At 34.0% G+C, this 72,089-nt stretch overlaps 1 long non-coding RNA gene across 1 annotated transcript; it reads left to right on the top strand.

Moving 5' to 3' along the window:
- The first annotated feature begins 31,803 nt into the window (after nt 1-31,803).
- On the top strand, nt 31,804-70,343 carry LOC146992743 (uncharacterized). Its single transcript, XR_015038940.1, has 2 exons — nt 31,804-32,051; nt 69,152-70,343. It is a non-coding gene; the product is annotated as an uncharacterized LOC146992743 (long non-coding RNA).
- The last annotated feature ends 1,746 nt before the right edge of the window (nt 70,344-72,089 follow it).

Below are 72,089 nucleotides of genomic sequence, written 5' to 3'. Positions count from 1 at the left end.
TTTTCTTGATATTGAAGGAGTTTTTGATAATGCATGGTGGCCTGCTATTCTTAATTTACTAAAAGAATGAAGATACCTCAAAATGTGTTTAATGTTGTTTCTGATTTGCTGAAAGACAGGACGGTCGAGCTTTCTTTGGGTGGCACCTCAAGTGTTCGTCGACCTCAAAGAGGATGTCCACAAGGCTCTGTTTCCGGTCCCAAGCTTTGGATTATTATTATGAACGATCTCTTACAGAAACTTTCTGATCTCTTCAGTTGTGAAGTCATTGCCTTTGCAGATGATTTGTTGATTTGTATTCAAGGAAAAGAAATGCAATAAGATTTTCGTCTCGTCCAAGATATTTTAGATTTCATTTATCATTGGTCAATAGATTTTAAGTTAAACTTTAACCATGCAAAATCCAAGACCATGTTTATTGATAGAAAAAATACTACTTATGAAGGATATCAATTGCTTTTAAATGACAACCCCCTTGAGAGGGTGAATGAAATTAAATATCTAGGTGTTTTGTTGGACAGCAAATTTAACTGGAAAAAGCATATTTCCTACATTTCTAATAAATGTGAGAGACTTCAGCGTGGGCTGAATCGAATTGCATGTAATAGTTTTGGTGTTAAATCGAATGTTAGCGCAATTATTTATAAACAAGGCATTGTACCCTTTATTTCATATGGATGTAGAGCTTGGGGATTGTCTCTAAAAAAGAAAATTAACTCTAAACGCCTGCTTCGAGTTCAAAGACGAATTTTGCTGCGAGTTATAAGCGATTACCAAACTATTAGTTACAATGCTGTTTTCTATCTTGCCGGATTTCCACCACTGGATTTGTTTATTCTGACCTTTATAGATTACAAGAATAGTCTTGCAAATTACTCCAATTCTCACTTTGATCGTTTATTGCCCTTGTCCGTTCTACCACATCCTTCTGTAAGACAACCAGTACAGATTCTGGATAGTATGGACACTGATGTAAATTCATTCTCATTTGTGTTGTATACGGATGGTAGTAGGATTGATGATAAAGTTGGTTTTGCTTATGTTATTTTTGAAGATGATATTGAAATTAAGTGTCACCAATTTCGCATTAGAAATGAATGTACTGTATATATTTCTGAGCTTCTGTGTATTAATTTTGCAATCAAGTGGATAATTAGCCAGAATGGACGTGGTTCCAGCTACTTAATCTGTACGGCTTCACTCTCTTCCCTGGAATCTCTTAAAAATACCTCTTTATGTAATGATATTATTGTCAATATACAGCAGTCTCTCGGAGATCTGGAGAAGAAGGGTATTTCAGTGTTTTTTACATTTGTCCGTGGTCATTCGGGTAATTATGGAAACGAGAGAACTGGTTGGCTTGCTAAGAATGCAACTAAAAATGATATTAATGTTGATGTAAATATTCCAAAATCTTATTTAAAAAATACATTCAATGCTAAAATGATTGAGCTGTGGAACTGTGATTATATCTCTTCTGATAAGGGATCTGTTACAAAAACATTCTTCCCAACTATTTTTGAAAGACTGAAAAGTAAGGACTTGTTGCTCAATTTTAAAGTTACGCAATTTTTGTCTGGACGTGGTAAGTTTAATGTTTATCTTGAACGATTTAAGCTGACATCTTCCAATTTGTGTAATTGCAATCTTAGCGTACAGCAAAGTGTTTTACACCTGCTTTTTGATTTCCCATTGCTTGATAAAGCAAGAAATCTTTTGAAATGTAGATTGAAATTCATTGGAATTCATTGGCCGCCGAAATGTTATGACTTTGTATCCTCGACTTCGGCCTACCGAGCTTTCAATGATTTTGTTGACTTTTATTTTAAACACTGTTAATGATTTCTTTATACATTTTTATACTTTTGTATTTACTTGTGTTTTTTTTCCTTGTTATGATTTCATTGTATTATTGAAAACTGATGATATTACTTACTATTTTGCCTTTTTTACTTACGATTTGTAAGTCTCGTGTGATACTTTGTGGTGCACGAGGATTTCTTTTTCTTAAAAAAAAAAAAAAAAAAAAAAAATGTATGTACAGTTATTATTGTGTAAATTAAACAGTTGTTTATAATTTCAATCTTTGCTATAATCTTGCTATTTCCTCACCAGAATGAAAAACACTTAGATAGTTTTTAAACTAAGGTTTTGTGGTCGTAAGACAGAATTTGTTTCTGACCTCCGCTTGTACGCTGAATCAGTTTCTACCAGCTCTGGTGATTTGTAATTATTCGCCTTTGCGTTACCGCTGCTAAAATTTGATTTTGTTACATGATAACTACGTTGCGACGAATTACGAGTTTGTTACGACGTGTTACTGAGGCAGCTTAGATTAAAATTAAATTATGTAGTCTTTGACTACTATTCCATATTTTTAGTTTGAATTTGACTGTTTAATTGCATCACCACAAGCTGTAGTTGATTTTGCGAGCATAAGAGCATGCCTTTATGTTCTAAGATCTTTTTAAATAAGAGGTTTTTAAACCTCTATCTCACTTTGTAGTTACTTTCAGACAGCGATAATTTGCTTCACGTCCGTCAAGGGTTTCGGACAACTTAACTTTTATCAAAGTACATAGTCGAGAGATTGGAAAGTTCGGAGATAAAACACGCAGAAAGTAGTGGGATATTGGTTTTCATATTGAAAGATATTTCTAATTGTTAGGAAAGATGCTGAAAGAGAAGGAAATTGATATACACTCATGTCCATAAATTAAGGATAATGCAAAATCAAGCAAAGGAAGAGTTAGAAGCAAAACAAATTTGACTTATTTGTAAAGCTTATTTATTAAACAAAAGGTAAAGAGCAAAAAAAGATGCTATATGTTTGATATTATTAAAACAAGTAGCGATTTTTTCTCCCTGGAGCAAATTACACACACACACACACAAAAAAAAAAAAAAAAAAAAAAAAAAACTATTTACAAAAAAAAAAAAATATATATATATATATATATATATTACATGGTTGGTATGATTGTTAATACATTGTATTCTCCCAGACGATGCAATACAGTCCGTACGACGCCTAGGCATGCTGAGTATCAAATTATCGATCTGATCTTGGGGGATATTACACCACTCAAAAAGTGTTAAACATAGAAAATGCCGTGGTTCGCAAAGCAAATATTTATTACCGAGATATGCAGATACACGCAAAGTTACATGCAAGCAGAAATAAGTAAGTACAAGCACTAACAGCCATAAGCGGTTACAGAGGTCATATATATAACTTTACAACAGATCATGGTTTAACAAATCATAAACAAGACACGAAACATACAGTGGAAGGAATTGGTGATACATAATTTTTTAATCACAGCAGTGTCCTAACCTTCTGTGCCATAAATCATCATTCTTTACTGCTAAAGCTGTAAATAAATTTGGTGAAAAATCACTAAAATATTGTCCAAATATCTAAATCTAAAACGCTTTTTGTTTTAGATTTAGATATTTGCAGGTTTGAGTGTAATTTTTATAAATGAAATAGTTTATATTGAAAACAAAAATGTTTTTGTTTTCAATATAAACTATTTCATTTTTAAAAATTACACTCAAACCTGCTGCTTCAATATTTTTGACAGAAATTAATTGTCCGTTTAATTTGGGAACGTAAAGAACATCTTTTAACATTATTTCAACACCATTCTTAGTTTTACTGCAAATATCACCAATTCCTTCTACTTCTAAAACCGCCGACTTAGACGCGCACTTAACAGTTCCAGTCTTAGGCTTAATTGAGGTAAACTATTCCTTGTGAGAAGACATATGAGAAGTTGCACCAGAATCAATAATAAATTCATCATGCACAAGATTTCGAGCCATAAAAGATATTGCAGGGGATGCATACTTATTACTATTTGAATTTGCCTGCTTTTTAGAATTATCAAAACATTCACTTTTAAAATGACCAGTTTTCCCACAGTTATGACAGACGCAGTTCTTTTTTCCTACAAAATTTAACAGAATGTCCTTTTCTTTTACAATAAGTACAAAACAGTTCTTTACGAGCACTAATAAAAACAGAGTTATCTGCATTTGGTTTAGAATATTTATTTTCATTTTTATTTTCAAACATAAGAGATTCACAATCAATAAGTCTACTTGACAAAATCTAAACTCAAATTATCACTTGGCTGATTCTCGAGAGATGCCTTAATATTTTCATATTCCTTTGGCAAAGACATTAAAATGTAAATAATAATATCAAAGTCACTTAGTTCAGAGCCAGAGACGCGTAGACTACTCACCAGGTTCATTATGCTGTCAATATGCTGTCTCATTGACACATCCTTGTATTTCCTTATGGTAGCTAGACGCTTACGCGTTAAAATTTGACTCACTGCACCTTTAGCGCTATACTTAGCTTGTAGTTTCTTCCATATTTTACATGCAGTGTCTTCACGTTGAAGAGAAGCAATAACATTATCACTTAGAAGCGCAAGTATTAAGGCATAAGCCTTTTTTGATTTCAAAATATCTGCAACTCTGTCCGCAACAGCTTCTGTTTCCAAAAACGTATCCAATTCCCTTGCCGTAAATACTGCTCGAACTCTTCGACACCAAACAGTAAAGTTATTAACACCGTCAAATGGTGCTACACCAAAAGCTTCCCTTTCACCTCCGGAAAAAGCCATCATTCACGAAACACGAAATCAAAATCACGCGAACGATAAATTATTACACTGAAGGTTCAATTAGGAACTATCAGCGAATTATAACTTTTGAAGGAACCATGCTCTGCTGTTAAACATAGAAAATGCCGTGGTTCGCAAAGCAAATATTTATTACCGAGATATGCAGAGATACACGCAGAGTTACATGCAAGCAGAAATAAGTAAGTACAAGCACTAGCAGCCATAAGCGGTTACAGAGGTCATATATATAACTTTACAACAGATCATGGTTTAACAAATCATAAACAAAACACAATAAATAACCAATCAAAAGAAACATACAGAATGGGATTAAGTTTCAGAATAACTCGGACCTGGCAGAAAGCTAATGAATGTATCGGACTTGACAGAAAGCTATACTTCCTTTTAACCAGTAAGAATGCGATTACAAATATCTCAACAAAAAGCAATGCTCTCCGAAGTTCCGATAGACATGTAGGAGGTGGTTGACGGGCTGCAACTCGTCGGCCAAGCATGTCCCACACGTGTTCTACTGCATTCAAGTCCGGTGAGAATGCTGGCCAGTCCATACGGGTGATATCCTCCGATTGAAGGCATTCGCTTACGATGTTTGCACGGTGAGGACGGGCTTTGTCATCCATAAGCACAAATTGTGCGCCCATGGCGCCTCGAAACAAACATACAGGTTGTTCCAGAATGACGTCCCGATAGATTTGGCTTGTCATGGTTCCAATTTGAACATGCAGGTTAATTCTGGAACCCAGAATAATTCCACCTCAAACAAGCACTCCTGCACCACCGTAACGGTGCCGTTCAATGGTGTTTTCGTGGTGGTAACGGGTACCTGGAGCTCTCCATATGAAAGTCCGGCAAGAATCAGACTGCAAGCTAAACCTGGACTCGTCGGAAAACATCTCACAAGCCCACTGTCGCGGTGTCCACAATGCATGCTCTCTACTCCAGGCTAACCGCAGGCGACAGTGAGTTGCAGTAAGTGGAACGCATCTGACAGGTCTACGAGCATATAGACTAATCTGCCCTAAGCGTCTGTACACGGTCTGCCTTGAAATTGTCTTACCAGTGGCTGAAGAGAGCTGACGAGACAAGTCTGAGGCTGTGCTCCGCCTGTTACTTTTGGCAGTAACTGCCAAATACCGGTCCTCATTCAGCGTTGTAACTCTGGGGCGACCTGTGCTGTAACGTCTACGCACATTACCATCATCTTGGAATCGTTGCCAAAGCCTGGAGATGACACTCTGGGCAATTCCAAGTTCATCTGATACTTCCAGTTGGGTACGCCCACATTCCAGACCGCCAATAATTCTACCACATAAAAAATCATCCAAATGCGTGCTTTGTGTCATAACTATTCGGTTATTGCACTGAAATGCTTATAAAGCGCCTGCAAACAATTTTACTTCTTTGCCTCTATTCCTTATATATCACTCTCTTACACTCTCGTCCTTGTGACGTACCATCGGTGTCATCTGGTTACTTCCTGAAATTTGCATATGATTCTTGAAGATGTGTGTAGTGATTTTACATGTGATATATTTATTTTAGAGTTCGATTTCCGAGTGACTCCAAATTATCCTTAATTTATGGACATGAGTGTAAATTAGCCAGAATGTCTGGAAAAACTTCAAGCTTTTAATGTGTAGTTATCTTAATATCGTTTAAGAATCAATATCATAAATTATATGTATTTTAAACTGTGACATACTAATAGATTGTGATTTGAATAGTGCTTTTTTGGGGTATTTGAAGACACATCTGCCAAATTTATTTTTATTATCTTATTCATTTTCAATCAGTTGATAAATTGAGGATTTCGAGTCTTACAACATGACCTCAGTTAGGCAGTTTGAGTCCTTCTGGCAGTCGATCTCACTTCTACAGCAAATCTGTTTTCAGGTCTTGGAGGGAAAGACAAATTCCAGTTGTCCTCCCAAGTATGTCCTAGACTGGTCAACCTTACCAGTCCATACTCCCTTTTCACCATTGCTAGTTGCTTATTCCACTTGCTTCTTTCCAAAATTCAAAAAGTACAAGCACATTTACGTAAATGTAGATTGTTTTCAATGTATTTTATAAATTAAACAGGAAGAATTATAGAAAGTGTTGATAAATACCTAAACTTGAATAAAAGTAGTTTTTTTATATTAAAATAAAACTAAATATATGACTGGTAAATAAAAGGCTTGCTGCATCCCTCCTGGAAGTATGAAATTCCTCGCCAAGGGGAAAGCTACCCCTGGTTCAAAATCCCTGTTCTATAGGATTTAAGTCTGGGGAACTGGCTGGTCGATGCATTCAGTTAATATCCTTATTTTTCAGAAAAGACCATTTTACAATTTCTTCTTTTCATTTTAAGTTACTTCTCTTAAGATGATTCAACAATTATGAACGGGAGGAGGGAAGGAAACTAGAAGAAAATGCTTGATTTTCCGTCTGAAATATCCATTTGCATTGTACAGTAGTTTCCGTTCTACATATCGAAGAAACAAATTCTCCTGAATATACAACGAGAGAAATAAAAGCTCTTATTTATATGCAGTATAGTGATTACACAAAAATAGAAATTCTCATTAGTTTACTTCAAGCGTTTCCATGAAAATCTGTTTTATTACTATTAAAACGATTTAAATAAGTAATTGTGACTGTAAGAAAACCTAATTACTACTCTTGAAATTTCCTGAATCCCAACATGCAGCCCTACTGTCCTGAAGTTCAGCCACCCCATGTCATATGCAATTGACCAGTAACCATAAAAAGGAACTAAGAACCACTTGCATCCTTTAAAAACAAATATTGTGCTCTAATACCTCTTCCCTGTATCTCATAGCTGTCACAAAGATATGAAGGCCTGTGTGTCTGTTTAACAAGATGACTACCCTGATCACCAAACCTCCTTTGTCAAATTGGTCATTTTCTCGTATGTTGGAGGTTTTTATTCAATTAATTAATCAAATAATTAAATCCATACAATCCAAGCAAATTTTGCGAAATGTAAAATGTGAGTGAGAAAATTAACTTTCGCAATAGAAAAATTGTACCAAACGGCAGTTTTCGGATAACCGGCTCTTGGCGACCAGGCCCTGGCAACTCGTGGACCGCCAAGCCCGGCTACCGACCCCAACAAAGTACTGCTGACGTTTAGGTTACTGCAGAAACCGGAGTAACGGGAGGGACTTTATGAGAATTTAGGGAAAACTTCTTAGGATGCGTATTGATGGTCACGTGACAATTTTACTTCGCTTCTTGTGCCTCACATTTGAAAATTCCAAATCAGAAATTCCAGAAGCTTCAAAATTAAACTTCAGTGCCGCAATAAAGCAAGAAACTAAACCAGAAGAATTCCCCTCAGAAGTTACTCAAGTATTCCAGGATCCTAAATTTTTAGCAGGTCCGGCGGAAGCGGGCCTGCAAGGCCTTCTTTGCAGGCGGTCGCCGACCAGCCGACGAACAGAGGTCTTTTTTTGGTTTTAATGCAAAAGAATGTGCACTTACCGGGGAAGAAAAATAAGTGTACCTTGAATGCGGCACAGGACAAGGACCATGGGCATTTGCGCCCCTCACCTTTCCTCTCTAACCTACATAAATACCTTGCCACCTATCTAATCAGTCGTTAGGTACAGTGTCACTGTCACACAAAGAAGTTCGAGTTCCGAAAGCCGTGGAAATTCAAGCTGTGAGCAAGTTTAATCTAGGTAATACCATACACCGACTACACCCGCAGACATTGTGCACTACTCAAAATAACCCTTCTGACCACCTAGTACCATATAATGGTCATTTTCCATGTGGCTAGAAAGCCACGTGTTATAATATCATCTAAACATTCCTTCTTCGTATTTATTGAGTGGTTGGCGATGAAAATTTTCGATGTGCAATAACTCTCTACTATTGGAAAAGAAAAATCCATTTGATGGAGTACGTACTTATTTTATTTCGCTTAATACAATTTCTATTTATCCTTATTTAATCAATTTTATTATGGTTTTATTTAAAATATGGATACTGAAATACGGCTTTTTTTCCCAGAAAATTTTTCTGGGGGTAAGAAGGAGGGGAACTGATTAGCCCTTTCTATGGGGACAAATTTGTCATTGCCCCATATGTAAGAATGAACACAGGTGCCAACTTTTCATTTTTTCACGGGAGTTGGAGAGGGGGGTAAGATTTGCATGGACGGAAAATTTAAAGTCGTAATAGAGTATTTATTTTCTTCTTTCGTGGGGAAGCGGGTAGCATCGGTCTAAGTCCAAGTTCTCAACATTTATATAATTTATTTAATGGCTAGACTCCCAATTAAGTATCTTGGTGTGTTCATGCACGTGTTTGTACAGAAAGGCAAAAGGGATATAAAAAGCCGCTCAAGGAGCTTACCCATTAGGTATGCAGGCAGAGGAGCCCGAGGTAAAGAACTGAAGTTTTATATTTAGTTATTTTAGTAAAACGTTGAGAAGTTGAGAATCTTTATTACATTTTTAATATTAAATTGGCTTCTTGGACTTCACGCCGTACCTTGCTGGGGAATGCTGCATCGGATCCTCTGAGGACAAGACCTTGTCCTTCTCGGTAATGGTTGAAATTTCAAAATTTGATTAATTCACTCCAGCTAAAAACATAATTGTCTACATTGGTCATTTAAGCTTGGGTTTACAACACACAGTAGAATTCCTGCCATTTGTAAACGTATATTTTTTGTATATTAGCAAAACATTTTGCACTTTCATCCCCTGAAATTTTCCAATTACATGCCTGGTACGCATTGTCCCCCCTCCCTCTCGTTCCTTGGAGAAAATCTGAATCTGCTCAACTAGAAGGCATTTCAGATGTTGAATTTAATTTTAGGGGTATTTTTAATGATTGTTTCTTTAAAATCTACGAATAGTATTTAAATAGAAAATTGAACTTCAAAATACCACAGGAGGATGGTTCTATCTGTTGCTAAGACTTTAGAGGTTGTATTCCTCCATCGGGAAAATCGAACCGTTTGTTGCCGCTCTTCCGCGACAACATCTGTTGATTCCATCTTGATGAGAATTTTGGAGAAGTGAAGCTTGATTGTGGAGAGTGCATTTTTAGATATTGTCTGTGAATTACATGTCCAAACATCAGCGATTTTGTCTGTGATGCTTTTTACAAATCTGGCTTTTGTTGACAGATGATATATTAAAACAAATAACATTACAATAATTCATTGGAAGCATTTACAAGATTGAGGACAGTAATAACAAAAATTAGAATTTCACAATAATTCAATTATAAAAGGTTATGCAATAGTACAGTGCGACATCAAAAAGATAGATATGTACAGAGGAACGGCAACTTCACATAAAGCTGTTGAATGTGCTGGGGGATATTTACGAGGGCATTATTATCTGGTTAACATTCGCCGTGAGCTGGCATCTGTTTTGTTTTCGGTGCTGTAATGCTGGTGTACAAATGGATTGAGGTAAGACTTAGCTGGTGTTTGGGGAGAGAGAAGTTTCGGGATAATTGTACACAGAGCTTTTGGCAAGCATATAAGTTTGACCCATCACAAGGTCAAAGCTGAGAAAGATGCTGCCCTTCAGAAGCAGGCAGACGCAAGACCTTTCCTTTGAAAATCAAAAGATATCCGAAAGTACATTTAATACATTAAAAATACATTAAACAAAAATATTCGAAAATACATTAAACCAAAAGGTTTAATGTATCTGAAAAGTAATAATGAACTTAAATTTAGTGATACATATTACAACAGAAAAATGGAAAAAGGAGAATTAGTTCTCCGTATATGGCTATTATATTCCATACGTAAAAATTCTGCTTTTTGCTTCTGTTGCAAGATATTTTCACCGATTGATAGTAGTAGCCTTGTAAAACGTTTTAATGATTGGATAAATGTATCTAAAGCCTTGCATAGGCATGAGACTAGTAGAGCACATATAAAATATTTCTTAAAATGGAAAGAGCTTGAGAAAAATTTGAAAAATAAAACAATTAATTCCCAAACACGAGATGTATAAAAATGAAACAAAAACATTGGTCAAATATATAAGAAAGACTGACTGAGATCACAAAATATCTTGGCAGCCAGAATTTAGCCTTTCGAGGCTCATCTGATGAGCTGTACCAAAAATACAACGGAAACTTCTTAAAATTAATGGAATTGTTTTCAAAGTTGGACCCAGTTATGGAATTTCACATAGAAAGAGTATTATGACCTAAAGGTAGCAGCAGTATCTAAACAAAGAGAGTCAAAATGAAATGCTGCAAATTATTGGCAGTAGTATAAGAGAGAAAATGTTACAATCTCTTCGAAAAGCCAAGTATTATTTTATAATTTTAGATTGCACTCCTGATAGTAACAAAACTGAAAAGCTGAATGTCGTCATACGTTTTGTCCTCTGCAATGATGGAGTAGCATAAATCAAGGAGCATTTTTTAGGCTTTATTAAAGTTGATGATTTTACAGGTAACTGCCTAAACACTAATACTAACCGGAGACAGTAACGGAAATGTTGAAAATGTGGAAAATTCCCCTTGATGATATGAGAGGCCAGAGATATGACAACGGCGCAAATATGAAAGGGAAGAAAAATTATCTTCAACATAATAACTTAAAAATAAATCCTGGCTCATTTTATGTTCCTTGTTCCACTCATAGTTTAAAAAATATAATGATTAACGATGCGGCAAAAGTGAATGCAGATACAGTTTTTTTTTTTTTTTTTTTTTTTCCAAATTCAAAAATTATACAATGCATTTTCTTCTTCTCCTAAGCGATGGTCAATTCTTTTGAAAAATATTTCTTGTTTACCCTTAAAACCCCTCTCAAACACTCGATGGGGAAGCAAAATTGAAGCCATTCAACCCTTAAAATGTCAACTAGGAGTAATCTATGACGCTCTTTTTTGAAATATCCGAAGGTGAATGCTTTTCAGAAATGCAACATGGAGCACGAAGTCTGTGTGCCAAAATCAAGGATTATAAATTTATTTGTTCCATGATACTTTGGCATGATTAGCTCAACAGAATTAATCCTTCAGCAAAGAACTGAACAGTGGCGTAGTGACGGGAGGCAAGGGGGTGTATGATGCCCCGGGCGCTGCTCGCAGAGGGGCGCCAAATTGTCTCCAAACAAGATTTTCCGTAAAATTTCAGTTTATATTTTGATCGATTTCTGGAAAATGTATTAAAATTATTATTCTAATATTATTAATTATTTATTTTCTTGATTTGTCTGATAAAATGTGTAATAAATGCTTATGCTTGCAGTACATCAATTAAATATCTCCGTATACAAAACGTTCTTTCTAATACTTTATTCTTCTAAAATAGAGAATTTTTTTTTTTTAAACGAAATGCATGTATAGCTCCCGCTTTTTATTCTAAAACGATAACAAACAGTACGGTCTCATATTATAACCCTTCGACCTTAAACTATTATTTATTCGGAAATTGAAATTATAATAGGGGGACCGGAAAGTAATGTCGTTTCTGCTCATGTCGACAACAACATGCTAAGGGCAGAAGTGGAAGCAAATCCATGTCAAACACTCTTAACCAACCTTGGTCGACCATCCAAGAACATTTAAAGCAGAATGGAAAAATAAGCAAAGCAGGTGTTTGACTCCCCCATAATCTGTCCGAAAAGAACAAAGCCAACCTATCCATCACATGCAACGTATTGCTTCAACGGCACCATACAGAACCGCTTTTTGATCGTTTGATTAGTGGAGACAAAAAAATAAGTCCTATATGATAATCCAAAACTCAAAAGGCAGTTTTAATAGGGATTACAAAAGGTTTACATCCCGAAAAGGTGCTTCTGGGTGTTTGATGAAGTATTCGCGGAAGTGTTCATTTTGAATTGCTGAAACCTGGACAAACTGTTAATGCAGACCTTTATTGTGAACAACTGGACGGAGTGAACCAATCTTTAATCTAAAAATATCAATTGTCAAAAGGCGTCATTCTGCAACACGACAATGCAAGACCGCACTGTGCAAGACGAACACTGGAAAAAATTAATGAATTGGGGTGGGAGGTACTGCTTACTCACCCACCATACTCGGCCGATATCACAGTATTGGATTTCCATTTATTCGGATCCCTGCAACATTTTCTTAGTGGAAAAAAATTCGAAAATTTGGATAAAGTCCAAAGTGTCCTCTCGAGATATTTTACTCAAAAACCAATTGATTTTTATCGATCCGGGATTGAAAATCTACTCATTAGATGGCAAAAGGTTGTTGATAACGAGGGTGATTTTATTATTGATTAAAAATAAAAACTTGTTAAAAATGTATTCGTTTGAATTTAATGTAAGAAAGCGACATTACTTTTCGGTCCCCCTATTAGCTATAGAAATCTTTGATATGCATTTTACTTTTTAACATTAACTTGGAGATTCCATTATTCAGTGAACAGTGTAATGCGTCTGAAATTGTTATGTGATAGCGACGTTCCGTCAAAGTTCCGTGCCCGTTTTTTTCTCAGCCGCACCGTCGGCGGATACTCCACCGCAGAAAATCACGTGGTGTTGCTGTTAGTGTGTTTATGAAACATACCGAAGAATGCATGGGAATCTTTTCCAAGTCCGGAAATTGTTAATGTTGACTTTCAGTTTAAAAATACCAGTGCTTCAATTCTGTTCTAATGAAGACAGCCACTCTGGGCTTATTTAGTACTCTAACTTACTTTTATTTCTGTCCTAACTACCGTTCTTCAAGGGGTAGCGCGGTTTAAATATTATTTTCCAATTAATCTCAATCTCGTTGCTAAAAGTGTCAGCCATGTTTGTTTAGTAAGCGTGACAATAACGATAACTGACCCTATTTCCAATAGCATTATACCCTTTCGGTAACTTTTCTTCATTATTATGCACTTAGGCATATTTAATTGACTTTTGTATAATCTTACCTTTATATTATGTTATACTCAGCAACTCTTTATTAGTATTTGTGCTTGTTTGCAAGCTATCCTTGTTATAGTATAATTAGTTAGAATTCTGTTAAAGTAGTTGTAGTATTGTTTAACAAATAATTATCATAATGTGAATTTAGTACTTAGCTAACATTCAGTTTCTGCATCAGTTGGAAGCCTACCTTCACCCAAACTATCTTTTACACATTATAACGTTTTATTATTATATGCTAGTTGATTATTGAAATTTAAGAACAGTGTTATTTTATGTAGCATATACAATATATTCTAGTGTTGAAATAGCCTACAAAAGATTTCTTAGTTCAAATACTTTATAACAATGGAAAATCAAAGGGATTATTAATACCAGAGACTTATAAATCCTTTTAAACATTAATTGACCTAAGCTCCCGAATTTTCTATTTCAAGTCTAGAGCCCCAAATTTCCGCAGTGGCTAGCTTGTAAGGATTATGGTAATTTTATAAATAGTTAAATTTTGAGTTAAACTTCCTTTCCTATCGCTCCTTAACTTCAACATACCACTTCCGGCCAGAACGTAGTTTTAGAATCACGTCTGAATACTAATGAGAAAGAGCGGCATATAACCGCGAAGTTTTACTGTCTGAGGGAGAGAGAGATTTCTGCGCAAAAACACAAAGCAAAATGTCCGACGAAACTGCTGCTTATTTCTGTGCAAATTATCCGACTTACTTTTTGCTTTTCTGAGGAGCGTTCTTTTTACTGCTTGTAAGTGAATTGTATTCGGCGTGATTGTAAGTGAATTGTATTCGTATACCCGAACTTCGCAAATGTGATAATATATTAGACAAAATTTAAGTTTTGCATATGATTCTTGAAAAAATTTACGGGCTAGCTAATAATGTTTCATTGTGGATAATGATCTTGTAATTGTAACATGGAACGTTAACGGGTTACTCCACAGACTAGACGAACTGCGTATCTTTGTAAATGAGTATTGCCCTGATATATTACTACTACAAGAACACAAGCTTAGCTTACAATTTACTTTTCAGATTGCAAACTATTGCCTCAACAGATATGACCGTGAGCGTACAGGTATCAGACATCCAGGAGGAGGATTTATCATCCTCATTAAGCGCTCCATCACCCACCACCTCAAACCACTGCCACAGCTTTTAGCCGTCGAGGCCATAGCTATCACAGTCACCCCACTCACATCACACCCACTCACAGTTATCTCTGCCTATGTCCCAAGCAAAAAAAAAGGTCTCAAGCGAATATTGCGCGTGACTTTGAAGCGCTATTCCAACTCAACAGAAAAGCAATAATAGGCGGAGATTTCAACGCACAACACCGCGCATGTAACTGCAATCACTCCACATACCTAGGTACTGTAATTTACCGCTGTGGCAATGAGGCAGGAATTACTATTGCAGCTCCAGATACCCCAACACGCTACAACGACAGATCAGCCAATGTTTTGGATTTCTCCCTTCTCAAAGGCTGCCTCCGAAGATCCATCCAAACTCTCAATGAGTTATCCTCTGACCACAACCCGGTCATGATTAATGTGGGGACCTCTGTCTGTAGCACACCACACAAAAAGGCCTTTATTACAAACTGGGCAGGAAATACCAAAGCCTTAAACAACACCACACTACACATTCCATCAGCACACACAGGTGATGAGTTAGACGCATTGGTTACCAGCTTCAGCACTGATCTGATAAATGCTCTTGATGCCAACAGCACGTCTGTCACCCACAGAATAAAGCCACAGAGCCTGAACTTAAAAATGCTCACCCAAAAAGAAAAAAATGCTGCCCGCAAGGAATGGCAAAACTACAGATATCCTGCGGATAAGACTCTATTAAATCGACTAAACCACCAAGTCAGGGCTCTCACACACCAACACGCACAACGCGACTGGGCCAACTATCTCTCTTCCTTTTCAGCGGAGAAAAGCTGCGTCTGGAAGGCGACTGCAAAATTAAAGAGATGCTACACCAACATTCCGCCCTTAAATGGCCAACAACAAATTGCGACTACTGAAATTGAGAAAGCTGAGTCACTAGCTGATCACTATGCTTCTCAGTTCTGCACAAACAACATCTACCACCCTCCAACAGAAAGCTTGGTTAACAGTAAACTAACAAAATTCCTCTCAAAGCACGCATGAACTTCATTACTCCTGTCAAACCATCAGAGGTCTACGGCTACATCGAGAAACTACATGTCAGCAAGAGTCTTGGACCGGACAAAATTTCTAACAAAATGATGAAAAGTATGGGGATCCTCATGCTATTAAAACTTGTTGCTATTATCAACGACATGCTTCGCCTGGGCCACTATCCTACGCCATGGAAGACAGCCATCATAACCGCAGTCCCAAAGCCTGGAAAGCCACCTTCAAAGCCAGCTTCTTACAGACCCATCAGCCTCCTATCTTCGCTCAAGAAGGTAGCTGAATACATCATTCTACAGAGAACCCTTGCCTATATTGAGCTAAACATCATCATTCCACAGCAGCATGGGTCTCGTAAGAAGCACTCTACTGTCCACCAGCTCTACAGAGTCACTGAGATGATATCACAAGGACCCCAGGACCGACAAACTACAGGTGCCATCTTCCTCGATGTAGCTAAAGCCTTTGATCGGGTTTGGCTTTAGGGCTTCATGTACAAAATCATCACTCTGGGTTTTCCACAGTACATCACAGCCATCACCTACTTTTATCTTAAGGATAGGAACATTATCGTTCGTGTAAACAACTCACACTCTACCCACACGGGCTATCAAGGCAGGCGTCTCGCAAGGCAGCCTCTTTGGGCCCATTTACTATAATATCTACAGGTTCAGGTTGTAGTGCAGAGGACACCCAATGTTTAACCATAGGTAATGTGGGTATTGTCCAACTGCACTATCTTTTTATTTGAACATTATAATTTTTTGAAAGAATTTTGACATATTTACATTTTTTCATGTGATTACAATATAGTTGTGACATATGGTGCCTTTCATACTCGAATACGTAACGGTAAATATAGAACATAATAAGTACAGAACGTAAAGGCAAATATATAACATAAAGGTAAATATATAACATATTGGGGCATAATAATATTGGGGCTCGATGTAGCTAAAGCCTTTGATCGGGTTTGGCTTTAGGGCTTCATGTACAAAATCATCACTCTGGGTTTCCCAGAGTACATCACAGCCATAACCTACTTTTATCTTAAGGATAGGCACTTTATCGTTCGTGTAAACAACTCACACTCTACCCCACGGGCTATCAAGACAGGCGTCCCGCAAGGGAGCCTCCTTGAGCCCATTTACTATAATATCTACAGGTTCAGGTTGTAGTGCAGCGGACACCCAATGTTTAACCATAGGTAATGTGGGTATTGTCCAACTGCACTATCTTTTTATTTGAACATTATAATTTTTTGAAAGAATTTTGACATATTTACATTTTTTCATGTGATTACAATATAGTTCTGACATATGGTGCCTTTCATACTCGAATACGTAACGGTAAATATAGAACGTAATAAGTACAGAACGTAAAGGCAAATATATAACATAAAGGTAAATATATAACATATTGGGGCATAATGACATACATATAACGATACATTTAGGAACATATATGTAGCATTATTATATACATAAATACAAAGAGCACTTTTTTGCCTTTATATTTAAGAGAGTATATACTGAGTCAGGCAGAAATTATTTTGTATATGAATTTTTTTTTCAGAATATTTTTGACTTTTTTTTATTTTATTGGATGCATAGAGGTGTTGTATTGTCCTCTAGTCTTTATGTTAATTCTAGTCTGTACTTTTGTCAATTTTGTCCTTCAATATTTTGTCAAGTAGGTAGTTTTGTCAATTCTAATTGAAATTTTTTGAAAGTTCCAGTGTGTTATTTTTTGCTTATCTTGTATTGCACAATTCTTCTCCTCTACTAGCGAGGAATATAACTGAGAGTTCTATTTTTCTTCTTAGTTGTTTTATTTTTAAAGCTATTTGCAAGCACTGATATATGTTAGTCTCAGGAAGTATCAAGTGATAATTTTTTGTTAATGGACATTTGAAGATGTAATCGTTGGGGTCGCCCCTTTTCCCACATATACATTGCTCAGAAGGAGCTATATTTCGTTTGTAAAAATACTTGGGGAAGGGGCCATGTCCTGTCAAAAACCAATTAATTAGATGATTCGTACTGAGTCTGTCCGTATTGATATGAGGTATGAGTTGGAAGAGTCTTCTCCCCTTATTGCCATTTTTACATTCTTCTTCCCGTAAGCATTTAAGTTGGTGTTTTAGCTGAGATTTGGGCCAAGGGGGATTTTTTAATTCTGCGTCAGTGTCAGTAATAGCAGATTTTGCCGCTTCATCTGCTTCTTCATTTCCAGAAATCCCCACATTGGATTTAATCCATGAAATAGTAGAATGTTTATCGGGGATCAGAGATGGAGATATCATAGATATCTTGAATGATCGGAGAATTATGTTTAGTATGTTTCATAGCTAGAATCGTGGATAGACTATCTGTGTATATTTGAATTTTTTCGATTTCGTTTTCGGTACAATATTCTAGGGCCATTTTTATTACTGATAACTCAGCTTGGAAAATACTGTTTTCATTTCGAAGTTTAGCTTTTCGTATTATTTTAACTTCAGAATTTATATAAATAATGCATGCACATCCGACTCTTTCTTCCACTTTGGAGCCATCTGTGTATGCGCATGGGTAGTCGTCTCTAGTTTGTGTATCTTTTGCAATACAGTTGATTTTTGGATTTACTGCTGGGTGCCTTCTGTATGGGTTACAGGGAGATTCGTAACTGGAATATTCGAAGTCTCTATCTTTTATGGAACAGTTCCTTTTCAGCCTTAAAATCGTGCCTTTGGTATGTTCCATTTGAGCTCTTATATGCAGGGGGCTAATAATATACTGTGTAATGATGCATGTTATGATCATGTAAATGCTCGCATAGAAAATGTTGTTAATAATGTTACTGACCCTGATTTAAATTTGCCTAACAATAATGCTGCCCCCCAAATGTAAAAATATGTCAAATAATAATGCAAATAATGATACTACTGCTGGTGATGTACTAAATCCCCAAACAGGAAACCCACATCCGCAGTTTGACACTCAACCCCCTATTATGGTCAGGCCCAAAGTGGGCACTAAATATTATGACTTTCTTAAAGACCTATCCAGCGAACTACCAGAATGTAAGTTCTTTGGTCGCGTAACAGGGGAATTTCTAAAAGTTGAACCTTCCACCCCCAATGATCATAGAGCACTAAGTGAATTCGTCCTGTTAAATAACACAGAGCATTATGTAGTTAATCCTAAGAATAAAAAACAGATTCAAGGTAAGTCCTCATTAGATGTCTACCTATAGATGCTGAAATTAGCACTATCACAGAGGCTTTGCGCGAGTTAAATTACAATGAAAACAAAGTTGTTCAACTTACTAGATATCGCACTAAAGCACTAATGCCTCTCTCTCAAGCACAGATATTTCCAGATAAGAATACTGATGAAATTTATAAAGTTAAACATCTCATGGACTTTAATGTCATTATAGAAAAATATGTTTCTAAGAACCAGGTGCCACAATGTCACAATTGCCAGAAGTGGCACCACTCGTCACCAAATTGCCATGTTGCACCCAGGTGCGTCAAATGTGCCGGTTTTCATAAAACTGGTAATTGTGACAAACCAGGCAGAATTGATAATCTAGTCTGTGTAAATTGCCTTGGTCCACATGTCGCTTCTTACAAGGGGTGCCCTAGGTTCCCCACCTACAAAAAGTCTATTAAACCATCTATTGTCAAGCCAGGAGTTAGTTATGCCCAAGCAATAAAACCCTCAACAAACTCAAGCAATGCCTCTGCCACCAATGTCTCTGCGGATGCGGGTAACACTACTAAGCAAAATGTACAAAGTAATGCTGTTCATATTCCTGCTAATAAGTGTACCAGTACTTCTGCAAATGTTAAAAGTCAAGACTTACCTTATGTAAATCCAAACTCTGTCCCAAAAAAAAAAAAAAAAAAAAAAAAAAGCACAAATGATATATTTGAATTAATCAAAGTTATTAAATTAGTTGGAAATATATTTGGATGTAATATCAGCCAAATTATTTATATTTATAAAAGCAAGCTACCCGAACTTCGCAAATGTGATAATATATTAGACAAAATTCAAGTTTTGCATATAATTCTTGAAAAAATTTACGGGCTAGCTAATGATGTTTAATTATGGATAATGATCTTGTAATTGTAACATGGAACGCTAACGGGTTACTCCACAGACTAGACGAACTGCGTATCTTTGTAAATGAGTATTCGCCTGATATTTTACTCCTACAAGAACACAAGCTTAGTTTACAATTTACTTTTCAGATTGAAAACTATTGCCTCAACAGATATGACCGTGAGCGTACAGGTATCAGACATCCAGGAGGAGGACTTATCATCCTCATTAAGCGCTCCATCACCCACCACCTCACAACACTGCCGCAGCTTTTAGCCGTCGTGGCCATAGCTATCACAGTCACCCCACTCACATCACACCCACTCACAGTTATCTCTGCCTATGTCCCAAGCAAAAAAAGGTCTCAAGCGAATATTGCGCGTGTCTTTGAAGCGCTATTCCAACTCAACGGAAAAACAATAATAGGCGGAGATTTCAACGCACAACACCGCGCTTGGAACTGCAATCACTCCACATACCTAGGTACTGTAATTTACCGCTGTGGCAATGAGGCAGGAATTACTATTGCAGCTCCAGATATCCCAACACGATAGAACGACAGATCAGCCAAAGTTTTGGATTTCTCCCTTCTCAAAGGCTGCCTCCCAAGATCCATCCAAACTCTCAATGAGTTATCCTCTGACCACAACCCGGTCATGATTAATGTGGGGACCTCTGTCTGTAGCACACCACACAAAAAGGCCTTTATTACAAATTGGGCAGGATATGCCAAAGCCTTAAACAAGACCACACTACACATTCCAACAGCACACACAGGTGATGAGTTAGACGCATCGGTTACCAGCTTCACCACTGATCTGATAAATGCTCTTGATGCCAACAGCACGTCTGTCTCTCGCAGAAAAAAGCCACAGAGCCTGAACTTAAAAAGCTTATCCAAAAAAGAAATGCTGTCCGCTAGGAATGGCAAAAGTACAGATATCCTGCGGATAAGACAGTATTAAATCGACTAAACCACCAGGTCAGGGCTCTCACACACCAACACGCACAACGCGACTGGGCCAACTATCTCTCTTCTTTTTCAGCGGAGAAAAGCTGCGTCTGGAAGGAGACTGCAAAATTAAAGAGATGCTACACCAACATTCCGCCCTTAAATGGCCAACAACAAATTGCCACCACTGAAATTGAGAAAGCTGAGTCACTAGCTGATCACTATGCTTCTCAGTTCTGCACAAACAACATCTCCCACCCTTCAACAGAAAGCTTGGTTAACAGTACACTAACAGAATTCCTCTCAAAGTACGCACGAACATCATTACTCCTGTCAAACCATCAGAGGTCTACGGCTACATCGAGAAACTACATGTCAGCAAGAGTCTTGGACCGGACAAAATTTCTAACAAAATGATGAAAAGTATGGGGATCCTCATGCTATTAAAACTTGTTGCTATTATCAACGACATGCTTCGCCTGGGCCACTATCCTACGCCATGGAAGACAGCCATCATAACCGCAGTCCCAAAGCCTGGAAAGCCACCTTCAAAGCCAGCTTCTTACAGACACATCAGCCTCCTATCTTCGCTCAAGAAGGTAGCTGAATACATCATTCTACAGAGAACCCTTGCCTATATTGAGCTAAACATCATCATTCCACAGAAGCATGGGTTTCGTAAGAAGCACTCTACTGTCCACCAGCTCTACAGAGTCACTGAGATGATATCACAAGGACTCCAGGACCGACAAACTACAGGTGCCATCTTCCTCGATGTAGCTAAAGCCTTTGATCGGGTTTGGCTTTAGGGCCTCATGTACAAAATCATCACTCTGGGTTTCTCAGAGTACATCACAGCCATCACCTACTTTTATCTTAAGGATAGGCACTTTATCGTTCGTGTAAACAACTCACACTCTACCCCTATCAAGGCAGGCGCCTATCAAGGCACGCCTATCAAGGCAGGCGTCCCGCAAGGGAGCCTCCTTGGGCCCATTTACTATAATACCTACAGGTTCAGGTTGTAGTGCAGCGGACACCCAATGTTTAACCATAGGTAATGTGGGTATTGTCCAACTGCACTATCTTTTTATTTGAGCATTATAATTTTTTGAAAGAATTTTGATATATTTACATTTTTTCATGTAATTACAATATAGTTGTGACATATGGTGCCTTTCATACTCGAATAGATAACGGTAAATATAGAACATAATAAGTACAGAACGTAAAGGCAAATATATAACATAAAGGTAAATATATAACAGATTGGGACATAATGACATACATATAACGATACATTTAGAAACATATATATAGCATTTTTATATACATAAATAGAAAGAGCACTTTTTTGCCTGTATATCTAAGAGAGTATATACTGAGTCAGGCAGAAATTATTTTGTATATGAATTTTTTTCAGAATATTTTTGACTTTTTTTTTATTTTATTGGATGCATAGAGGTGTTGTATTGTCCTCTAGTCTTTATGTTAATTCTAGTCTGTACTTTTGTTAATTTTGTCCTTCAATATTTTGTCAAGTAGGTAGTTTTGTTAATTCTAATTGAAATTTTTTGAAAGTTCCAGTGTGTTATTTTTTGCTTATCTTGTATTGCACAATTCTTCTCCTCTACTAGCGAGGAATATAACTGAGAGTTCTATTTTTCTTCTTAGTTGTTTTTAAAGCTATTTGCAAGCACTGATATATGTTAGTCTCAGGAAGTATCAAGTGATAATTTTTTGTTAATGGACATTTGAAGATATAATGGTTGGGGTCGCCCCTTTTCCCACATATACATTGCTCAGAAGGAGCTATATTTCGTTTGTAAAAATACTTGGGGAAGGGGCCATGTCCTGTCATAAACCAATTAATTAGGTGATTCGTACTGAGTCTGTCTGTATTGATATGATGTATGAGTTGGAAGAGTCTTCTCCCCTTATTGCTATTTTTACATTCTTCTTCCCGTAAGCATTTAAGTTGGTGTTTTAGCTGAGATTTGGGCCAAGAGGGATTTTTTAATTCTGCGTCAGTGTCAGTAATAGCAGATTTTGCCGCTTCATCTGCTTCTTCATTTCCAGAAATCCCCACATTGGATTTAATCCATGAAATAGTAGGATGTATATCGGGGATCAGAGATGGAGATATAGATATCTTGAATGATCGGAGAATTATGTTTAGTATTTTTCATAGCTAGAATCGTGGATAGACTATCTGTGTATATTTGAATTTTTTCGATTTCGTTTTCGGTACAATATTCTAGGGCCATTTTTATTACTGATAACTCAGCTTGGGAAATACTGTTTTCATTTCGAAGTTTAGCTTTTCGTATTATTTTAACTTTAGAATTTATATAAATAATGCATGCACATCCGACTCTTTCTTCCATTTTGGAGCCATCTGTGTATGCGCATGGGTAGTCGTCTCTAGTTTGTGTATCTTTTGCAATACAGTTGATTTTTGGATTTACTGCTGAGTGCCTTCTGTATGGGTTACAGGGAGATTCGTAACTGGAATATTCGAAGTCTCTATCTTTTATGGAACAGTTCCTTTTCAGCCTTAAAATCGTGCCTTTGGTATGTTCCTTTGAGCTCTTATATGCAGGGGGCTATTCCTGCCAACACACAGAGTGCTGCATTTGAAGTTTTTCTGTAGCACCTTGTAATGCTTAGTAACACATTGTAATGCATAGTAAATGTATTGCTTGCAGCTGTGTTTTCTTTCTTTTGGTAAGGGGTTGGACCCAGATCTCTGCCCCATATAACACAATTTTTTCAATAACTGTATTAAAGAGAGTTTTATGAATATATGAACTTAATCCCCAATTTAATCCTTTCAATTTTCGGATGTTGTTTGCAATTTTGGAGGTTTTATTTCTAATGAATTTTAAAAGCTCAATCCAATTTAATTTCTTGTCAATGATTAGGCCAAGGAATTTGATGTTATCAGTAATTTTTATTTTCTTATCTTCTATAGCATATCTAGGCAGGCGTGCAGTCTTTTGGGAGGGCTTTGGAATATAACGGCCTCAGACCTCTCTTGGCTAATGGTTAATTTCAGATTTTTACAGAGGGAGTGGAAGATACATAATGTTTCGTTAGTATTTTTCTCTAAGAGATTTCTGGTTCTTCCTGCTATGATAAATGCAGCGTCATCCGCAAACGCCATTCCTTTTGAATGGGTTGGCCATATGTAGTTAGTAATGGAATTGAAAGTTAAGTTCCATAAATCCGCACTTAGGCAAGAACCTATAGGGCAACCTCTTTCTTGGTACTTTTCAATTATTCTACTGTTATGAATAATTATGCTTTTCCTGTTTTGTAGAAAATTCTGTAATATGATGAATATACTTTTTGGGCATTTCGCGTCCCTGAAGGTTTCTTTTACCCTTCTATTTTGTTGTTTCCTGTCACACGAACTCAAGCGATTATTCGCTTATCAGTTCTTAAGATTATTCACTTTCAGCGTTAACTTAGCATTACACAGTGGAGAATCCTACAAATTTTATACAAAAATGCAACTCCCATTTCCCTATCACCAGTGCAGGATTTACGTATAAGCTACTAAAGCTATAATTTAGGCCCCCCAAAAAATTTAAAATATAGTGTAACAAACTTATAAAGGGCCCCAGTTTTCAAATAGCTTAGGGCCTCATCAACTTTAAATCCAGCCCTTCCTATCACTAATAGTTGCAGAGATTTTCCATTTTTAATTGTACGTAATTGCCTTTAATGTCTTTTTATTTGTTTAATAACTTCTTTTCCCGCAACTGTCACAAATTATTTTTTATTTAGACTATGTCAATGCCAAGGGAAAAAACTTAGCGGTTCTCAGAATCGGAAAAGAAAACTAGAGCAAGAAAAATAAGCTCAAAACTCCAGAATAAGTATGAAATTATATCTAATAAACAAATCGCAAAAAGAAAAACCAGAAGTTAAGAAGGATGAAGAACTAAAATCAGATTCAAATTGTATTTCTATTGCTGCTAAACGTTTATGCGATAACACATCACAACAAATAAAATACTCTAAAGATTGATGAAGTTGGGGGCCCAAGTACATCAGGAGTCCCAAATCCATGTCCATACCTAATAAGTACAGATAATGCAACAGAAACACACACTGCAATTCCGGACGTTCTTGAGTTCAAAGATGTTGATTATTTAAAATTCTCCAAATTCTCTAATAATCGTCCATTAATACCGAACCATCTTCGCATTAAAATGGTGTCCGCCGATAACATCGCGGCAAAAACATCGCGGACGAGAACGTCGCGGAGAAAACAACGCAAGGCGAAAACGTCGTGCTACAAAACATCGTGGGAGAAAACATCGCAAAGAGAAAACATCGCAGTTCTAAAACATCGTGGTACAAAACATCGTCGTCGAAAATAAAGCAGTCCAAAAACTTCGCAGTTTAAAAACATCGTCGTCGAAAATATCGTGGTAAAAAATAAAGTATCTACAAATCATCGCATGACGATAACATCGCAGACATGCTTTTTTCAGGTTTTAATAACTGTAAATGGATATTCCCATAATGATTTGTGAGCGCAAGATGTAAAGAAGGATAATTTTTACTTTCATATTTTTTATTAAATATTAAATTTTTGCTGAGAAAATAAGAAGGAAACTTAAGCATAGAAAATTAATGCAACTTATAGCACTTAATAGAATTTTAAATCCACATAGTTAACTAACAAAGACCATTAATAAATCATTTTTTATAAAGATTTTACAGGTAATTTTTCATAAAAAGTATAATCTATTAAGTTGCATTTAATTTTCTATGCTTAAGTTTCCTTCTTATTTTTTCAGCAAAAATTTATTAGTTAATAAAAAAATGCGAAAGTTAAAATTATCCTTCCTTACATCACTTGCGCTCACAAATCATTATGGGAATATCCATTTACAGTTATTAAAGCCTGAAAAAAGCATGTCTGTGATGTTATCGTAATGCGATGATTTGTAGATACTTTATTTTTTACCACGATATTTTCGACGGCGATGTTTTTAAACTGCGAAGTTTTTGAACCGCTTTATTTTCGACGACGATGTTTTGTACCACGATGTTTTAGAACTGCGATGTTTTCTCTTTGCGATGTTTTCTCCCACGATGTTTTGTAGCACGACGTTTTCGCCTTGCGTTGTTTTCTCCGCGACGTTTTCGTCCGCGATGTTTTTGCCGCGATGTTTTCGGCTGTAACCCATTAAAATATTATTCGTGGATCCCACATATTTCAAAACGAATCCAGTCTAAATGCAACAGAATCATCAACTAATCGTCTAATGCCAAAATCTTGGTTTTTTTTCGACGAATGGGTAATGAAAAAGGAACTGAAATAAACCGATCTTGGTTATTATATTCACCAAAAATTAATGCAGCGTACTGCTTTTGTGTTTACTGTTTGTTACATCAAACTCCGCTACACAGTCATCTTTCGCAACAGCATCTGGTTTTAATAATGTGCAGGCAAGCCTCCACATTTATTCAGCTTCAAGTTTTCACTGCGACCGCTCAATGACACGGCGAGGTTGACGATGACAACCGGTTTTGGCTCTCTTCTGCTGCGAGACTCCGAAGGTGTAGGGCGGCCTTCTGACCGTCCTCACCGGGTATGATGCGTGTCTGCAATAAGTACCTTTTCGTGCATTTTCTAATGACCACTTCCACATAGTTTCAAGAGAGTGCAGTTTTGTAAAAAAATAACAGGATCGAATGAAGTATTATTCAAATTTATTTAGATGTTGGCTTCTGCGGTAGATGAATGGTGCTTGACAACTTGAGAGGAATTTCCGTGCACGTGTCGCATCTTGAGTTGGACACATGTTCCAACAAAAATATATTGAAATAATCATCGAAGTGGCTTTCCTTGCCTACAAAATTTCAATTCTGGTATCTTGTAACTTTCTGCAACGAAGACGAACTGAGATTTATTAGATTGGATCTTCAACGCGTTTGTGCACAAATGTTAGGACTCAAAATTGGTAGCACGTGGTATATTGCCTTATGTCTGGTTATATTTCTTGATTTATGATAATTTTATTTTGCATTTTCACGATGTCAAGATACAATAAATTCTCGTAATTCACATCATTTGAAGTGTCATCCTTTGGGGGTAAGTTAACTTAATTCTATTTATTTTTTACATCACACACTTCTATCTGAACGTTTTTGGGTTATTGCGGTATCACATTTAGCGGCTCACACTTGTCTCATCACATTTTGGCACCTACACTTTGCAACAAATAAATGGAGGAAAAAAGATGAATTGATTAGCCATGAAAGAAGTCAAATTCATCGAAAATCGTTTACAACGTGGAAAGAAGATTAATTAATAAAACGGGAATCGATGATCATTAGAAGGAAATGTACAGTCTGAAAAAGAACGGTGGCGAAATATATTGCAACAAATATTAGCTTCTTTGAAATATCTTATAATACAAATTCTTCCTCTACATGGTCATGTTGAAAATCTAGCGTTTCAAGACGGTACAAATGTCGGAAACTTATTATCTTTACTTAAACTTGTAGCTCAGTTTGATCCAGTGCTAGCTAATCTAAAAAATGTCATAGAAACGCCAAGAACTGTCTCATACCTATCACCACAAATCCAAAATGAATTTATTCATCTTTTGGCATCCATAGTTCGAAATCAACTAATAAGCGAAATCAAGAGAAATAAATATTACGGACGTTTATTTGATTCGACTCCTGATATTACTCATCGAGAACAAATGTCGCAAGTCTTTTTAGGTATGTAGATATTGATTTTACCAACAGAAAAGTTTCCATCAAAGAATCTTTTTTAGGATTTATTGAAATACATGCTAAAGATGCAGCCTCAATTTAAAATACAATTTTAGAAAAATTAAATTCCGATCAGATTTCATTAAGAAATTGTAGATCACAATGTAATGATAATGCTGCCGTGATATCAGGTCGCATATCTGGCGTTCAACAAATAATTATAGAAAAAATTAATAAAGAATTATTTGTTAATTGTGATAGCCACTCATTAAATTTAGTAGGAGTCACTGCAGATCCAATCGTTGTAACACGGCTTTGGAATAATTGAAAACATATATCTCTTTTTCTCACATTCAACATTACGATGGGAATTATTAAAAAATGCTTTAAAGAAAACTGTTATACGTGAATCTGAAACACGATAGACGCCAAAGCAGAAGCGGTTAGCGTTATTGTTGGAGAACTGGAAGAATTAGTAGAACTATTAGAAAAATTAGCAGAAGAAAGTACTACCACAAGTGACACCAGAAGTGAAGCTGAACTTTTATTGCAAAATATGCTGAATTTTAGTTTCATAATTTTAGTCCATTTCTGGCATAAAATCTTGAGGAGTTGATTATGTGCAGCTTAGGTTACAATGTAAGGATCTTAAGTTTTACTAACGTTTATTTTATTTTAAATCTTTACTATCACTTCTTATTTTCTACTTCCGGCCAGAATTATAAGCGTGAAGGAGTTTATGCAAAGTTGTCTGGCGAACGCCAAGTATTTAAGTGTGGCCTTTTTGCCAAGCAGAAGAGAGGAAGCCGTGAGTTCGAAGCAGGCCGCTTACCTTAGAAGTTACGCAGTTGCTACTTTGCCTTCCAGGCCAGAGGTTTTAATCCTCTTGATAAATTAAACGTATTGTAGTGTTCACAGTCTCTGTGCTACATACGCTTCCTGTTATTATAAGGCCAATCTTATTCTAAAGTTAAATTAGAGTTTAGTTTTATTTTGATATCTTTTAAGTTAGACCCCGAGTGGAGGGTCATTGTATTCCGAAGTACGGAAGTCATTGTATATAAAGAAAAAAAATAAAGGGTTTTGTATACCCTTCGTCTGTATCCTGTCTACTTACTACAATTAGTGAACATAGCTTTAGTAAGCTCTCTGTTCTGGTCAGGTCATTGTATGTTTCCGAAGAAGGTTAGAAGAAACATTGAACCTGATAACAAGATCCCAAAATGAATTTTGGAAAAGCGTTCCGTGATCTTGAGTCATTAGCGACTGTACTTGTAGAAATTCGAGACGAGATCTGTAAAGAGGCAATCGAAAAGGCTAAGTCTCTTTGCGAAAAATGGGATATTAATACAAGAATCCGTGTTAGAAGACGCCGAAAAATGCCCCGAGAATTGTCTAAAGACGTTGGCCTTTCCGCAGAAAGTGAAATTTCTCGCGTTATGAAGAGCGTTCTTGATCGTCTGCAGCAGGAAATAAACAAGTGATTTACACGACTAAGTGATTTTATCTCCAAATTTGGATTTTTACTGGGCGTTGAAACTTATTAAACAAGCGTAATGTTGATAACGATCTTAAAAAGAATTGTAAAAATTTGGATGAATTTTAAAATACAGATTTTAATGGAACAGAACTCTATGTCAAAATATGTGATTGCAAGATGTTACTCCACAGTAGAAAAGAAATTGAACTCAAAACTCCATTACAGCTTCTTACCTTTATAATATGCTATGAAGAAGATGTTTTTCCAAACCTGATAGTCGCTCTACAAATACTCCTTACTATTTCAGTATCAATTGCTAGCTGTGAACGTTCGTTCAGCAAATTAAAATTAATTTTGACGCATCTACGATCAACGATGGGACAAGATCGCCTAAGTGACCTAGCATTTTTAAGTGTAGAAAAATTTGAAATGATCGACTTTGATGAAGTACTTGACAAATTTGCTTCATCCAAGGCAAGAAAAATATATACAGTAGTAATTAATTGTATTCATTCATTATAATATAATATTATTCATAAATATAGCGACCATATATATATATTAACTTTTAAATTGTTCGAAAATTGTACGTTTTTTTGCAAAATTAAATAAGTATGTAAAATAAATAACATCTTTAACTTATTCTAGATGACCGTATGTCCGATTTTTCTACTGACTGACAGATTTCCGAATCCGATTCCAATCTTGGCTTTTTAACAAGATTCTTTTGTCTCAAATTTAAAGCCTAGCCTGAGCCCGTGTCTCTATATATCTCGAAAAACAGTACGGTATTTTGTAGACGAGTACTTGCAGTGACTATTCGTAATATATTATAGAATATTTTAAGCTAGATACTGTAATCTGTTAATTTTATCTTATATTCTTATTACGAGTATATTCTATATATTACATTACTATATGTTTTTCGGGGGGGGGCGTCAGAAAGGTATCGTGCCCCGGGAGCCAGTTATGCTAGCTACGCAACTGGAACTTTAAGAAAAGGGTTTGAGTGTTACACTAGCCTTAAAGGCAATAAGTAACTTAAAACCATTCATTGAAGAATATAGAAGTGACATCAATTACAAAAGTATTCTTGAGAAAGCCAAAGAACTTAATGAAGAAGTGGATGGAGAGCCGCAATTTAAAACTATTGAAAACGTCCGACGAAGGAAAAAGAAAAGGTCACTTCGATTACGAACATGCTGACAAATCCCCTCTATCTCCAGAAGAGAAGTTTACGGCAAATGTCTTTTTTAGAATTTTGGATATTGCTTGGACATCATTAAATGAAAGATTTGATGCAATGAAAATTCACTGCGATAATTTTTGTTTCCTGGGTAATTTATCAGAAATCGATAATGCAAATTTGAAAATAAAATGCAGTAAATTAGAAAAATTGTCACAGTGGGATGACAATAAACATATTAACGCAGAAGACCTTTATGACGAAATAGTAGCTTCGAAAGACATTTTTACAGCATAAGTCGAAAGCATCTTTCGAAAGATATTTTTTTAGTATGAATGACCTATTCGATACTCTGAACTTAACTGTATCAAACAATTTATGCTTCCCGAACTTGAAGATCATACTGAGAACAACACTACTTAGTATTTCTGTTAGTGTTTGCTAGTAGCGAAACATCATTCTCCAAATTAAAATTGATCAAGACATATTTACGGTCAAATATATCGCAGGAAAGACTCATAAATCTAGCTTTCATTGACATTGAAAATGAAATCTGTCAAGAGATAGATGCAAAGAAATTATAGAAAAATTTGTAAATATGAAATGCCAAAAAATATATTATTCTCGATAACCTGTTAAAAAATCAACAAATGCTTTCTTCAAAACTTCCTTTTCATATACAAAAATTTTTTAAAGGAGGGGGGGCGTGACTTCAGCTATTTTGCAGGCGGGCGCCGGATAACCTTGCGCCGTCGCTGGTTTTCAGACTCCTTCAGAGTATCACGAAAATAGCTGATCGCATCAAAAATTCTAACAGTATCACCGAAGAAACGTTATTAGCCTTCAAAATAGTAGAATAGTAGAATTAACTCTCAAATTCTCAGAAGATAACTAAAAGACCAAGATAATGCCACGCTTTTCAGATTTTCTTTCTTCAAACTTACCGAACTGCAACTAAAACTCGGAAAATGATGATTAAAACAGCGCTACTTCAAAATCTTTCAACAGATGGCGCCACACAAGTCTACTTCTCCTGGAGAACCCGCACTAACTCTTAGTGCACAGGTTAATTCTATTAAGAAATTTACGAACTTTTACAGGTCCTTAGGTGAATGAATAACGTGTAGTGGTAAAAGCCTCCGGGTCGAACACCACTCAACGAATGATACAACCAAGGAAGGGTTCTATTACGAAGCACTTAAGCTTATTGCTTTTATCCCCACGTCATCAAAGAATTATTTTTATCTCCAAAAAGAGGGTTCCTCAAAGAGGTAAAATTTAGTGCTAAATGTTAAATTTAACAAAAGAGTAACTGCCACAGTGAAAAAAGGTAAAAACACTGAAGGACTTAATTTAGTAAATTTTTTGTGTCGAAAAAGGGTGATAAACAATTTTGAGGGGGTTACATCATGAATTTTGACAAGCATCGACGTTTCCTTGATCAAGGGTTATGTGGTGTTAACAACACGAGAGCGGAAACATTCGCGAAAAACTTCATGTCGCAAGTGCTTCCGGTCTGGCAGTACCTCCTACATGCAAAGCCAAGGCTCTAGGGTTTCTTGAACACTCTGACGTCACGAAAGTCGTCTCTCCACTTTGTCAACACCTGCCTCGTGCTCTGGTAGTGTAGTGAACCGACTGTTGTTTGAAAGTGTAGTACGCTGTAGTTGAATATTTTACATTTGCGAATTGTTTTATTTTTTTTTACTATGCCACACAAATGCTGTGTTGCAACATGCAAAGGAAACTACAAGAATGGCCCGAAGGTGGCCGTATTTAGTTTTCCAGCGGAAGAAGAGCTAAAAAAGAAATGGATTTGGAACTGCAAACGACAAGATGGATTCCAGCCTACCAAACATTCAAAGGTAAACATGCATTCCATTTTTAAATTAGAAAATTCCTGAAAAATTAATGCTATTGAAACATAAGTGACTTGAAAATGTTAAACAAAAAATTCCGACTGCAAGGAAAATAACATACTAAAATTCTATCGCATTCAACCAAAGCAAATAAAACGAACTTTTATATTATCGTTTCATTGCTTTCCATACAAGCATGGTTGTGTATTTATTTAATAGGCTGAAATTCCTTTAATACACATTATGAATGGAAATTATTAATGAACTCTTTAATTAATTTATATTTCCCCAGGACCATCCAGATTTTTAACTTGTACATTGGTCTGTGATTCTTTAATCTTGCAGGAATTTTCATTTATGTAATACAGAGCTTATGTTGAATTTTAACGTGATTATAAAATGAATCCTTTTCTCAATAAGTATTTAATGCAAAATCCACCTATCTTATAATGTTCATATAATTTTGATTTATTAGATAAGCATACAAAATGTATCAATATTAAAGACGTTAATTTAAAGTTGTTTTAGATTTAAATATCTAACTGTTTGGTATATTATTAATTGCTCTGATTTAGATTAAGTCCCATTATACCTTTTATATATTTTTTCTTTTTACAGTTGAATGTATGCTATACCCTATTATATTCTAGGAGCGTTTGAGAATGTATTTTGCTCATAGATCGTGTAAACAGGAAATTAATACTAATGATGCAATGTTCTAAATTTTACTAATTGAAAAAACCGTTAAAAAATTAAGAATTATAAGTAAAAGAAAACAAACATATAAATTGAATAGTGTTTCAGCGTAGTTATTTTAATTTCTGGTGTAGGTTACTGGGTGTTAAAATAACCTGCTAAGTAAAATTGCCACATATTGTAGCTTACTAGTTTTCACTGTGCATGGTAGCATAAATCCTGATTAGCTTATTAAAGTGTTCCATACACAAATATAGAGTTTCTTATACCAATAATGCCTAACTTGTTCCTGGCATTAAGTTTTTATCTAAAAGCACTTACTGGTGTTTGATTTATTTGTAGTTGTTGCAGCCGAATGTAAAAATGTTTTATTGTATTAATAAATTATGTAGATTTAAAAAATTTTGAAAAAGTAAAGAAAATCATGTGGAATGTAAGCAATCTAAAAATAAGCAACCCACAGCAATATATTGTCAAACACATGACACATGATTGTGAAATTTTCACTCAAAAATCACATAATAGCCTAAAACATTTGATTTCTGCAAGTGAACTCTTAAATATACAAATTCTTGTTTTTCTCTTTTTTATTTCATTACTTTAGCGCTTATACTTCTCTTAATAATAATAATAATAAAAGGAGCAATGTTTTTTTAATGATTTATGTTTTATGTTCTTAAGTATAAACATACATATGTATACAAGTAAATTTGTACTTCTGATTGTGAACATGTCAGTTCTCAAAATGTTCAGCAAAAGAGCCAGTAAATTTATATCCGAATGCCAGGAGTGAATGCGGATTGCTTTATCCATCAAATTGATGATTAATTATATTCTTTACATAACTGTATTATCAACTTTTTGATTGTACTTCAATAACCAAGTGTTGTCTTCAAATAACTGAAGAGAAAAATATTTAGGATGTAGCAATTATATGTTACTTGATCTGTGCATTTGGCATATGACAAACAACAAACATGTGCTAAGTTTACACTTTCAAAACTTTGCTAAAGCACCCGATGCTCTTTTTAGCTCAAAAGGGTTTTTAATTTTGTTTTGGGATTTTGCCGTTTAAAGTGGATTAAATGGCTGTATCCCTTTTCAAATTATTGCCACCAAATATATCGCTTTGCATTATTTTTAAAGAAATTAAATAACGAAAAATCTACATGTAGCAACACTGTTTGAAATAAAATATTTTCATCTCCAACACACGATTTTTATCTTTTAGTATCAAATATTTTCTGATTTTACTATTGAATTGATTTTATATGGCCTAAATGCAAAGAACGTGATATTTAATAAAGTTTATAATAAAAACAGGAAGAGAAAATTTAACATTGATATGATGAATAAGAAAGGAGTGAAAAAATAGAAAAATGTATGCTAACATTTAAAACCACATCGGGAATTCTAAACATATCCTGCTGTTAAGCTTTTAAAAAATTTGTGGTTGTGTTGTTGAACTGTATGTAGTGCAAATGTAAAGAAAACTATGCTTAATAATAAGGCTAAAAAAAAAAAAAAAAAAAAAAAAAAAAATGTTAGTAGAAGTGAGTGCAAGAGCAGACTGGAAGACTGCGAGGTCAGCGAGAGTGTAAAAAACCCTGATAAACTCTTGCTTGGGTCCACCAGCAGCTGAGCGGCAAAGTTGCTGAACACTGGTCATTCAGTTCGGGGTTTTTTCCAAATGTATACAAGCCAAATTCGTTTAAAGTGTCCTCCACGAAGGCATCCCTTCTCTTAGGTAGATAGCCCTTGAGTGTTTTGCCATGGTTAAATAAAATAAAACCCTTTTGGGTGACCGTTAAAATCTGTATTCTTCCAGATTTCTTTTTTTTTTTTTTTTTTTTCCTTTTCTTTTTTTCCCCCTTTTCTTTTCTTTTCTTTTTTTTTTTTTTTCTTTTTTCTTTTTTTTTTTTTTTAAAGTTGGTAATCTTTAGCATACACATTATACGCTTAGATTAGATTAGACTTATAAGGTCTATGCATGTGTTTAAAAGGATGGCAAAATGCTTACCATTTTATAATTTTTTTAAACTTTAATGCGTGTTTATTTATTTATTATTTTTTGTATTGAAAGCTGTGTGAACTTCACTTCAAACAACATGATGTTCTGAGACAATTCTTCTGAGACAAGCAAGACCTAATCTCATTAAAAATTAATAACCTTAAAGACCTTTTAAGTATTTTAGAGAGCGTAGGCTTATTTGTCTCTAATGTTTCATCTGAAGACAATATTCAACATTACTTACAAATTGTAAGTTAATTGATGACGACCTTAAAAGAGAGAATTCCGCATAAAAGCAATGAAATATATTTTCTCCTTGAGCAAATATCAAACTTTAACTCTGAAAAACAACAATATAGGTATTCAGCAGATTTTTTAATATTTTCTACTTTACTTCACACGATTTGACCACACGCACATAATTTTATTCGAAATTCGGAAAATATTGTTATGCCACATCCATGCACCATACAGAAAATTTTTTCAGATTTTAATAAACATCCAATAAATGAATAATTCAACCAAAAATTCCTAAGTTACATAAAATTTAAATTTCAAGAATTATCAGAAAAAGATCTGCCTGTTATTTTAATGATTGATGAAATCTACCTAAATCAAGCATTTGATTAAAAAGGTGGTAATTTGTGTGGAATGGCATATAATTGTAAAAATGCTGCATCTAGTGCATATGTTTTCATGATTCGTAGCCTGTTATCTGTTTATAAGGATGTTGCACATATTCTGCCAGTGAAAACAGTGCAGATAACTTGCATATTTATATTTAAAAAATTGTAGTGGGATTAGAAAATATTGGGTTTAAAATTATTGCTGTTGTCACCGACAATAATTCAATTAATAAAAAGGCTATGTGGTAATTAATAAAAAGGTATTAATAAAACCACTAATGAGAGGTTATTAAGGATGGTTCGATTGAACCTCTCTACCATGCCGTCCGACTGGGGATGTAATGGCGTCGTTTGGGTTTTGTCAATATGCCGAGTAGTTTACATAGTTCTTTGATTACTGCCGAAGTAAAATTCCTTCCCTGATCTGAATGTAACTGAAAGAGGCCCTTCGAACCTGGAAATCCAGTGCTGTATCACAACCTCAGCTACTGTGACAGCCTCTTGATCAGGAATAGGATACGCTTCAGGCCACTTGGTGAAGTAATCAATGACAACGAGTATGTATTTGTTGCCATCTGCAGTTCGTGGCAGAGGTCCCAAGATGTCAAAGGCGATACGTTCAAACGGCGCACCTACGTTGTAACGTTGCAGCTTGCCTCGGCTGCGTTTCCTCGGTCCTTTCCGACCTGCACAGGCATCGCAAGATCGGCACCACTTTTGCACGTCATCCTTTGCATTATTCCAGTAAAAGCGCTCACGAACTCTCTGCAAGGTCTTCATTATTCCAAAATGACCTCCTGTTGGGCTGTTATGTAGTTCTTTAAGGACATCAGGAATCCGGGATCTGGGAAGTATCAGCTGCCATCGGAACGTCTTTCCATCATCCGATTCGAATTTCCGGTATAAGACGCCGCTTCGAATGGGAAGTGAATCCCAGAGTGCCCAATATTGTTTTGTTGTAGGACTACAGATAGAAATGTCCTGCCAGGTAGGTTTTCTGTTTGATGACTCCATTAAATCAATTATGGGTTTAATGTCGCGATCTTCCAGCTGGTCTTTCCTGACTTCATCATCACTCCACGGTTCTCGATCAGCCGATGTTGATATTGTAATTTGTCTTGCGACGGGAGTCAGCAGCTCGTATTTCGCTTCGACCCTGGAACAATATCGGCAGCTTTCTGGGCAAGGTCGTCTAGACAGGGCGTCGGCGTTCCCGTGTGATGATCCTTTACGATGACGGATAGTGATGTCATATTCTTGGAGTCTCTGTATCCACCTGGCTATTTGACCCTCAGGATTCTTGAAATTTAAAAGCCAGACCAATGAGGCATGGTCCGTGCGGAGGAGGAATTTTCTCCCGTATAGATAATGATGGAAATGTTCTACGGCTTTGACTATGGCGAGCAACTCTTTCCTAGTAAGTCCTTTCCTAGTAAGACAGTAATTCCTCTCCGGTTTAGATAGGCACTTGCTCCAGTAAGCTACTACACGTTCTTGGCCGTCTATTTCTTGGGACAAAACAGCACCGACACTTTCATTGCTCGCGTCCGTGTCGAGAATAAATGGTCAGTCGAGCTGAAGATACGTCAGGATTGGAGCAGATATTAAAGCTTCCTTTAAGTTGTTGAATACATCCTCGCATTCCTTTGTCCACGAGAATCTTTGCTTGCTCTCTGTCAGCTTCTGAAGGAGTCTTGCGATGGAAGAAAAGTCCTTCACGAATCTCCTATAGTAGGTGCAAAGCCCTAGGAAGCTTCTCAACTGATGGACATTTTAGAGACGTTTCCAGGATTTAACGGCTGACACCTTTTCAGGGTCCGTGCACACACCTTCTGCAGAGATGACATGTCCCAGGTAAGTCACTTCTTTTCTGAACAATTTGCATTTAGCGGGACTCAGCTTCAGATTGGCTTCTTTCAGTTTCTGAAGCCCCTTTCTAAGATTTTCTAGACGTTCTTAAAATCTTTCTAGATGTTCTTTCTGACGATGATGATGTCATCCAAGTATATCAGACAGGCTTCGTAGGAAAGACCTTTCAAAACAGTCTCCATGGAGGCGTTCGAATGTTGCCGGCGCATTACACAGTCCAAACGGCATCACCTTGAATTGCCAAAGCCCTTGTCCCGTAGTAAATGCCACCTTTTCTCGGTCATCAGGATGTATTTTTACCTGCTAACACCCACTATTTAAATCAAGTGTTGAAAACCACTTGCTTCCAGAAAGAGTGTCTAGAATGTCGTCAATTCTAGGAAGAGGGTAACTGTCTTTCTTCGCAATCTCATTCAACCGGCAATAGTGAACGCAAAATCTTGTTGAGCCATCTTTCATTCTGACGAGGACGATGGGAGATGCCCATGGACTTGCTGAAGACTCGATGACATCGCTTTCTTCGATATCCTTTAAAATGTCCGTACCTCTTCCTGTTTAGCAATCTGTAGACGTATTGGGTGTTGCTTGATTGGTGGATGATTGCCAGTTAAGATTCTATGTCGCTTCAAATTGGTTCGACTCACGTCAGAAAACGAGCGGGAGAAAACAACTTGAAGATCTTTAATGACGCGATCGGCAGCATTCCTCTCTTCATCGTTTAATTGCGCATTCTGCAATAACTCCGATGTAATGCTCTCTGAGGACACGGATTCTGTGATGTTACTCTTTCTTTCAACGCTGGTTACTGGAGTACATGCTGCAACAACTTCACCTTTCTTAATAACTCTAGCCTTTTCAGTTACATTGGCAAGTCTCACGGGGATAAACGTTCTCGATAGGTCGAGGAGTGTTGAGGCTACTAGTACTTCTTTCGGGCTATTACAGTTATTGGGATATTCTATGATACTGTAACGGAAATTTCTATTTTAGGCTATGGATCCAGGAAGTAAAAACTCGGTTCTGTCGGGTATTGTGATATAGTCTTGAGCTATGATTTTGTGGATAGATTTCACACCTTCATCATTAATTCAGAATAGGGCTATGTCTTCAGATGTAGAATGCAATTCGTTATATTTAAAGTCTAAGGAAGAAATTGTATTTCCTTGTGAAGTCCAATCCGAGTATGCAAGGATTTGTAATCTCTGCTACATATGCCGTGTGATGGTAGGCGGCACTTCCAAACGTGATGTTAACGTTTAATTTTCCATCAATGTCGATTTTATCTCCGGACACGGTCTGGAGGGTAACGCAGCGCGGCGTCCAGATTTGTGTGTGTGATTATTGCAAAGCCTCGAGAGCTATTTGCCTATGGGAGGAATGCCTTCGTGGAGAACTTTCTAAGGGAAACTGGCTCGTATACACGTTATACATGGGGAAAACCACAAAAACGCCCATGCAGCCAGCCCGTTCGCGGGATTCGAAACTCGGACCGAAGTACCAGTGTTCAGCGACGTTACCGCTCGGTCGCTGATGGGCCTTCGGCGTCCAGATGAGATTACCTTTTAGTTGTTGAAATCTTTTCGAATGATGGTAACATTGGCTCCTGTGTATATTGTCACATTACAAGGAACTCCATTGATATGTCCCATTATAAAAAGTCCGTTACTGCCTCTACTTACTGCAGAAATCTGAAGCGCTTTCAACTGGGGCTTTTCATTATCCGGCAACCTCCGCCGCGCAAGATGGCCATTAATTAGTTTCCCTCCTTCTTGCTAGGAATGGTCTTAACATCTGTAACCTGGGGTGTTCTGCAGTTTGTTCGTATGTGTCCTTCAGCTCCATAGTTCAAGCATTTTACGGTCGGTTTCTTTTCCCTGGTATTTCTTCTCTCAAGACATTGAGTTTGTCTGGTTATATCGTCTAGACGAACAGTGACTTGATCCCTTGGCTCCTGAGAAGCTCTGATTGGGTGGCGGTCTCTACGAGTTGCTTACTGGGCTGCCTCGAATTTCATGGCGTACACTAGAGCGCTTTTTTAAATTTTTAACATCCGCCATTCGTAGAGCTTTCTGTATTTCAGGATCCCGGATGCCGTCGATAAAGTATTGCAGGGACAGGATTTCCCTTGTTTCTGTCTGGTACTCCGAAAAGGAACAGCCTTTCAACATCTGTGGCGAGCTTCTGAAGTGTTTCGGTAGGCTTCTGTTGACAAGATTTTAATTGAAGCCTGCTGTGGTCTTTTAAACACTTATCCCCAAAGCGCAGCTCCAACGCGCCGGGCAGAGCTTCGAAATTTAATCTTTTGTTTTCGGGAAGAGTCTGAAGGATATCCACTGCGTCTGCTCTTAAAGAAGGGGCGAGATGACAGGCCTTAGCTTGGGAATCCCATCCATTCGCATCCGCCACGACGGAAAATTGTGTCTTATACACTTGCCAGGAGGCCTTCCCATCATATGTAGATAGTTTCAGAACGGGACGAGCAGGCATCGGTAAAAATTTAATTCCCTCAGAATTGCTTCCTTCTGTCGCTATGCTCTTCTGTAAAGTGTCAACTACTTTGGCAACAGCAGCAGAAACCCTTTCCTCAATTTGTTGTTGGACGGCAAAAACTCTTTCCTTGAATTTCTTCAACTTTGTCTTCAACTGTATCTAGTCTTCCTTCCATAGCCTCGAACTTGTTTCTATTATGCAAGTAATTTCTCTCTTCGTTTCCTCTTGACCTACTTTCATTTCCCCTTTAACAGCTTTCATCTCGCTTTTAACGGATTCTTCCATCTTTTCCTGACTAGACTTCATTTCCTCTTTAACGGATTTTATCTTTTCTTTAACAGTATCTTTCATCTCTACTTTAAATACAACAAAGGCTGCCACGAATTGCCTTAACTGTTCTTCCATCGCTCTTGTGATTGGCATTCAATATCCCACTTCTGACACCAAAAATTGTTGCGTGCGTACGGGTTCGTTATGAATTGAATGCACAAGTCCGATGAAAAATGAACAAAATTTATTATTATCACAACAAATAAAACAAAATGCTTCAATTTCCTCAGATATTCGTACAGTATTACAATATCTCACAGTAGTTACCTTTTAACTACTCAAACGTTCAAAAGAACTTAATTTTAAAAAAAGCTAGAGAAAGCTAATCCGCGAATTCGCTACAGTCAACAAAAGCAGTTTTCTCAACAAACTCTTAAAACAACAACTAACTAAAATAATGAATTAAGGGGTTTTCATGCCGCTTATATAAGCTTTTCAGATGCGAGAGAATTTTCTGGTATTTCACGAAATCAAAAAGAGTTATTTATTTATGATATGAGGAATATATGTGATACAGAGTTAAATGTGGAATTATACGAAGAATTTTATTCACGAGATGAAGCTGATATTTTGCTAGATGAACTATCAAATTATGATTTTAAAAATATTAGTTTTGAAATTAATGGGACTCAATATGTTCCACGAAGAAAAGTACTCGGTTTTGGTGATGAAGGACTTAGTTACGAATTCTCTGGAACGAGCATTTGTGCAGAACCATGGACTCAAACTCTTCTAAATGTAAAAGATTATGTTGAAACGATAACTGGCAAAAAATATAATTTTGCTTTATTGAACTATTATCCTGACAGAGTGGCGAAAATTTCAACGCATAAAGACAATGAAACTTGTCTCGAACCTGAAAGTGATATACCTATCATCAGTTTAGGTGCAAAACGTCAAATGGTATTTACCAGGCGAAATTTCACATCTCGAAGCGTGGACTTAACTCATGGAACTCTCCTTGTAATGAAACCCCCAACGAATCAATTTTGGATGCACGGAATACCCTCTCAACCTGACGTTAAAGATCCTAGAATTAGTATCACATTCCGAAACATAAAAATTTCGAAAATTAAAAAACGACGCTTGGAAGATAATGAGGATGAACTTCCAGAGGATGACTGGTTTGCCCACTATATGAAATCTGTTCCTGAAAATATCTTCATGCCGAATAATCGAGAACAGAAAAAAGAAAGTTCGAAATTGATTGCACAGTGGACTCTTGGTTGGGGATATTTTGTGTCCATGAATCAGTTTGAAAACAGAATGAACATTCATCTACGTGAATGTGTGGAACAAAATAAAATATTATACCCTACTACACGCGGTGTTGTTATAACTCCTGCAACATGGCAAGAATTTTCCTCAAAAATATATGAATTTAATCTTGTCTATACGAGTGCCAGCATCATTTGTAATAATGAGTTGGTAGTTTTCAACAAAGAAGGTGAGTGTATTTTTCAACAAGTTTTTAAACAAGATGAAAATTCTTTTAAACTAAAACCTACATACCTAAAAGTAAACTGTGATATTTTAAAAAAATTGAAAGAAATTATTCCTGATGTATCTAATACTTTATATAAAAGTATTTTTGAAATTATTTTACCGTTGCAAATCAAATGTAAAAACAATTGTTCGGATGTGGTAAGTGATGATGATGAACTTTTTAAAGAACTCATAAACTCTATCAAAACTGAATTAAATTCAGTGATTAAAAAACTATTTAAATGCGAAGGTTGCATTGTAAATCATCCTTCACAAACAAGACACGATTGCATTATAATAAGTGTTGATGATAGAATTAAATATATTGGTGAAGATGTATTTTTATGTATTAATTTAAAAAATATAAGAGATTCTTTAAGGCAGAAAAAAATTTTTCATTTATTTTGTGATAGGTTTTTTGAATCGAAATGTTATGAAGATTATAAAAATGCACTAATATAAGTACAGCTATTCTATTTAAATTTCTGTCTTTGGTTGATGTTATGACTATTTTTTTTTCCTTATGCTTTTTTTTTAATAGAAATATTTTGAAATTTTAGTTTTAATTTTAAAGCAAACATGTATATCAAATGTCAGTAAATGGATATTGTTGTTAATTTGATATTAACTAATGTAAGAAAATTCTAAGTATATTTTATGTATAATACAGAAACTTGTTCTTTGGAAATAAATGAATGTATTTAAATAGAAAAGCTTCTTGGTGAAATGAATGTATTTTTATTTTTTATAACAATTTTTTTTTAGTATTATATGTTTACAATGCAGTATATGCTTCAAGTGATTCACTCGTGTTGAAGATTTAAGAGTTTATGAAGCGATTATTCGCTGAACTTATGTGATATATTTGCGAGGTTTCTTGAATACGAGTAATCTGAAGAGATATTTGAAATCTCATGAATGAAACATCAGATGTAGTGTATGTCCTAAGAAATTTAAGTTTATAGTTTGAAAAGTCGCGAAGCTTCTCGTCTTAGAATTTTGTAGTGAATAATCGCAAGTTCTTTTCATGTAAAAAGGATATGAAAACTTATAAAGTTACTTTTAAGAGTAAATCATGATAAAAAATATTTAGTGAGCATAAGAATTTAAAACAATATGAATCTTTACATCGTATTGAATGTTCGGAGATTTTTTCAAGTAAAACAGAATTTGAAGAAAATCTCACGAACCTTTTTTTTTTTTTCCTTTAATTTTGCCGGTGTCAAAAGAAACAGAAATATGCTGATGATGATGTTTTGAAACAGCATGATGCTTCTCTTCTTATAAATTGCATCCATTGTTTACAAGTGTTTAAAAGAAAATGTGATCTCTTACACCCCATTCGAATGCGACATGGTTTGATGCGAATCTTGCAAAAACGAAGAAACGTTGACATCGTTAATACATGCAAGTCTTCTAAAATCGCAAGTCTTGATAGTATCTTCGCAATTGAATCGATTTTCTAGAACATAGAAAATAATCATGTCTTAGATGTACTTCTTGAATATATAAAATTGTAGTTAGTAGGGAAAAAAATGAGTTATGGTGTAGTGTTACACTGAGTTATGATATCGGTGTTTGAAATGGTAATCAATAGTTACATTTAAAATGTGTCGTGAGTGTGAAAATGCAGAAATAAAAGAGCTTTGGCGAATTTAATAAATGTGGTTCAATGTGGTTGATGGGAAAATTTGTTCCATGTGAATTAAATAGTGCAAGATATGAATCTCTTTCTCTCAACAGTTAATTATTCAATTGTAAGACAATTAAACATTGAATATATATGCATATAGTACATGTAATGATTAATATTACATTGATTAATGTAAATAACTGATGATATGTGTATTAGCATAGTGAATGTTCACTTTTATGAAGTTCTAAGCATTACTTTAAGTATCATTCATAAAACTTTTATCTCATATATACAAACATGACAATATCTATTGAGTTTTCGTTTGTTCTTTGGAATGTATGAAAGTTTAAATATTTTTTTTAATTTAATGTAGATTGGAGTAAAATATCTGTATCTTTCTTCATTTCAATCGGTAATATCTGTATGCTGGTAAAGGTATGTATGTTCGTAAGAGTTATACTGTGTCACATTTTTGACAATCTTTCATTCATATTAGCTAATAACAGAATTATTGAAGTTAGTAAAGTAATGAAAATCAACGTTATTGAAAGAAAACTCTAAAAGCATTTACATTTCCAGAAATATATCAAAGTTCCTTTTCTTAAAAACAGCCTTTCCTTAAAAACAGCAGGTGTATCGTAGTTTTTATTTCTATTTCGTTAAAAGCTGAACTTGTAAAATAAAAATTTTCTATTAGTGTAAGGTAAACAAAAAAGAAAAAAAAATCAAGAGACAATCCGTATCATGAATGAAATTCAAGTCTTACATCGGATTAAAAAGAAATATTCTGAATCTAAATGTTTATGCCTATTTAGCACAAAATGTGTTTATTTGTGTTATAAATTTAACTAAAACCATTCTTATAACAGTATGTTGCCTTTAAACTGGGTAAAAGTGTTAAGTATATATTTTCTGATGGTATTGATATACTTGTCAAAGAAGTTCTAGAAACCTCAAATGTCGAAAGAGCATATGATAAGAGTCTCCTTTCCTGTTGCTACGTCAGTTACAGGTTAAGGGGTGGCTTGAATGGATAAAGGTAATGTTTGTACAAAAATATAGTAGTTCTATTTTGAATTGATAAATAATTCGCTTTTTGTCAATTAAGGAAACTTGTAGTATTATTAAACAGAAAGTCAGTGAAAGACATTGTATTTGCGTAGTGAATTATGAAGGTACTGAAAGGTAGTAAAGAAGGTGAATTAAAGAATTAATTTGAACAAATAAGGTAAGGCTATCATTAAAAGAAAAACTGTTCAAAAGATGTATGTTAGAATTAAAAGTAAGATGTTAAAATTTAAAAAGATGTAGCAGAGTAAAACCAAAGAATACTGGTAATTTCCATCTGGAAAACTGTAATTTGAGTACGATATTGAAAAAGTTGGTTTTAAGAATTTCTTTATGCATGTGATGTAAAACAATTGCTAGTTTATCATGAGTGCTGACATAGATGCAATTAGTGCAGGAAAAATAGTAAAATTAGTATAGTCAGTGTCTCTAAAACATGAAAAAAATAATAGTGTGAGCAGTGTAAATTCATTTTAAGTACTGAAATATGACATAGACTAAATATCAGAAAATGTAAGAAATATTTTGGTATGTGTAGATGAAACACTGAACGTGGTTGTAAAATTAGAAATGAAAATTATCAACACACTTAAAGGTAATCGGGATTTAAAACTAAACATGATGTTAGAAACTTTGAAGACCATAAAACTACATGAGAAAGAAATGCATTTAGATATAAATGGTATTAAACTGTAAAGTTGTGAATGGAAATTTCTGAGTAAAACCTGTAGATGATCTATTATGATCGGAGAATAAAACAAGTATTTTAAAAATTGAAAGGAAATGTTTGAATATGGAGTAAATGAAAACAATTCATATCGTCAAAATGAATAAAAGGGATAAAATGTTGGAATTACGAGTGATGAGACGGAAATAAAAACATTATAATAAATAAGTTAAACTAGAATTAAGAAATACAAACACAGAAGGGAAATCGTGAACGTAAAAAAAGCAATTAAGAGTTATAGACTTAAGTTTTAAAAAAATATTCGATAATGTAAGGAAGATATTAAACATGTGAAAGAAATTAGAAATTCTGTAGAAAATTTAGTAAAAGAACTAAGATCACGAAAAATAAACGTTTCTTTTTAAATAGAATTTCAAACCCTAAGTTAAAGTGTGTATAGAATACTAGAATGGTTTAAAAAAAGTAAATGAAGTTAAAATTCAGAATATATTGAACATTATAACGTTAAAAAAAGTGTGAAATTGCATCTAAAATTAAGTAGTGTAACAAATAAACAGCATGTGCGGGAACGTTTGTGAAATATAACATATAAGTTAAAAATCAGGGTATGCTGAAATTTATGAAAGGTATGAAAAAAAATAGTATGTGGAAATTAAATAAAATATTACAAATTAGAAACGTTAAGTATTAAAAAAATATGACAGTAAATGAATATGTTATTATGAACCAAAAACCTAAGAAATAAGTTAAAGTTTCATGGAAAACTAGAAAGGATAAAAGTATCAGAATAAAATTGAGTAATAAAAACAAATTATCTTGTAGTTTCATTTTCATGACATGATGAACTATCATTAAAGGAAAGTCTTTTTTATATTTGTTTCTTTTACATTGTTTTCAGAGTCGCGCATTGAATAATTTAACACGACTTATAAATATATTTCTAAAACACATAATTCACTTTTTCGTCAAGAGAGGGCAGCATCGCCATTTCATCAAAATTAAGATGCAGAAAATATTTCCCGTTGCCAATTTTTAAAAAACTAACTTTAAATGAAAAGCAGGAGGTCTACAACTCAACCAGCAGTCTACCAACACCTCGACTCTACTCGTGACCACGCCTCCTAGTGTGATGACGTTGCCTTTGGCCCCGCCCTCTGTGTGATGTCATTGACCACGCCCACACCTCACACCTCGTGCAGCAGAACCCATATTTTTTATCTACTACTGCCTTAATTGCTCTTCCATCGCTCTTGTTATTGGCATTCAATATCCCACTTCTGACACCAAAAATTGTTGCGTGCGTACGGGTTCGTTACGAAATGAATGCACAAGTTCGATGAAAAATGAACAAAAATTTATTATTATAACAACAAGTTCGATGAAAAATGAACAAAAATTTATTATTATAACAACAAGTACGCTTAAATTTCCTAAAGTATTCGTGCAGTATTACAATATCACACTGTAGTTATCTTTTAACTACTTAACCGTTCAAAAGAACTTAATTCAAAACAGCTAAAGAAAACTAATCCGCGAATTCGCTACAATCAACAAGAGCAGTTTTCTAAATAACAACAAACTAAGCAACTACTACGAACTGAGAGGTTTTCCTCCTCTTATAAGATTTTAAAATCACGTGCTAAAATTTTCTAGTACTTTCTGGAAATCAAAAGGAGATACTAAATCAGAAGTCAAACAACAAAAATCAGCGTTATATTTACCAAATTTTCACAGGACTAGTTTCGATGGTTTTACCGAACCACCATCTTCAGCTGCAAAACCGCAAAAAACCGCAAAATTTTGCGGTTTTGCAGCTGAAGATGGTGGTTCGGTAAAACCATCGAAACTAGTCCTGTGAAAATTTGGTAAATATAACGCTGATTTTTGTTGTTTGACTTCTGATTTAGTATTTATTCGGCGTGTTATTGTGTCTTAATCAAAAGGAGATATTTATTTATTTAATGTTAAATGCACGTGCTCTTGTAGTTTTAATTTTCCGGCTTAGCTTTCTTTTAATATTCGTCACGCGCTGCACTGCGCGAGAAATAAAACCATTTAATTTATAATTGAACTAACATTAGCTTTTTAAATACCAAATTCGTAACACTACTAAGTTATTTTTTCTCAAAAGGATTTGCTGTAATAAAAAGTAAGTAGCATGAAGTTGCCTAAATAAACATTTACTCCCCTTTTTCTCACTATAATACATGGTGTCATTTTCTATTATTTCTAGTTATAATTGTACTGGTAGAAAAATTTCAGGTAAAAAATAAGTCTTTTTTTTTAATGCGTTTTGCACCCTAGTTGTGCTACTTTCTTAATAAAGATCTGAAATTATTCTGAAAACTTTAAATCTTACCTTAACACTAAACTCCTCATTCCTTACAATTCTAAAAATTCAGGGCATTTGATCTATTTAGATGTTTTAAAAGTTTCTTATGATTATCCTGATAAAAAAAAATTCCAGTAAGTGCATATCAGTTATACAACTTCATATTTATCATTTGCTAAAAAATTCTTAGATAAGTTACAATTAAATGATTTTTAGGAACAAAAATTTACTAGTTACAAGAAAATTATATATGTACATATTAAACAAAAGGGATGTTACAGACATTAAACGATAAGAATGAAACTTGAGAATTTTGGATTCCAAACAAGTGTAAAGTTTGTTGAATTTTTGCAATTTTCCTTTTTTGTTATTGAGAAAGATGCAATTACATATTCTTCAAAAATAGGAATCTAATTGAAAAAGCTTAAATGTATGGAATTTTTTGCGTCTATATTGAAAATTAACACTGAATAAATACCAATATATGCTCAAAAATAGTATTCAAATCATATTCCAGGTTTATTATATGTTACGAAATTCAATCCTACAGTAAAGTGAACAAGATCAAAACCGGAAAATTACTAAACAAATATGTGTAAATAGCAAATGTTGTTAAAAACTGATATTGCAAAAATAAAACATGATTAATAAATTTAGGATTAGGGATCTTTAGTTTTAATCAACTGTTAACTTGTCATTATGCCTTATTGTTGCCTTTTTATTAAGGAAGAGGATATTTAGTAAAATATATATTCAAAAAACAAACCAACAACAGCCAGATCTTAAACGTGTATTTTATTACCACCACCACCACCACCATGTTAAATCAATTTCTGTTCTATTATTTTAAGTGTAAAATTATTTAAGAAAAGTCAAGATACGTATTTGAAATTAGGAAATGCAGTTGACGAAGGGCAAATCGGATATACATATTTATTTATTTAAAACCAAATGATGTAAGCCTTCTGCAAGGGGGGGACTACGTTTCATTTTCTCTCGTCTTAAGGGAATAACAGCGATAAGTGGCTTCATGTGGCAACCATGCTGTCTGTAGATAAGGACGACTGTAGTGACGTAGTGTCAGCTGTGCCGTGGCTTTGTATGTAGGAGGTACTGGCCCCAGCCACCACTCCAAGCTCTTAATGGGCACGACTTGCGATGTCATATAGTGACGAACATAATTCTCCGCGGCATTTTTGCTCACCAAAAGCTTGAGCACGAGGCCGTTTTAGCGCTAAAACGGGTGAAGCGATAGATGACGATAGAATAATTTGCCATAAATGCGAAAAAATTACAAAAATAAAAAGCAGCTTCAGAAACATACTGCTAATATACATGGTATTAGAAAAAAAGTTACAATTCGATGTGCAGTCGATAACTGTTTAGCAATATTTTTTGTTATTAGATGAATATCGAAGTCATTTAGCAATAAACACTTTTCATTAGATATAAAAGTTAAGAAACAAGCCAATAATGCATAAAAAAAAAGCATGATAACTTCAATTGACAAAATCAAACAAACGATGTTATACGTGCTTTAAAAATATCTTATTACTTTATCTAATTTTTACCAAAAATGAAGAGAAATTAATGCCTAGAATTAGAAAGTAAAAAATTAATCTGACTACGAACAATTTTGATTCCAAACAATATCTGTTTAACAAACAATTAACCACTTGCGCTATGACTAAACTTCACGGTTGCGGTGCCATGTGCTACAATATAACAAGCGGTACAGTGTCTCATTTACGCCGCTCCGCATCTGCGAGTGCAATCTAGAGCTGTAACTCGAGAAATAAACAATCTCGTTGTTAGGCGACGTGTGCACCACGTTATTGTCATTTTTGCGCGCGGTTTGAGACAAAAGCATCTCGACATGCATGGCACGTCTTTTTAGCGCAAGTGGTTAATAAATAAAAGGAAGGTTATTTAGTTAACAAAGAGTTCCTTTTTATGAAGAAATAATTAGCTTTTACATTTATATCGCTTTTAAAAACACTTTTTTTTGCAAAATAAACCGCTAGTTCATGAAAATTGCGGCAAACAAGATTATTCTACACGGTAAGACTTAAGTGCTATTTGTTGACGTTGCTGAAGAAGCAAATCTTTTAATGTCTCCTGCTAAATGAAATTATACAATGTATTTCCTAAATATCAGTATAGCGCTACGAATTGCACTGAACTGCTAAGCCAAACGGTATTTACGCATCATAAAGTTTTATCGATTCCAATTAACATTTAACAATTTAAATTAAAAGTGGCGACATATTTTCTTATACTGTTATGTTTGTTTTAATTTCAAATATTCTGTTACACTGCACAAATTCACATTAACACAGGACATGACCAAGGCCAAAGTAATATAAGTTCCCCTTGACATAACTCAAACGAAACATCATACTAGATAAAATTTGATTATATTAAATAATAATAATAATTTAATAAATACACATGAAATAATTTAAATAAAAGCACATAATTATGTGATTATTTTAACTAATTAATGATTTTTAGTAATTAGTAATGCAATATTTCATCAGACCGGATAATTAAATAAATACCAGTATAAAAAGTATACACATAATTATGTAATTAAATACTGCATCGGAGCGGATAATTAAATAAATACTAGTATAAAATTAATGATTTTATTAATGTAACTAATTATTTATTATGATAAGCGATTATTTTATAATATGGCCACCGTCTTCACCCATATAATACATGTGTGTATGTATAATGTGTAATGCTTATATGTGTAATGAGATGATCGTGCCTATCATTATGTAATTAATTATGTATTATTATATAATATTTCTATAATTATTCACATTATTTAAGTAATATGATTCATTAGTAATGTGTAATTAATGAGTTATCTTTCTAAGGGAAACTGGCTCGTATACACATGAGGAAAACCACGAAAACATCCATGCAGCCAGCGCTTTAGCGGGATTCGAACTTCGAACCGAACTACCAGCGCACAGGAACTTTACCGCTCGGCCGCTGACGAGCCCTTCATTAATAATCACATAATCACACAAAGACACATATTTAGACACATATTTATTATAACAACCAACCCAATTAGTCTACACTTGTATAATATTTCTATAATTATTCACATTATTTAACTGATATGCTTCATTAGTAGTGTGTAATTAATGAGTTATCTTTCTAAAGGAAACTGGCTCGTGTGCACATGAAGAAAACCACGAAAACACCCATGCAGGCAGCGCATTAGCGGGATTCGAACTTCGGACCGAACTACCAGTGTGAAAACGCTTTACCTCTCTGCCGCTGGTCAACCCTTCATTAAGTATTGACCTTGGATTGGACCTTGTTTTTTTTTTTTTTTTTTTTTTTTTGCATGCACATTTTAAAGTATAACTTTTATTCGAATGTGTATATCTTAAACTGAAATTTTGCAACCAACTCCTTTTGTGTCCTGGATGTGTCACTGGGAGAATACTCTGTGGCAGTCTTATGTTCGACTGCGCCGCGCCGCGAGATGGCCTCATGTTGTTTTCGTAATAACCACCAGCACGACCAGCGATTTCGCACACCAAAGCTGCTTCAAGACTATATACAAGCTACTATACATACAGCTTTGCTCGCACACATTACCCTTAACTCGAGTGCAAAGGATATTCAAATTTTTGTGTAAAAGTTTTTCTCTTTTAATGAATAGTTGTGTTAATAATGTTGTGCTTTAGCAATATGGAGTCATGTCTTCTAAGAACATTTACCGAGCCATAACCCACCCACCACAATATTATAACCAAGTTTTGAAAGCAATTTTCGTTATTTTGTTGCAGCTTTGCTTTTATTGTTTATTCCTTAACCTTATTCTCAGAAGCACATAACTTTTCCCTCTTGCTTTGTAACTACGATTAAAAACCTCAAATTATTTAGAAAGTGTAGTTTTTCGCCAAAGAAAGCAGTAGCTAAACTTTCTTAGCCATTTTCATTGGCACAATCAGAAATTTTCTTTGGTTTTCTTCACTGGCACAAGTAAAAAGACTGTGTTTTATTCAGCTATTTGTTGGCAAAATAAGTTTGCAGTCAAAGTTTTGAGCAAATTTTTCGCCAATTGTTGAAACTCAGCTATTACACCAAACAGATTTCTCAGTAAAAATACTTTTTCCCTGCCGTTTTGTACCCAAGTTATAAAACGCCAACTTCTTTAGAAAGTGTAGTTGTTTGCCAAAGATAGCCATAGCTAAACTCTCTTACGGCAACCATTTTTCATGTTTTAGTTCTACCAGATAGAAGATATTTTGTTCTAGTAAATAAAGTTTCTAGTCTTTTAGCTTTGTCCTATTTGTATTTAATATAAATTAAGACGTGAATAATTATTTTCTAGAGGTATTGATTTTTAATTTTTCTTGATTTTAATTTTATTTTTCAATTTAAATTTGGTTTGTCCTTGATGATTCAATCTAAAATCATAAACAATTTAGTTAATTATTTGCAGTTAATATTTAAGTAGGTTTGTACGGCTCATTTCGGATACCCGGCTCTCGGCTGAATTTGGCGATTTTCTGGCCGCCATCTTGGATTTCAGAAATGCGCCAAAAAAGCGCATTTTGAAATCCAAGATGGCGGCCCGAAATTGTTTTCCCGATCGGAGGGAAATGGGCAGAGAAACCAATTCTGAACTGCCAAAAGGAAAAATTTATCTTACCCCTGTTCCTGTTGACATTCTGACAGATGACATTCGCTATTTCTTCAGTTTTGTAAAACAAAATTAATGTTATATCACTAAGCGTGATATGAGAACTGAGTAATTTTAATTCATTCTAAATTTTATCGATTTTTAAGTATACTTAACGAGAAATCTCAAGACATTCTAACGGTACTCATCGCTGTTTCTTCAGTGTTGTTTAACAAAGTTAATGTTATATCGCTAAGCATGATATGAGAACTTAATAATTTCAATTCATTCTAAAGTTATAGACTTTTTAGTATACTTAACGAGAAATTTTAATTAACGAGTAAAATATTTTGCATGAAGGGCTGTAGAGCAAATAAGTACTGATGCTGAAACTGTAAACAATCCATCTATAAGGAAGTTTCCAACCTAAAAAATTAACTTACATGTAATTTAGGCATTATATTATTTGGCATTTAAATTAAAAATGGAATTATATGCCATTTTCTCTAAATTTCATAATATTTTTTACACATGTATGCAGGTAAGTGTATGATAGTTAAACATTGATACATATGGATGAGAAATGAAAAATATTGTAACATTTATTAAGCTATTTGTAATTTGTTTGTATCGTTTGTTTTGAATGGCACGCCTTAGTTTTGTTAAAGTCTCACAATATCGTGCCGCATTAATGGTTTCACCTTTGGGAAAAAATTCAGTAAGCAAAACGCCAGAAGACAGTGCACATGATTTTTTGTGATGACATTGTCACTTTGAACTTTTGTTTTTTCGGAGAATGAGTGTGTCTCCACTCCATCGATTGTTGTTTCGATTCTGGTGTGAAATGACGCACCCAAGTTTCATCACCTGTCACAATTTGGTTTAAAAAGTTTTCTCCCTCATCACTGTACCGCGTGAGAAATGTCAGGGCATTACCAAGTCGCTTTGTTTTGTAAACATCAGTGAGCATTTTTGGAACCCATCGGGAACACAGTTTGCGATAATTCAAGCGGTCAGACACAATTTCGAACAAAACAGTATGTGAAATTTGTGGAAATGCCTCTGAAAGAGTTGTCATTGTGAAGCGTCTGTTCTCATGAATTGCTTCATCAACTTGCCTTACCAAATCATCGGTGACAACAGAAGGCCGACCACTCCGAGCCTCGGCGTGGACATTTGTTCGACCTGCATTAAACATTCTTACCCACTTTCTCACCATTCCATCACTTATCGCTTATTCACCGTAAACTTCTGTCACTTGACGATAAATTTCGGCCGGTTTAACATTCCTCGCGTTCAAAAATTTAATCACGGCACGAATCTCACAGTCAGCGGGAGAACTAATTGTCTTAAACATTTTGAATGTGCACAGCAAACTGAAAACACAACATAGAGCAACCAAAATGGCGACAATTGAAAGTCAGTGAACAAGAAAGACTAGTGCGCATGCGCGGGACGCCTACCACAGCGCTGCGACGGCGCTAGAATGAAACACTACTTAGTTTCCGAATACGCTACGTATATGCTAAGTTCTTTTTAAGAAACTTATTTTTCAGTATATTAGGATTTAAAATTTTTCTTTAATTAATCAAGTTTATTTTTCAATATGTAAGAATTTCTACTTTTTTAATTAATCAATTTAAACATATATTTGTTAACTTATTTTTCAATATGCAAGAATTTCATCTTTCTTTTTTAATTAGTCAATTTAAACATATATTGCAAAATGAAGGTACTTACCCCCTAGACGACATTTCTTGTATAATCTTTGTCTTCTTAATTTATATATGTGTATCCCATGAGTGTGAAAGTTTCACTTTTTCTAAAAAAAAATGTGTATCCAGGTGCTCTCAAAGTTTAACTTTTTCACAAGAAACTGTATATCCAATCACTTAAAAAATTTCATTTTTTCACAAGAAAAAGTGTTATAGATCCATTTCTTGTTAGTGTATCCAATATATTGTTTCACTTAACTGCACTCTTATAATAGATCGATGCCTGTTCATTAGATCTGAAAAAGAACAATTTTTACTAGGATTTTTGCATTTTTATGTTAGAAATGATTCCATTTTCACATCACCTTAGAGACACGCACTTAAAAAAAGAAAGGGGAGGGGGGGAATGGAAAATCGTTTCTTTTGCTATTTGACTATTAGAACTGACTATAATTAGAGTTTTTATATATAAGATTTAGATGAATTGTTTATAAAAAATATTTATTTGGATATTATGATATAATTTCCTTAAAAAAATAGGCACTATCTGTTTTCAAATTACTTAAGTGCAGGTTATGATAACTTTTAATTAAATCTAAATTTGATAAAAAATTGGAAACACTAAAGAATGTGATTAACGATACTAGTTAAATAAAATAGTTAAAAATAATCCAAATTTTTAAGCTAGTACGTGTAAGACCAGGAAGTAGGAATCCTGATGCGTTTTTTAAGAGGTTTCACCATGAGCCATAATCCTCCAATTTTAAATGTGCACATATATTTTCCATTCAGCACCACATTTTGCATTTTTCAGCAATATTACTTGGCAGTTCATTATTTGCAGTTTCTTGTAGAGCAAATTAATCTTTTGTAGTCTTGTAATATCATACGTTTTCTAGCACTAAATAATAATTATGCATAGCAATAACTCAGATGTATTTTCTGAAAGAAAAACCTGGCTATACCCCCAGGCCCTGGGTGTTCCATTCGAGTTCATTTATCGATCTGCGTCTTTCCTTGACTAAGTGGCAGCAAATTCTAATTTTTGAAGTTCCTAAAGAAAATATCCGTATTATACATATTTATAATACAAGATAACTAAAACAAGGTTTTAAATGTCATGAGTATCGAGATTTCTGTGGTGGCATCAGTTGCTCAGTTCCTTCGCTTTCAGGTGTGGGCCCATCAGTTGTGTTAACTCGGATGTGTTTCCTGAAAGAAAAACCTGGCTATACCCCCAGGCACTGGGTGTTCCACCTGAGTTCATTTATCGATCTGCGTCTTACCTTGACTAAGTGGCAGCAAACTCTAATTTTTGAAGTTCCTAAAGAAAATATCCATACCACATTCCATATTATACATATATTCATAGTACAAGATAACTAAACAAGGTCTTGCTATTCATGATTGTCATAAATAGGCAAACATGCAACGCATCATACTAAATCTCATGCTAAATAGTCTCAAAATAATCTCCATCTATATCCAGCTGTGAGGAGCTGTCCAGAAAATGGAACAGGTGGTGGTTAGTGAGTGTTAGGTTTGGCAAGTAATGTTTTGCAGGCAAGTTACTAAATGGCATTCTTGATCGTCCCATGTCAGCAATACCTTGTATGTATTGTCGTATGTACCTTGTATACCTTGTAGAAGTTTCTAGAGCAATACCTTGTATTACACTAATGAAAACATAAGTTAGCATGTATATATACACACTTATATTAAAAGTTTTAAAAAGAATTTCTGATTTCCCACTTTCTTTTTCTAAAAAGAGTTCTTTCTGCTGTTTGGCTTTAATCTCATCTTAACTATATACTTATTTGACTAGAAAATAATAAGTGAACATAGTACAAAAATACACAATTAAAACAAACAGGTGGGGAGCTTAAGAAGTTAATAATGTAATATTGAATCCTTATATTTAAAATAGTAAATAAACATTATAATTAAAATAATAAACATAGTATGAAAATACAATAATTCAAACAAACAGGCTGGAAGCGTTTAAAGTTATGATACAAATGACATTTTTGGTCGCCTCATGTGAGCAATACACCAATATCACCTGTATATATTTTTAACTGAAGATTGATTCCTTTCCATAGTAGCCTCATTTCTGCAATAAATATTCTTTACGCTAAAAGAGAGGGAATATTATCCATAACAATAAAATGTTTTCTGGTAAAAAGTAGGCTGGAAACCTTCAAAGTAATCAACTCACCTCTATATTTGTCAATATATCTGTCAAAAATAGTTTTCTTTTATTAATTTTTTAGATTACCTAATTTGCAATAAAGTTTCTTTTACTGAAAAATAAGTAGCTAAACATATACTAATAGTAACAATAAATTTATACACTTGCTTTTACTGAAGGAGTAGTATTAGAATAAAGTGAAGCACTGATTTGAAATATAAGCTATGAATGATTAAAATTTCGTCTTACCTCTGTCATAGTATTTCATAACATTTTGGATCTGCAGCTGTGGGAGAAAGTTTATTTTAATGAAGGAGTAACAAAATATATAAAGAAGAGCCCTCATATCAAAATAAAAGTTGAGAATAAATGAAATACACATTTACCTATTTCTGTAAAATATATGCAACATTTTCCATTCTTTCGTTTTCTGGGCTCTGTTTTTGGTTGAATTCTAAAAGCAAATGAAAACAATTTCATGCAGTAACAAACAAAAAGGTATTAAAATAAAATTTGTGGACCATCTGGAACATTATTACACAAATTATAGTATTCAATTTACTTGTATGCTTTTCATTTATTCCAATTTTACGAGTAGAACTTAGTCTATGCTCCCTTATCCTGAAAAATAAGCACATAGATTATAATGGTATGTAGTTTAATATTTAAATGCAATTTTTGTATGTATATATATAAGTAAATAAATAAATTATGTAAAAAATAAAGTTATATTCGTTGGTTTTACCCCATTTATCATCTTCTTCCTGAATGAATGGTATATCATCATCTTGTTGGGCAGATTTCTTTGGAGGCATCAGGTGCTCAATACCTTCGCTTTCAGGTGTTAGTTCTTCCAACGTTTTAAGCTCAAGGCCGACTTTTCCATGGCCTGGATACACAGCTTTAATATCCTCTAGAAACTGAGCAAGTCCTTCTCCATCATAAACAAAAAGGGTCACGCGGAACCACCTGTTATAATGTACAGCCATGTACTGCGTGCAAATATTATCTATTCTCTTGCGCTTTATAGACCTCTTAAAAATTTTGTTTTCTCCCTCAAGATCATTAATTGTATTTCTTTTGTCATCGGGATGCATATAAGCAAAATGTACACTGCTAGGACAACGGCTTGAATTTGGCCAATGACAGTTCAGATGAGGGTTTCATTAACTCCGCCCACATGAGTGACGTCATATTTCTGACGTTTGTTTACATTCTACTGTTCAGAGTTACGAAGTGCGTTTTTTGAATGTACATTTAGTTTTTCGGAATAAAAGTGTATATATATATGCGTATATATCTGTATATAACCGATTTAATGTTTGTTTCGGAATATTAAGGATTATTCTACTGTTCCAATACAAAATTAGGTCTAGTCAGATAGAAGTTACTGATGGCTGGAAGATGCATGTAAAGTGTGGTTTACTAATTATTCTGCATATTGATAATCAGAAACTTTTAAGTGATAATGACTTAAATCATCTACTATATAAAATGTACCTGCGAGAATTAAACCAAGTGAAGTTAATGTTAAGTTAGTGAATCCAAGTGCTATTTTGTGTCAGTAATTAATGCAGTAAATATTTTGAATCAAAATGCCACCAGTAACTATTGCAACGAATTGACATAGTGTGTGTCAAGAAATCCTTAAAATACATTTCACATATATCTATCTGAATATTTACAACATTAATTGTGCTTTGATTAAGAAAGCAATATGCTTTACAGGATTCAATATGCTTTCTTAGAAATAAACTTCATTTCATTATTAGAATGTAAAGAGTATAAAAGATGAAAAAGTGTGTCCACTCTAATGAACATATTGAAATATAATTTAACTGTGAAACTACTGAAGTTAAATGATGAACATGTTATTTAATAAGAACTGAATATATTTAAGATATGCTACCAGCTCTGATATTTCGAGACTGTTGGATATGCTTATCTATGAAGATTAAATCACTATTAACTGACAAATTATGGTTCTGGTAAAGCATATATCATATTTGGAATCGTAGAAAGGAAGTTCATTGTTTTTCTGAAATGTAAGGAAAATAATACTGAATAACTGTAAGTGCTTAGTGTAATAGACCTACTGAAATCTAATTTAGCTATAAAACTGCAAATGTTAAATGATGCTGAACAAAATTTAGTAAGATATACTACCAGTAATGATATTTCAAGACTATCGAAAATGCTTAACAATGAGGTATCATTACCTGTTCTAAGGTGTAACGCTGAATTGAATAAGTATACTTTTATTTCCAGGAAACATACCTTCAAGTGAATTGCTTGAATTAATCAAATTCAATTTAAAAAAATCACTATTAACTGACATTATAGTTCTGATAAAGCATATATAATATTTGGAATTTTCATTGTTCAGTATGCATTCTTAGAAAGGAAGTTCATTGTTTTTCTGAAATGTAAGGAAAATAATAGTGAATAACTGTAAGTGATTAGTGTAATAGACCTACTGAAATCTAATTTAGTTATAAATCTGCAAATGCTAAATAATGCTGAACATAATTTAACAAGAACTGAATTTAGAAAGATATGTTATGCTATTTCAAGAGTATCGAAAATGCCTAACAATGAGGTATCATTACGTGTTCTAAGGTGTAATGTTGAATTGATTCCAATAAGTATACTTTTATTTCCTGGAAACATACCTTCAAGTGAATTGTGTGAATGTGTGTTTACAGTTCTTTACATCTAGTTAAATACAGTGAAACTTAGATAAGCCAAAACTGAATGGATTAAAAAAAATAACTTAAAGTTGTATTTCAAATTTTACATTTTGTCGTATTAAAGACTGATTACCTGGGTTTCCACTGATGGTTGGACTTGATAAAATATGTCTTGAACAGGCAATTTTTTTTTTCTTTTGAGAAAAAGCATTTAATATTGATTTTCTTACATTAGTATGTATTTTTTAACTGTGAAGTTTGTGCATTTAAAAATTGTAATGACATGCAGATTATTATATTTTCATTTATTTCCAATTTCATTAAAAGTATTTTTTTACAATTTATTGCCTGATTTTATACATTACATGTATGAGTAATAAATAATTATTGTAAATATGCTATGTAACTTATATTGTGATCTTGATATTGAAACAACTTATATATGTACGAGTCATGCATTAACTCATGGCAATTGAAATTGAATTGTTAGTAAGAAATTAATGATAATAAGATGCATTGATGTATCTAATAAGATGTATTATTGATGACAGTACATAAAATTAATTAAAACTGTAAGATATATGGTTAAAAGGTACTATTTTATTTTCGGAACCAGATTTTGGATGGATGGATGGATGTATTCATGTTACGTGTGTGCATGCACACACACTTATACACACGTGCATAGGCCCACCAGTGGCAGAGTGGTAAAATCTTTGAACACTGAATTCGAATCCAGGCAAATTCTTTGGCTTCATGCGCGTTTTCGTGGTTTTCTCCATATGTAAAGTGTATACTAGAAAGTCCTCCACAAAGGCATCCCTTCCCACAGGCAGATAGACCTAGTGTACTTTGCCATACTAAACTAAAATGAAACCCAAACCACTCATGGATACATACATTACATGTCTGAATCCTGTCCCGATAACAGAAAAGTACCGGTAATAATTGGGCTTTTAAAGATTGTGAAAAGAGTTTTGAATTAAAATCCAGACTATAATTTCATTATCTTGTAATAAATACATTGGACTTAAGATTGCACTGTAACTATTTAATCTGAGTTCCACTAAGCTGTCAATAATGCTTTACATTAAGTACTGAAATCAAGATCAGAATGTTATGAATTAGTATTATTGTTCGCATAAGTGCTTCACATTTAGAAGTCCATTCTATTATCAATAATTTAATATCCATTCTTAATAAATAAGAACAGTATGATACTAATTATTACATTTATTCATTTACAAGTTCTATGAATTGCAATAATTTCCTTTTCCAATATCCTCTTTTACAAAATACTTTCAGTCTATATTTCCTTTTTTAAATGTTAATTTCTCTTCATCATAAGTAAAATATATGCGCACATTATTGTTGAAAAATTATTTAATTAAAATGTTCAAAGTATATGTTACAAAAAACAAACATATTGACGTCTATAACACATTTATTAAAACTTATTTATTTACTACACTGAAATAATCAAATTCTCAGATTAATAGATAAGTTTGAAAAGCAGGGGTCTAAGAAATCGTGTAACATTTATTTTACATAAGAATGACTGTATATATGTTACGGTGAAACACCGAAATCTGGAGAATGTCGACATTCACCGGTGAATGTCAACATTCACATGGTCGCTTGGTGTATGTCCGAAATATTTTGCAAATACTCTTATTTCTGACTTACGACATTCACCATGTGCCAATGGTGAATGTTGAACATATAAGAATATTATATTTTCTTCCGTAATTCAGTCTCGAAAAAATGCACTTGAGACTTAAAATAAGAACTTAAAACACATAGTACATTCAAAATGAGAAAGGAAAATAATAGAAGTTAAAAACTTTATAAATTATGTGATTCCAATCTTATTTATTGCAACAACATAAGCTATTATTACCCTTTGAATCGCACAAGAGGTCCTTGCTTTTACAACTGCATTTATTTATGGAACACTTCCTTTTGCAATGACAGCATGTACATATACTCCTCTCTTTTTGACCTACGCCAGAGCATATCTGTGATTGTCGACATACACCGGTGAGGGTCTGAAAGTACAAGAATGTAGTGCAATATTCGATCTTCTCCAATTTCGGTCTTTCACGGTAACATATACATAATGATAACAAGTTATGTTTTATTCAGACATTTCATGCTAACCTGTTTTTATTGCATTCTAGTTTTAAAACTAAGTATTTTTAATGATTTTTCTACTACTGTTTCAAAATTCTGATTTTTATGCCAGTCAGAAATGATTTTCTTCGAGTATACAGAATTAAATTATTTATTTCTGGATTAGTCATCGAGTAATTTAAAATATAATACTTAGTACTATTACAAAATTTAAGAACTCCAACTTTTAACATGCTGCTTTTTATCACATAAAAAAATTAACCAAAACGTAAACTTGTAATATTGAAAAATTTCTCTCTTAAGTAAAATTATTGCCACTACATAATTTCAGCACAAACTAAATATTACAGTATATAAAAGAATACAGTGTATTGTCTGTAAAATTAATGATACTTACAGATTAACACAACCACCTTAGCTCAATTTGGATTTAACACATGAAAATGTAAAAATTATTCATTGGGTGCAAGTTGATGGTTTTCACAACTTTTCTTAAATAGATACCCAAATTATTGATATCTATCATAAGTTGGCTAAGATTATCAAATTATGAAAAGAAAACATACTTTAGAATTTGAAATATAAATTTTAATTATTAAATTAGGAAATAAAGCACGTTCATCTCCAAATCTTTCTGTAATTGGTTTGTCCTATTCTTTTCCCCAAGCGGTTTGTTTTTGCTTGGAAAAAAAATTAAATAATTTCTGAGACTCGGCATTACACAAACTTCAGCAGCATCGGCTATCTACCAAATGCATTTCCTTTTTCTTTCTTTTAGAAATTTTGTATTCCTGTAGAGTTTCCACTGTAGTTTTTTCCATTGTTGATAAATTCCGAAGAGCATATTTTAAAATTAAGGCAAAAAATATCACAATTTGTTCATAAAAAATGTTGAAACTTGAAGTACAACACAAAGAATGTATACAAAAATGGCAACATTGTTCTATTAAAGGATTGTTATGAGCATGGTTGCTAGAGTTTGGCACATTTTAAAAATTTGACGAGTTCTACTGAGGTGGTTGCAAGTAATAAATTAATTGCATTGTAATATGTGTATTTTTACTGTTAAGAATATAAAATTTTTGCTTATAATAAATATCTGAATATGCTAATTATTTATTTGCCCTCTTATGTAATTTTGATAAATTAGACACTATTTATTTTACATCAGTAATCTTCAGACTAATTTTAAATTTAGATTCAGTGTGAATTTCTTTTCTTCTCTGCTTTCTTATGTTTAAATTGACGTCATGTAAAGCAACATAAAAGATAAAACTATTAAAAAATATATGAAAAGCAAACAAATGAACAGATATGAAAATTTATCAGTTCAGTTTCATAGATATTCCGTACAATAAATACCTAAGTTAATTAATAGGTGAAACTAATGAAACGTACAACTTCACATACAGGATCTGTCAGAAAAATACATAGAAACTTTAATAGATGATATCTATATATTGGTTTCTAAGTTGAATTATCTTTATAATATGTAGTATGATATTTCCTTAACATGTTTGTACTCTCGCATATATGTAATACATGACAGTGAATCAAAATGGATTTGGAGGACTCTGAGGGATGTTGTGTAGTACAAGAAATCGGTTAGGCTAGAGGTACTTCATCCAAAAATTATGGCAGAATGTGCAGCAGTCGCCTCAGACACATCGACTAAACATTGTTCAAATAGCTGCTCAGTATTGTGCTATAACTCTAGCTGTTAATGGCTACCGCTGTGACTGAGCAATCTAAGTAACTGTACAGGTACATATTCATAAATATTTTTATTAAACCTAGCATAGCCTCTGATATGTATGATTTAATTATAATTAAGTTCAATACTAAAGCATAAGAATTTTCGGCTAATCTTTGGAATATGGTAACAGGTAGTTTGGCGACATTTTGGTAAGGTGATAAATGTTACTAGCTAGGACTTTAGCAGTGTACATGGATAAAGTCAAGAGTGTGCGCAATGCCATTTTTGTGTAATTCTGGGATGTTTTTTTAAGTGAAAATAGGTCGACGTGTACATGGATACCGTGTATGTGCAATTCTTAAAAACGCGGCAAGCGATTCTGCACTTTTTCCCAATTTCGCACCTAATCTTCGTCATGATTAAGCACTTTTGTTCCATAAAAGTTCTAGCATAAGCGTAATTCGGCTAGCAGATTGTTGGAAAAAAAATGTTGAGTTTAAAAAAAAAAAAAAAAAGCATTTACTTTGTGAAAACAAAATGGTCGCCAAATTTTCACCAAGTTACCATAATCCGGAGATTCGCCGAATTTTCTTTTATTATTAAAGTGTGTGCATTTTTTTTGATAGGCCGTTTATAAATATAGATGAATTTTAGTTTAATAGAACCGAGGCCAGACCACCAGCACCTGAGTGGTAAAGTCACTGAATACTAGATATTTAGCCCAGGGTTCCAATTTTTCCGAATGCATGGGTGCTTTCATGGTTTTCCTCAAGTGTAATGTGTTTAAGAGCCAGTTTCCCTTTGAAAGTCTTCCATACAAGCATCCCTCCTGTTAAGCAGATAGCACTCGAGTGCTTTGCATAATTAAATAAACCAAACCAAACCGAGGGCAAAAAAAATCACTAAATCATGCTACTTGGCCGGTCAAAGGGATAATGTAAGAACCTAAAGCAGTATTAAAATTAATACACTGCAATTTTGTGGATGCCAATTGCCTCATATTTAGCACACATTTCTAATTAGCATCTATGTTCCCCAAAGCCTTTTATCATTTGAGCAAAGGATCTTTTGTCAAACTTGTGACTATCATACATTTTTCTGTAAACTTTAATTTAAAACTGTGTAACTTCACGTTCCCTTAAGTCAAGGATGAATATTCCATAACATGCGAAGAAAACATATATTTATTTTCTCTACTTCCCCGCAGTTGACACTATACCAATGATTGCATTTAAATATCAAAGGACCTTAAGCAACTTGCTTACTAACCACCATGAAATAGATGAAACTGCAGAATGACATTGTAAGACACCAATTTACAGCAATTACGTAGATTCTCATCACCAGCACATAATTACTGGCAACCTGAATATCATACAAAACCATCAACTAAAAACACTAATGAGTTATGGTACAAAATTTAGACCAGTCAGAAACATGACTACAAATTACTGTTACAAGACTTTCGAAAACAACATCAACGAATTTATAGTTAAAGCAAACTATCAACTGAATTTTCCCATAGATACCTTCTTAAAATGGAAAGCTAAAATTCTTCAACGCATATCCACAGAAATCAGTCACCTCAAATTTAAAAGTACACTGAACTGGTCGCAACTTACATCTGATATTAGTAAATTAAAACAGCTTTTTACTATTACAAAAATAGATAAAGCAACTAATAACTTTAGCATTATATGAAAACAATTCTACACTGAGATTATTCATAAAGAACTTCTCAACGCAACTACTTATCAATCAGCCAACCTTACAGAAACATCTATAATAAACAGGATTAAAACTTTTCATAAGAAACTCAATATTACTTTCAATGCAAACTACAACAGATTTACTAATCTTTATGCGATTCCCAAATTCCATAAAACACCATTAAAATTTAGATTTATAGCTAATGGAACTAATAATTACAAGAAAAATATAGACTATTATTTTTCAATTCAACTTAATAAAATCTGTAAATTTATTTTCAATGATTGTAACACTAATCATAACTATTGCTGGATCATTCATAATAACACTCCTGTCATTAATACCATTCATACCATTAACATCCAAAACATTAACTGCTATGATTTTGAAAACTTATATACCTCACTTCCTCTAGAAGAAATCTATACCAGTCTACTTGATCTACCAAAACTTTTCCCTAATATACTCAATATCATGACTCTTGACAAATGGAAAACCTACCTAAAATGCACACTTTTTCATAACTACATCAAGTTTCAAAATCAACTTTTTAAACAAGTCAGAGGATTGCCAATGGGCTTACATTCCAGCACCTCGATCTGTAATATCTTTTTATTTGTCAAAGAATTTAACTTCCAAAAAAATCTACAACCACAAGAGTTAAATTACTACAAACACACCTACAGATTTATTGATGACCTTATTACAATTAATAATTTTGGTAAAATTGAAAACTCCGACATTTATCCGAATTGTCTTAAACTTAATAAAACTAATAATTCACAAAATAGCATAGACTTTCTAGATCTTCAAATCATTAACTACAAAAAAATTTTACTTTTTGACAAAACAAGAAACTTCAATTTCAATACTAACAAATTAATAAATTGGAACTCCAACATATCCAAATTTAATTTCAGCTTCAACATTATTCATTTCCTAGATTAAATCTTAACATGGACTATTTAGATATGTTATGTCCTACACTTCCTTCCCTACAAAAAAAGGGGCCCACCAGCGTCAAACAGTTAAGTCGCTGAACACTGGTAGTTCGGTCTGAGGTTCGAATCCCGCGAACAGGCTGGCTGCATGGATGTTTTCATAGTTTTCCCCATGTGTAATGTGTATACAAGCCAGTTTCCCTTAGAAAGTCCTTCATGAAGGCATCCCTCTGCTTAGGCAGATAGCCCTCAAGCTATAAATTGCTATAAATCACATGAACCAAATCAAACCCTGAAAAAAGTTAGGAACAGATTATCATTTTAACACAATAAACTTTTTCTTTGTGATCACTTCTGAAACACTACTTCTCCTCAATATACAAATTCTGGTACTGAACATCTTCTTTTTGAAATGACAAGATTTACACAAAATTAAAATCATGTAGAACTGCTGGTGGTCATCGTAGAGAGGGTTCACTGTATTTATTAAAGGTCAGAAATTTATTCAACTATTTCTAAAAATGCAAATTAATCAACAAAATATGGTATTAAGTACTTTGTAAGCATAATTAATAACAACTTCCAAGTTTGATTTAGTATGTATGATTACAGTTTATTACATTAACGAATGTCATTTGCTTGACAGATATGAAGAATTTCTTTTGAGGAGCTGTTTTTCTTGGAGGGTTGGTTTAGTTTGTTTGATTATGGAAAGCATACAAGGTCTATGTGGGAGGGATGTCTTTGTGGAGGATTTTCTAAGGGAAAACTCTCATATCCATGTTACGCATAGGAAAACCAGGTAAGTGCTCATGTAGCCAGCCTGTCCAACTGAAATCAAACTCGGATCAAACTATCAGCATTCCAGTCACTTTACCACTCAGCCGCTGTTGGGCTGTGTGGGGAGGGCCATGAAGGTTAGGTTATTTAATTACGGGAAAGCCTCGAAGGCTAACTTCCAAAGGGGAGGGATGCCTTCGTGGAGGACTTTTTAAGGGAAACTGGCTCGTATACATGTTACACATGGGGAAAACCACGAAAACGCCCATGCTGCCAGCCCACTCACGGGATTCAAACCTCGGACCGAACTACCAATTTTCAGCAACTTTACCGCTCGCGCTGTTGGGCTCGAGGGCCATGAAGGAAAATAATTACATGCACTGAAAACTGAATTTTAAACTAAATGTATAAAGAAAGCAATGGAAATTCACTTATCAACAGTAGTTCTTATTAAATTAAAATACTGCTTAAAATAAATTTATAAAGCTATTGAATGAAACTTTTCTGTTAACATATATCAGACATGTGTAAGGAGTAACAGATTAATTATTTCTAATATTATTAAGTAATTTTCTTATAAAGGAATTAAAAAATAAAAACAAACAAAAGCTTCTTTAGAAAAATTATTCTACTATTAAAAATCATATACTACTGGAATTAACATCTCACTTTATCGAAAATTAAATAAATGCATTTTTAATTGATAAATCAAGTCGTGCAGAAATATTAAATATGAATACATTAATCTTAATTATTTAAAAAAACTGAATGTGAAGATGGGAAAAATTAAGAGAAAAAAGCTTTGTAGACTATTTGGTAGGAAATCTGACATTCTGAAAAATGAATACACGCATACACACACACTCATTCATATTTATATGCATAAAACACACACATATTGATAGATATAATTCACATATGATTAATTATATATTGAAAATATATGTATGTGAGCATGCGTGTGTATACACACTCACGCATATAGTGAGAAATTTTGTAATGTTTGAGACATAAATTTATATTCTTTCTGGAACAGTAAGGAAATAATACTTTAAAGAAAATTTTAAAAATAGTGTCACTAGAACAAATTTACGTTGCAAAGTAAAAATGTTTTTCATTCAAACAACGCACTTCGTAACGCCGAATAACAGAATGTAAACAAACGTCAGAAATGTGACATCACTCATGTGGGCGGAGTTAATGGTGACCCTTATCTGGATTGTCATTGGCCAAACTTAAGCTGTTGTCCTAGCAGTGTACATTTTGCTTATATGCCATCGGGATCTACAAATACACTTGTAAATAAAGGATTAATGAATGTTGAGGATAAAAAAATGTCACTAATTAAAAAAAAAAGACAAATATTTACCTTTCTTGTGATTGATAGTTTTATGTGTTGCTGTCGGAAATAAATTTTCTATCCTTTTATATTCCGCAGCAGAATCTGTATAAATGAATGTAGTGTCTTGGTAAACATGACGTTTTATATAAGGCCACAAATGTCTTTTACTTTTTCCTTTCACGTTGAAAAATAAACCTTCTTTGTCTTCCCGACAGTAAATGCCTAAAACCAAAAGTGTCACATTTTTGGTTATTCGTCCGCGATTGTGCTTGCGACGAGTAAAAAAATGTTTCATCAACCAATATGGATTTTCCTGGACCACCTAATATTCTACTATGATGACAAGAAAACACTTCACAGATTTCTTGAAAATACGATAGGAAGTCAACAATAGTCTCATTTGCAATGACTGGTAATCCTTGTTTTTCCCGCCACAGTTTTAACTGCTGATTTATATGGCTGAAAGTGTGATCTAATACAAAGTACACGATTATTACTAAAGCCTCTCGAATAGGGAATTTCGTACCTTCAAAAAAAGTGTTTGAATGGGGTTAATCATACCGGAACAGATACAGGAACAGTGGTCACGATTTCTCGTGATGCAGACCCATCTTCATCCAAGTTTGGACTCTTTCTGTTGCTTGTCATCGGTGCCTGGCTCTTGGGACAAGGTGGTGGTTCGTCCTCTCTTGGAAGAAGTCCAACATCGTTGGCAAACTCGACTGCAGCTGTCCCTGTATTAATTAAATGCATATCGGTAATTAAACAGAAATATTTCAGTTTTTTATGCAAAGAAGCCACATCAAAAAAGTCAGTACAGTCACAGAAACAGTTTAATGAAATTTAATGTTAGAAATTTAAAAAACTAAGCTATTATGCAAAAGTCAGAACTAGGAAAGCTTAATAAAAATGAAAAGTAATTATAAGCTTAATGAAACAGTGTTAGTTAATTCTAGGAAGATAGAAAAGTGAAAAGTTCAAACTAGAAAGTACTTTTAAAAAATCAAGAAAAATAAGAATAATAGTGATGATATAGATCTATGAAAACAAAATATAAAAACAAATTTCAAGTGAAAAATAAAATTAAAAAATCTAATGGATGAAAATAGATTAAAAGTAAAGTTAGCTTTGGCAAACCACGTTTTCACGTAAGTATCCAGCGAGGCCTACGTGATAGACAGGCCACGGCCAGTACCTCCTACATACATGTAGGAGGTACTGCCACGGCGCGAAAAAGTCACGTGATCGAGAAAGGCTGGCAAGCTTCCGTTATGTACGTGTATTGTGCTGCTGTTTATGTGATTTATATTAAACATATTTTTAGTTAGAATTTGTTTAATCTGTTTCAATATTAACATTTTAAACAAACTTAAACGTAACGTATAAACTTAGTGTGGTTAATAACCTTTTTTTTATACATGATTGTACTGTTTTATGATTTGAACTTGTGTTCAGTTGGAATAAGAAAATTTACGTCGTCTTGAAATATCATTTTAGTAAGTAATTTATTCTTTTTAATTTTCTTTTTATGTTTATATACTGCGTACATTTTATATAAGTTTTTAATTCATGTTAATTGGAATAAATAAAATAGTTAAGATGAGTAAAACATGATGTCCTTCAGTTAACAGTAAATGTATTCATGTTGAACCGTATGTAAACCTTTCTTTATTTCATTTTGATTTTTAAAACATTTAAAATTATTTAAGTTATTGGAATTCGGAAAGGACAAAGCATAACTGCTTGCAGATAAAGGTATATATTAACTAAGACTTGCTCATTAAAGCATTGTCAACAAACAGTATGTACGTGTTTCTGTATATGGAATAACCGTTCTTTAGCAATTTATTTAAACAAACAGTTTTATTTTTTAAAAGGGCCTTTTTAAGACCGATACGAACATAGAAAAAATGTATTAAACAGTTATTTTCTATAAAAAATAAACCGTTAAGCTTAGAATTTAACTAAGTTTTTTTCTTTAAAGTTATTTTATTTATTTATTTAATTTCCTTCTTTTCAGAGACTTCGTCATGCCAAACAAGTGTAATGTTGCTGGGTGTCGTTCAAATTATGATACAGAAAAAGAATATAAAACATAGTTTTCACTACCAAAAGATGATGAAAAGAAAAAAAAGGGGCTGCGGAAAATACCCACAGATTTTTCAGGATTGAAAAATCCATTTGTGTGCATCGAACATTTCATGAATGTGACATTATTCGTGTGGATGAAGTACGTGTAAATGTATATTAAAACAATATCCTAGGAAAGTTCCCAAACTGAAAGATGGTGCTAGTCCAAGTGTTTTTCCCAATTTACCAAAATATTTGAGTTTGAATAGTCAACCGTCTCGTCGTTTGGTGAGTGTTGAACAAAGTAATTTCGATTTAGCTACAAGGCAGAGTTCATTAGATCAAAAGGATTATGAAGAAAAGCAAGCTATAAAAGAAGTTTCTGGTATTTTATCATATTTTAAATTATTAAATGAAAAAGAGTTTCCAAGTAAATGGCATGTTCAGCAAAATTCTGAAAAATTATATATTTCTCTGATAAGTGTAAATGTTACTCCTATGATATTAGGCCATATTGAAGTATATACCAACTTAAAATTTGATATGTATGTAAATAAATGCAAAGTTGCACATTCTAGGCTTCCAAAAAATACTATGCATATTAATTCAATAAATATATTAGAATCTTTATTATTATTTCTAGAGCAAGAGGTACAGAAACCAATTGAGCCCACTGCACTTAACCTGGTTATTGGTATTTTAAAATTAATTAACTTTGAAGAAGAAAAGAAAATTGAATTTATTATTGACCAGCTAAAACTTCTGCGAGTACCTAAAAATAACAGACGATATTGCAATGAGAAAATTGTATTAGCAGCGTCATTATATGTGCATTCTGCCTCGTCATACTGTGCAGTCTACAAATGTGGCTCATTTTGTCTGCCTCATCCTCGAAACATGCAGAAGCTGATTTCAAAATTTTCATTGCCAAACAGTTCTCTCCAGGGAAGCATATCTTGTTTAAAAACAAAATTTAAGTACTTAAAAGAACATGAAATTTTAGTGAGCCTCCTGTTAGATGAAATTTATATTGAGCCACAATTAAATTTTAAGTCTGGACGTATATATGGCAGCACTGATTCTGATCCTACAAAAAAACTGCTAAAACTGCACAAGTCTTCATGATTTCTTCAATTTTTTCTTCATATAAGGACGTAGTATGCACAGCACCAGTCATAAATTTAACCAGTGATTTATTGCAAAGTATGTTGTTAACAGTAATTAAAGAAGTGGAACAAATTGTATTTAAAGTTATATGTCTAATATCAGACAATAATGTAATTAATCGTAAAGCTTTTGAGCTCCTAACACCAAATAAATTATTACGGCCTGTTATTTCTCATCCTTTTGATCCAGAAAGACTGCTTTTTATATTATTTGATTCACTGCACATTTTAAAATGTATTCGAAACAATTGGTTGAATAGTAAAAATAATGGCACATTAACTTTTCCCGACACAAAAAAAATCATTCCGTTTTTCAGGAAGGACATCTTAAGAACTTTGAGATGCTATTTCAGATGGAACAGAAATCTCTTGCAAAATATAGCCATTTATTATCTCGTAAAGTACTCTACCCATCCAGCATACAGAAACAAAATGTTAATTTGGCTCTTAAATTGTTAAATGAAAAAAATATTGCAGCTCTTAAATGTATATCTAAACATTACCCAGCAGTATTCACAGATATTGAAGGAACTTGCAGTTTTATTGAAACAATTGCAACTTGGTGGAAAATAATGAATGTACGCAGTCCGTATGAAGGCATACATTTAAATGATATATATGGAGAACCAATTAGAGTTGATAGTGTTATGCAATTAAATTTTTTGAAAGATATGACTTTGTGGCTGAAAAATTGGAAGCTGTCTGTTCATTCAACCAATGGTTTATCACCGCAGACTTTTCAGTCATTAATTATAGCAAATGAGGCAATGGTCCAGCTAATTCCTTACCTTTTTCAAAAATACAAATGGATTATATATTACTTGGAAAATTTCAAACGGATGATTTAGAATCGAGATTTGGAGCATATCGTCAATTATCTGGATCAAATTACTATATAAGTTTTGTTCAAGTTTTAGAAAGTGAAAGAAAGTTACATTTCAAGAGTTGTGTAATTGTATCGGCGAAAAATTTGAATGTTCCACTAAAAACTTTGACTGCATTTGAAAAGAGAAGTTGTAAGACTGTTGATATAAATTTATACGATGATGTATTAAATGATTCCCTTTCAATTGAATGTGTTCCAAGTGATGTTTTACCTGTCTTAACATATATATCAGGTTTTGTAGTGCGTAAAGAGTTGGTTAAAAAAAAGTGTTTTACATGCATTGCTTGGTTGCAATTGGATAAAACTATGGACATAGAAGGTCCATTTGAACTAATAAAATGTTTAGATCGTGGCAAATTAATTTTTCCGTCAGAATTTTCAGTGCTAGCTGTTAGTTGTACTTGGAAAGTGTTGAATGAACTGATTGAGAAACATGAAGCTGATTTTCTCAGGCACAATAATTCATTAATGCTACTCCACAAACTCTCTTCTGTACAGTTAAGTTGGCTTGCTATCCCTCATTCTGATACCTGCGAGTGTGATTTAAGCTTATTTGAGCGATTAGAAAGCATTTCATTACTTACACCAAAAATGTTGATGAATAATTTGGTAAAATTCGAAAACGACAAAACTTTTACCCAAATGAACTCAAATAGAAAAGTAAATAAACTTCGCCCAGTATAAAGTCAATCTATTTTTACCTCTCAAGTAAGTGTATAATAGTGTAAACTGTTTAGTTTAATGTTATTTAGAAACAAAACTAAAAAAAAAAAATTATATTTGATGGCTTGACGCTCTGCGAATAGTGTTTTTTTTTTTTTTTTTTTTTTTTTTTT

The sequence above is a fragment of the Stegodyphus dumicola genome, chromosome X2 (assembly GCF_044657685.1).
Source record: "Stegodyphus dumicola isolate Sdum_Otavi_A_Nest chromosome X2, ASM4465768v1".
In the NCBI taxonomy this organism is placed as follows: domain Eukaryota; kingdom Metazoa; phylum Arthropoda; class Arachnida; order Araneae; family Eresidae; genus Stegodyphus; species Stegodyphus dumicola.
Note: the sequence above shows the minus strand (reverse complement) of the source record. Positions and strands in the feature narration are given on the sequence as shown.